We start from the raw sequence: 72,089 nt of genomic DNA, 5'->3' as shown, positions 1-72,089 counted from the left end.
AGGACCTGAAAAATTACAGGCCCATAAGCTTACTGTCCGTTGTCTACAAGCTATTTACAAAAGTAATTGCTAATAGAGTTAATACGACATTAGAGTTCAATCAACCAAGGGACCAGGCAGGATTTCGTACAGGATTCTCAACAATAGACCATATTCATACTATCAATCAGGTGATAGAGAAATGCGCGGAATACAACCAACCCCTATACATAGCCTTCATAGATTACGACAAGGCATTTGATTCGGTGGAGACATCAGCAGTCATGCAGGCACTGCCGAATCAGGGCATCGACGAAGCCTATATAAACATAATGGAAGAAATCTACAGCGGATTCACAGCCACTACAGTCCTCCATAAAGAAAGCGACAGAATCCCAATAAAGAAGGGCGTACGGCAGGGAGACACGATCTCTCCAATGCTATTCGCCGCGTGTTTACAGGAGGTTTTCAGGGCCCTAGATTGGGAAGAGTTAGGGATAAGAGTTAATGGAGAGTATCGCAGTAATCTACGATTCGCTGATGACATTGCATTGATGAGTAACGCGGGAGACGAATTGCAGCTCATGGTTACTGAACTGGATACGACTCCCAGCTACAATATTATTTTGTAGGACCTCGTAAATGTCTCATTTTCGCGCCATTCGCAAAAAGCGGTTGTGCAGAGTGAAGAGTTACAAACTTTGTTTACTTAGACAAACTTTTTCTGGCGAAACTCAGAATAGTTTCGTGCTCCTGGAGACTCGCAACGCCAAATACATTTTTTCAGCAAAATTAGAGGGGGTCCGTGGACATGCACCGACGTTCTTATCATTACAAGCCCATATATATATATATATATATATATATATATATATATATATATATATATATATATATATATATATATGTGGGTCATTCCACGCCAACTGTACCAGTCGGGGCGCTCGACGAAAATCAACTTCTCTAAAAATATCTGAGAAAATTACGCACGTATTGACATTAGTTCTACAGCATTTTCCCAAAATATTTTGAGCGGCAAAAATTTTTTCGGCACGTGAGCGCCATTTGAACTCCTCGATATCGGGGAAAACCAGGTAGGAAAGAAAAATTCGCTATAAATGAACCGCTTCACGTATTCATTCGAAGCTTGCTTTTTTGTGTTTTTAGAGCATCGCGCTTTTATTATAAAACAGTTGCTTAGAGTAGCTTCACATTTTTCACTCCCTAGCACTTAGGAAAATGTGAATAAATTGCCGTGTTTTCGGGAATTTTTTACAAAAGTCAGTTGCAGACCACGTACATCAATTATTTTTATAGAACTCTCCATAAAACGTACTATCTCTTAGAATGTTTGTTTTGCCTGTGTGCGGTGCACAGGCCCTAAACTAAAATCCTGAACTTGGAAAAAAACGCTACATTGGCCTATGATCAGACATCTGTAGCGCCCTAAGGTGGTCCAAGAAAAAATAAGCAGAAAAGTGCATACGATTGAGAATCATAACACCTTCGTCCACAGAAAGTTTAACCGAAGTAGCTTTCGTTTTAGTCAAGAAAACAATTTTTGAAGTTTAGTCCCACCATTGCATTATTTTGCTTGCGGGCAATACAAACCGACTGAATATACTGCATAAAAAAGAGGCGGTGTATTCGTAGCACATTGTTTTCAGTTCCTTTTGTTAGTACTTTATAATGTATATTACATATCAAGGATATAACAAACAGAGGCAAAAATATGACAATACCATTGGCTTAGATGCCAAAATTCCCCAATAATGAATCGCGTTACTTATTGCATGCGGCTCTGAGAATCAATTGGCGCCAAAATAAGCTAAGTCTCAAAGTTCATGTAAGCCGGACAAAGGAGGCGTGAGCATGGCCATTTATAGCGGATCCAAATGGAGTTCATCTGTGTATTCCGCAACGAACGGCGCATGATGTGACGATGCGCCACTTATTCACGCGGCGCGTCCGTCGTCCGACACACTACAGACAGGATATGCCAAGCTATTTTACAGCGAAAGCTGTTATGAGATCATTTCACCGGCCGTTTTTGGCGCCGTAGTTGTCCGCCGCCGCCGCTGCCGCCGCCGCCGCCGGTGTCCGTAACCAGTATCGCTCGAAATAAGAAAAAAAAGGAAATAAGAAAAAATTTCCAGGATGGAACGAGGTTCGAACCTGGGCCCTCTGCGTGGGAGCCCAGTATTCAACCTCTGAGCCATGTCGGTGCTTGAAACTGCTTTGCAAAAAGGTCCTATACAGGCTTCATGTCGGGAAGGAACCACACTAGCATATGCAATATAGCATGGTTGAATAGTAAAATAGGCACCAAGCGTCGCACAACGCGAATTCTGTAACCAGGCGTCACACAATGCGAATTGCGCAACGAGTAGATTGTTGAATGCTTCCAACCCATTACAAAGGGCTCTGCCATAATTCTTCATCGTCATCAGGCACAGCATCAACAAAGTGCGCATAATGCCTTACATGCGTTTAGCAGGTACCAATGCTCTCCGTAGAATGACGAAAAATGCACAGTGCCTGCTGCCCTACTTCTCAAAAATTACAATGATTTATGGCGTAGTGGGTTCCTCGCAATGCACTTGTATTAGTTGCCAAGGAAGCCCATAAGCGCATGATCCACTTCCTCAAGGTCTCAGTAAAATTACAATGATTTATAGCCTAGTGGGTTCCTCGCAAGTGAACTTGTATTGGTTGCCAAGGAAGCCCATAAGCGCATGATCCATTTCCTCGGGGTCTCAGTGAAGTTCTTAGCCCCCCCCCCCCGTCTCTCTCCCACGTCAACGTATGGGGCCGTTTAAAGCTTCCAACCCATTACAAAGGTCTGAGCCATAATTCTTCATCGTCATCAGTCGTCGCTTCAACAAAGTGCACATAATGCCTTACAGACGTGTAGCTGGTGCCCCGCTTCTTCGCAGAATCACGAATAATGACTTAGTAGGTGCTTCCCAACTTCACAAAAATTGTGATTTATGGCGTAGTGGGTACCTTTCTAGTGTACTTGTATTGTCGCCCCAAGAGAGCTTAAAACGGGCTCTAGAAACGCCGCTCTTCCAGCTTTCGCTGTGACTGTGCTGCGGTTTCAGCGCAGGCCTGGCGTTTTTTCACATCCTTATGTAGACGGTTGCAGGCAGCAGATTTTGGTTAAACTAGAACTTGTCTGTCTGGTGACGTGCACTCTTTTACAGCTGTTATAAGATCACAACAGCCTATTTTTGTGGCGCAGTTGTCCGGCGGCGGCGCCGCCGCCTCCGATGTGAATAAACAATGCAATAAGTAACGCGATTCATTACTGGGGAATTTTGGCATGTATATAAGCCAATATTATTGTTATATTTTTACCTCTGTTTAATATGGCCTTGCTATAACATACATTATAAAGAACTAACAAAAGGAACTGAAAACCATGTGCTACGAATACACTGCCTCTTTTTTTATGCAGTAAATTCAGTCGGTTTGTATTGCCCCCATAGCAAGATAATGCAATGGTGGGACTAAACTTCAAAAATGTTTTTCTTGACTAAAAGAAAAACTACTTCAATTAAACTTTCTGTGGACGACGTTGCTATGATTCTCAATCGTATGCGCTTTTCTGCTTTCTTTTTCTTGGACCACCTTAGGGTGCTACAGACGTTTGAACATAGGCCAATGTAGCGTTTTTTCCAAGTTCAGGATTTTATGTTAGGGCCTGTGCGCTGCACACAGGCAAAACAAAAACTTTAGGAGATAGTATGTTTTATGAAGAGTTCTGTAAAAATAATTGATGTATTTGGTCTACAGTCGTCTCTTGTAAAGAAAATTCCCGAAAACGCTGCAACTTACTCACTTTTACCTAAGCGCTAAGGAGTGAAAAATATAAAGCTACTCTAAGCAACTGTCCTATAATAAAAGCGCGATGCTCTAAGAACACAAAAAAAAGAAGTTTTGAATGAATACGCGAAACAGTCCATTTATAGCCAATTTTTCTTTCGTACCTGATTTGCTTCCATATCGAGATCTTCAAATGGCGCTCACGTGCCATTTTGCCGTGAGCGCCACCAAAAATTTTGCCGCTCAATATATTTTGGGAAAATACTGTAGAACTAATGTCTATATGTGGCGTAATTTTCTCAGATTTTTTAGAGAAATTGATTTTTCTCGAGTGCCCCGACTGGTACAGTTGGCACGGAATGACCCATATATATATATATATATATATATATATATATATATATATATATATATATATATATATATATATGTGAAGGAAAGAAGTGGCAAATTCAAGGGCTCGTTTTTCTTTGTTACACACAATATTAATATTAATGACAATATTAATGAGCACTAACAGGAAAATACTGTAGAACTAATGTCTATATGTGGCGTAATTTTCTCAGATTTTTTAGAGAAATTGATTTTTCTCGAGTGCCCCGACTGGTACAGTTGGCACGGAATGACCCATATATATATATATGACGGAGTGACGTAAAGTGACTTAGGTGCAAGTCCGTATACATGACGCTGGAGCATGCTGGGAAGTGCCAGAGCGTGCCGTTTTATCGTTTTAGACAAGTGTGTTGAGGTCTGTACTACATCCATGTAGCTCATTTTCCTCACCGTCTGTTCAACTTTTTCTTTCACGCAGCGTGTCTGATTGCTGACGCAACGCGGACGAAAGAAGAAAGAACCCTAATCTACGAGAGTATAACCGCGCCCTCGTTTCTGCAAGCTATGCAGCAGAACGGGCAAGAATGTAACGAACACCCTTGGTAGCAGAAATGGGAGAGGTGTAATATGAAGCCTCTCTGTATAAACGTTTTAACCGAACTATTGTTGTGTAATAAAGCCTTTTTGTGTTGAGCACCAAATAGCTTTAACTGGATGACCATATGCGTTTAGCCTATTAACACGTTCTAAACCAGTTTATTTCTACTGGCTGACCATTTGCCAGTTAGCTTTGACAATCACCAGTTAGCTGCAATTGGATGACCATACGTGACCAAGTGGTAAGCCATTCGCAAACCAGTTAGCTTCAGTTGGATGAACATATTCCTTGAATTGGTTCACCAATTGAACGCCACCTACATTTAACTAGGTGACCATATATGATTAACGGGCTTACCTATTGGACACCAGTTCACATTAACTTGTTACCCTTATAAGCACTATTAAGCTTCAACCGGATGACCATGCGTGTTCAAGCTTGACCACTTGGTTCTGAAGTGGTTTACCAAGTGAATGTAATTGATACGTTCCAACTGGTGGCGAAATTACAATTGCTTGAAAATCAGTTGGTGCCAATTGATTTTTTTTCCAAATGGACCATTTCAATATTTTTACAGGGGTGGGATGGTTTAACATTAGAAATCAGCAGATCTGCGACGAACTGTTTCCGTCCATTCTTAGGATTAAGTTCGGACTTAATATTCGGAGATAATATCAACTGCGCGCATTCGGTCATCACACACGAAAAGACTGTGACGTCTAAAATTTATCCTTGTACACCGGCAGTAGTGATATTGGGCGTACGAAGCCGTATTGATTTTTGCCGTCGCCGAAAGGCTGTCATTTCTGTTACATTTAAAAATCAGGGAAGATGTATGGAGAGTGCCATTTTTACAACACGGCAATACTGTGCACGCTGTCACTCCGCACAATATCATTGGTAAAATCAAGAAATATGCTTAAACCAGGCAGGTATTCTATCTTTAAAGTATTCAAATGCTGTACTTATTTACATTTTTTGCTTAAAGTCTATTGCAAATAGCCATCTTAGTGAATTTGTCACATAAGCCCGGCTACTTTGACTGCTTTTTCTGGTTTTGGCTCAAGTTGGCCACTTCTTGGGTAGTTTCCTCTTTCTTTTTTTTTTGTTGCGTTTTGCCATTTCCACCTGGCAACTCTGCTGGCAGTTGTAGGGTAACTTATTTGAAGCTATACGTTTCATTCATCCCGTACCTTTGGTAGCGCTGAACAGTAGTGGCGAGAGTCCTACAACCACTATATCATGAGCATCTTCGGCGTTGTGCGGCATACGGTTAAGCACGCCAGGGCTGTAATCGCATAGATAAGCACTTTCCGTCGTATAGGCTTCTGGCCAATTTTGCTGTGCGGTGATGATTGAAGATCTCACCTTAATCTCGTGTAGTAATTCGACAGTCCCGGTCCGCATGTCGGGCAGAGTGTCTGATGAGCCGTCAAAATCAATGTACGCCACTATGTATTGGTCGGGTTCCTCCAACTCGCTGCGTTGCTCGGGATCCATCGCGCCGCACTCGATTGCACACCGCGACACGCCAAGCAGCAAGACCACCACAAATATTGCCGTTGGCACTGCACATCCGCCCACGACACAGTGGAGAGAGACCGGTCCTCTGATGACGCGTACGCAACACGTGACCTAAGACAACGTCTCGGGTTTTATCATCGCTCGGAATTCTCTTCGCTTCGGCTGGCTTGCTGCTCCTGTTTACTTGTCGCGCAAAGGTCGAAAAGAGAAAGCAAAATGATTGAGAACCTAGAGGAACGATGGCGGTGGAGAGTGTCGCTGCTTCATGGAATTCTGCGGCTTTATCGGTTTCAGAGCAATATAATCGCACCGCAGGCATAGACGAAGGGAAACTATACTACGTTTCACACATCCGGTGCAATGCTGTGCAGGTTAGCGAGACTTTTTGGAGTTGATGCGTTCGCATTAAAACATGTTTGAATTTTTTAGTACCCAGAATAAATTTTCCTTCATTGTTTTTCGGCTGAGTAACAAATGGAGATGTTTAGTGCCTTGCAAATAAACGAACCCCGTTATACGATTGTTATTACACGGCTGGATAGCTTAGAATTGTGTTTTTAAATGCGAAGCATTTCTTAGCGAACCTTTGGAACTTTGAGCGTTTCTATCTACGTATCCATCTATTTATATATCCATCTATCTATCTATCTAGCCGCCAACGTCTAGGTGCTCTCGTGATCGCCTCTTTAACTTGGTGTAGACCAAAATTAGCATGGGAGGGTAACAGGACTTGACGAATATGACTGTCGGGTCATGACATGAATAACGCGAAAATCCTGCCGCGTACGTCGTCGAACCCTTTCCTCCAGACACGTGTGGTACAAACCCGTTAACCACGGGCCGTGGTATACGGGGATGCGCCACAGGGGATGGATAGTTTGCATCTACCAAAGAACGACGACAACAGACATTGGTAAAAACCGACACCTGCAGTGGTGATCAGACGAATGCAAAGAATAAAAATCAGAAGGTCAACAGGAATCGAACCCAAGCATTCTGCGTGGCAGTCAGATTTTCTACCACAGAGGCACGCCAGGTCTGGAAAGTGCTTTGGATAAACAGCCTATGCAAGCGTAATGGCGGTGCAAAGTCAATTGTGGTTGTGGTGCTGGCTGTCTAATTTCATAACAAAGCCATAAGCGCTACAAATGAAAGAAAGAAGTGTTAATTTTAAGGGCTCGTGTTTCTTTGTTATACACAATATTAATGAGCACTAACAGACAATAATGCCAAGGAAAGTATAGGGGATGTTATTAGTAGTAAATGTAAGGTAAATGTGAAGAAAGAAAAGTGGACGAAAAGATAACTTGCCGCGGGTAGGGACCGAACCTGCGACCTTCGAATAACGCGTCCGATGCTCTACCAACTGAGCTATCGCGGCGGCTATCCCCCCGTCCACTTTACAGGGTATATATGTACATTTAAACGTGGGAGCATCAGTCAGCGCCTCCAGTAGCCATGACGGCGAGTGTGGAACACTCTTTTTCTGTCTGATGGCGTCACGTAGCACGTAAACTTATTACGAGCTGGCAGCAGACCAATAATCCCTAGCATACTACCTGAAAGCATCAAGTCTGCCAGAACGAGACCCTCGCTATGAATGAAGGAAAGAAGTGTTCATTTTAAGGGCTCGTTTTTCTTTGTTATGCACAATATTAATGAGAACCAACAGATAATAATGCCAAGGAAAGTATAGGGGATGTTATTAGTAGTAAATGTAAGGTAAATGCGAGGAATGAAAAGTGGACGAAAAGATTACTTGCCGCGGGGAGGGACCGAACCTGCGACCTTTCTGGTAAGCCCAGGAAGGCCGTGCCTGGTAAGCCCACGTTGTGAAGACACGTTGTGTCTATACTATCCTTAGCGCTATCGAGAGTACGTACTATCGATACTATAAAATGAGCAGCGTGAACTCATTGCAGCATAAACTTGGTTCCCTGCGCGCGTGGTACGTAGTGGAGCCGTGGGAGCTGGCTGAAGGGCAAGAAAGTTGATATGCTTGTGTTCTTCACCAGAGTACTTTGCTGACACATGACCATGAAATCAAACTGTTCAGCTGTAGCGGAAAGGAAGCCGTTACATGTGGTGGAACTGCGCTGCTTGAAATTTATATTGCATTTTATGATTTCAACATAAGAAAAAGATATCAGAACTAAGTTTGTTAATTGTGAGGTGTTGCTCGTTGCTTTTCGATATGAATTTATTGATGGACATATTCCGCCATTTTCAGTGCGGAAATAATTTTTATATCTCGCAAAATATTGCTCAAAAATTAAGCGAGCTGGTAGTAGGCTGTCGCAAATATTTTGGCAATATGGCCGGCCAGCAACAGCATAAATATTCACACCACTATCGACAGTATTGCCACATGGTTGTGACGGTGAAAAATGCTGCAGCAAGACCAGGCCCCGGAAACTGAGCGCCAGTTTTGGTTTCAAGAAACATGCGTGCTCGTAGCGGTCCGGGCATCCTAAGGTCTGGTTGAACGAAGTGATGTTGATGTGGATGTTCGCATTTATTGTCTTTCACGAGTTTTTACGAATAAAGACATTTGGCTGAACTTTGAACAACTCTTCTTTTGTGTATTTATTTTCTTATTTCCTGAATTTCCAATTTATTTTTATTTATTTTGTAATACCCTCCGGGCCAAAGGCATTATGGAGGGGGGTGAAACATGATTTTCTTTACTCATACAATGTTAGCTAAAATATATAAACGTTGTGTACAAAGACAACAGGTAAGTTGGTTTGTCCGTTATACAATGATAGCTAGTGCAGAACGAAACAAGTGATGATCGGTTATGATGGCCACAGATCCTGGAAGGCGGTTCCAGTCTACAGATGTTCTGGGGATAAATGAATCACTGAATGTTTTGGTTAGGCATGACATAACACCAACATTATTAGGATGATCAATTCTAGTTGATACGTAAGAAGGCGGAAAAATAAGGGAGTCACGAAGAGTTGGAATATAATGATAAATTTTGTGAAACAGACAAAGGCGGAAAAGCACGCGACGAGAGGAAAGGGACGGCAGTTCGATTGAGTTTTTCTTGGCAGCAATGCTAGCGTGACGGCTGTAGTTGTGAAGAATGAAACGAGCAGAATTATCTTAGATTAATTCAAGAGCATTTATTAGATTAGCTGAACTCGGATCCCATACCGCAGAGGCGTATTCTAGTTTACTACGAATTAGCGTCTTGTACATTAGTAGTTTAAGTGAGACAGGTGCGGAGGAGAAGTTGCGGCGAACGTACCCAAGCATGCGATTTCCATTATTAATAAAGGTGCGGATGTGGAGGGACCAGCTTAAAGAAGTGCTGATGGGTACGCCTAGATAACGTTAAGAGGTGACTTGCTCGAGTGGAATGTTGTTAAGAAAGTAGGTAGCAGAAGAAGATGATATTCGGGAAACACGCAATACCTTACATTTGGAAGTATTTAGTTCCATTTCCCAAGTCGTGCACCAGTTAAAGATGGAGTCAATGTCATTTTGAAGGGAAGTGACGTGGTTTAGGCCGTTAATTTCGCGGAAAACAACACAGTCATCCGCAACAGTTTTGTGCTAGAAGAAACACAAAGAGGTAAATCATTAACGTAAATTAGAAACAAAAGGGGACCTAAGACGGAACCCTGCGGTACTCCAGGGTGAACGGCGCGAGATGAAGAATAACAGCCATTGACGGTTACAAACTGCGTGCGGTTAAGCAGGAAAAGTTCAATCCATCTAAAGATGTTATTATCAAGGTTTAGTTGTTTGAGCTTTCTGAGCAGTAATTTGACTTACTTTATCGAAAGCCTTCGAAAAGTCGAGAGAAGTACAATCAGTTAGTGACCGACCATCTACAGTGACGTGAAGCTGATGAATGAATGATGCCAGTTGTGTTTCGCAAGATAGATTTTTGAGGAACCCATGTTGCGCGACTGAAAAGAAAGAATGTGTTTCTAAAAATGAGGCGATGTGAGTGTAAATAATGTGCTCTAACACTTTGCAAGGAATACTGGTTAATGATATGGGGCGGTAGTTTAGGGGTGAACTTTTACTACCTGACTTGTGTACCGGAACCACCTTCCCGACCAGCCAGACATGCGGGAAAGCACCGTCATCGATGGATTGCTGAAAAGCCTTTGCAAAAAACAATAAAGAAATGGCACTGGTGCTTTTTAAAAACTTAGGAGTAACTGTGTCGGAGCCCGGGCTTGATGATGTCTTTATTGAATCAATCAGATTAGAGATACCAGAGGGCGAAATGATGATGGGATCCATGGTTGAGTAGTTGTAACCGGGTTGATAAGTAGGTATGACGCCAGTATATCTGGTGAAGTTGCTGCAGAAGACGTTGTTTAATATTTCGGCGCAATTACATTCGGCAATAGGCGTGCCATTATTATCGATGAGATGAAACATACTGTTATGGTTAGGATTAATGACGCGCCAAAACTTTCTTGGGTTGTCGGTTAACATGGATGGTAAAATATGTTGCGGGAAGTTAGCTTTCCGTTGTTTGAGGGCAGTTACATAGGCGATATTTGCTGCTCCATAGTTAATCCGCCAAGTGCTGGATGACGAATTCTTTGCAAGACGATATAGCCGCTTTTTTTTATTAGACAATCCTTTTAGATGGTTTGTGTACCATTGCGAGTCTGAACGACATGAAATATTACGCAGCGGAATACACTTCTCCGTTATTTCGTGAATTTTGCTCACAAAAAGGTTTCAATTGGACTTTATGGTTCGGTTTTCGAAGCCAATCATGAAAGACTCGAAAAAATGAGTCATCTCGGTGTTAATCGCATCAAAATTAGCTCTGTTTAATTTCTAAAGTTTTATTTTCTCCTTAGCTGGAATAGAAAGACCAATTGAAATAGCCAAGTGATCACTTAATCCAGGGAAGTAAGATAAATCAGAAACAAGATCATATTGAGTAGAAAGAATTAGGTCTAGTATATTAGCACTCTCATTAGTTATGCGAGTATGCTGAAGGACAAGTTGCGAGGAGAAAAGAAGAGAACACAAGTCAAGAAATTCTTGACTTAGCGAAGAATATGATGACAAGGCAGGCGGATCAAGGGCCCATGATATGTTAGGGTAATTAAAGTCGCCCAGTAATAGTATCGGTGACGAAGGATACTGTGTCAGAATGCAACTGTGTACATCGTGTAAGTCTGAAACAAAAGTAGGGGGGTTATTGGGCGGTCGATAGCAAACGCCTAGTCAAGTCAACCAAGAACGCAAGTCAATCATTCCGTGCCAAACGGGCGAACTGGTTGACTTGCGTTCCTTAGCGCTTGCCTCCGCTCACCCCTTGCCACTCGCTCAGCAATATCCCAAGTTTGATCGCGCTCGCTTATCTCGCTCGGTTGGGGTGCGAAGTCTCAACACGGGAAAGATAAGACATTTGACGTGGCGTTCGTGGAACGGAACGGAGGAGGCAGTGAGTCATGTCTCGCAGGTCAACCATGCATTTGACGAAAATGGCTAAATCGGGCATCACATACTTTGCGCGGCTTTGCCGGTGTGTTGACCCAGGAATTTTCACTTCCGCGAAACTTTTTCAGGTTTTCTAGTTACAGCGGGTGAGCACAAGTATTTGGGTTCATCATTTGAGCAGGTATTCATTTTGCATGAGTGCATGAGTAAACCCAGTTAATCTGAAAGCCTTACTTGGCGGACATGAGCGCAGTGCCGCGAGTCTAATTCGTCATGACCACAGCCTACCTGTTCCCGGCAAAGTACAGCCGCCCATATTTTTTTTTATCCTGAACGCGCGAGCATCGACCGCCGAGTTGATAAGCGCCACACAATGAAGCGCAGCGGCGAAATGAACGAGAAATGCGCATGCGCGCTCTAAGCAGTCCTGCGCAGCTGTCGTCAACTAGGCTTTGCCGGGAACCGGACACCAGCCCCGCTTCATTTGAGCACCGCTATCGTCATCCTTTCTTTCTTGTCTGCATGCTGCCATCAAGTTATAAAGCATAGGTAGAGTGGTCGTGCTTCAGATTGATCGGATGTGATTACACCCGATAATAATACTACGTGCGTGTCAGCATAGAGGCCGGCTCGTGCTCTGGCACTCTTTGTCCTCTTCACGGTCTTAGTCTTCATGACAAGTCAAGCCAATTAGGCCAGGTTATGCTAATATCAAGCTAATTAGGACTATGCTAATTATATACATTATAATTACGGCTTTGCTAAGGAGCCGTTAACGAAGACATTGCGAATTAAGATCCTGGTAGTTAGAACCGTGCTAACTGAAATAGCGGGGGATTTCCATAATTATTCATTTGCTAAAATAAGAACGCGTCATGTAAGGCTATAATTAGGCCTTACTTACTAGTAAGGTGCTCATGAACATGACCCTAACTTGTAAGGTCCTAATTAGCTTCTTCTCAGTCTTGTAATAGCCCCGCCACGGTGGTCTAGTGGTTATGGCGCTCGACTGCTGAGCCGAAGGCCGCGGGATCAAATCCCGGCCGCGGCGGCTACATTTTCGATGGAGGCGAAAATGTTTGAGGCCCATGCTCCTAGATTTAGGTGCACGTTAAAGAACCGCCTGGTGGTTGAAATTTCCGGAGCCCTTCAGTACGGCGTCCCTCATAATCATATCGTGGTTTTGGGACGTTAAACCCGAGGTATTATTATTTGTTGACTCTCTTTGTGCAGAGAAATATGTGGGAATTTTTGGCGATGCATGCGAGGAAAAACGCCTGAAATGGGGAATTTTCGTGGCTGGGAAAGGGAATTCTTCGGTGCGACATGGAACATCACTGGCAGCCACCCCCTTCCACAGCGGTACGAGACTCGCACCGTACCGGACTACTACGCCTAGGGGTGCATGGCCAGAAGCTCCGCGCCCATGTTTTTCCTTTCACTGACAAGTTGTCCGCGAGTATACGGCACCAGAGGTTTCCTCTCCTTAACCTCTCCTCCTCCTCTCTCGTTTATAAAAACAGCTCGCTTCGCCGACGCTCGATTGGGTGACGCCGTCTGTAACACCGTCGCGGCGGACGCGCGACAAGACTGTCACCTTGGCGCCACCCAGTCGCGTGTTGTCAAAGCGAGCTCTTTTCAGAAAAAAGAGAGGAGGAGGAGAGAATTTTTTTTCTTGAGCTCTTGGGAAGCAAAATCGTTATCAAATACTGCCTCCGCAGTCAAAAGGTGCGTCGAGCAGTGATCATCGCAGTCCGCGCCCGATGGATTCCGAGGAGGGCAGCGATTTTTTTGAGTTCGAAACATATGCAGTGGGCTGCATTGATTTCGGTGCTTCGCGGCCCGCTGTGGCTGCTGATACTTTAAGGTCGTTCACTGTGTTCGCCGACATTGAGGTTAGTAATCGTCGATCCTCCTCTCTTCGCTTCGGCTGGCTTGCTGCTCCTGTTTACTTGTCGCGCAAAGGTCGAGAACAGAAAGCGAAATGATTGAGAACCTAGAGGAACGATTGCGGCGGAGAGTGTCGCTGCTTCATGGAATTCTGGAGGCTTTATCGGTTTCAGAGCAATATAATCGCATCGCAGGCATAGAGGAAGGCAAACTATACTCCGTTTCACACATCCGGTGTAATGCTGTGCAGGTTAGCGAGACTTTTTGCAGTTGATGCGTTCGCATTAAAACATGTTTCAATTTTTTAATACCCAAAATAAATTTTCCTTCATTGTTTCGGCTGAGTAACAAATGAAGATGTTTAGTGCCTTGCAAATAAACGAACCCCGTTATACGATAGTTATTACACGGCTGGATAGCTTAGAATTGAGTTTCTAAATGCGAAGCATTTCTCAGCGAACCTTTGGCATTTTGAGCATTTCTATCTAGGTATCTATCTATCTATATATCCATCTATCTATCTATCTATTCACCAACGTCTGGGTGCTCCCGTGATCGCCTCCTTAACTTGGTGTAGACCAAAATTGGCATGGGACGGTAACAGGACTTGACGAATATGACTTTCGGGTCATGACGTGAATAACGCGAAAATCCTGCCGCGTACGTCGTCGAGCCCTTTCCTCCAGACACGTGTGGCACAACACGTTAACCACGGGCCGTGGTATACGGGTATGCGCCACAGGGGATGGATAGTTTGCATCTACCAAAGAACGACGACAACAGACATTGGTAAAAACCGACACCTGCAGTGGTGATCAGACGAATGCAAAGAATAAAAATAAGGAGGTCAACAGGAATCGAACCCAAGCATTCTGCGTGGCAGTCAGGTTTTCTACCATAGAGGCACGCCAGGTCTGGAACGTGCTTTGGATAAACAGCCTATGCAAGCGTAATGGCGGTGCAAAGTCAATTGTGGTTGTGGTGCTCGCTATCTAATTTCATAACAAAGCCATAAGCCCTACATATGAAGGAAAGAAGTGTTAATTTTAAGGGCTCGTGTTTCTTTGTTATACGCAATATTAATGAGCACTAACAGACAATAATGTCAAGGAAAGTATAGGGGATGTTATTACTAGTAAATGTAAGGTAAATGTGAAGCAAGAAAAGATAACTTGCCGCGGGCAGGGACCGAACCTGCGACCTTCAAATAACGCGTCCGATGCTCTACCAACTGAGCTATCGCGGTGGCTATCCCCCCGTCCACTTTATATTGTATATATGCACATTTAAACGTGGGAGCGTCAGTCAGCGCCGCCAGTAGCCATGACGGCGAGTGTGGAACACTCTTTTTCTGACTGATGGCGTCACGTAGCACGTACACTTATCACGAGCTGGCAGCTGACCAATAATCCCTCGCATACTACCTGAAAGCATCAAGTCTGCCATAACGAGACCCTCGCTATGAATGAAGAAAAGCAGTGGAAATTTTAGGGGTTCGTTTTTCTTTGTTGTACACAATATTAATGAGAACCAACAGATAATAATGCCAAGGAAAGTATAGGGGATGTTATTAGTAGTAAATGTAAGGTAAATGTGAGGAATGAAAAGTGGACGAAAAGATTACTTGCCGCGGTGAGGGACCGAACCTGCGACCTTTCTGGTAAGCCCAGGAAGGCCGTGCCTGGTAAGCCCACGTTGTGAAGACACGTTGTGTCTATACTATCTTTAGCGCTATCGAGAGTACGTACTGTCGATACTATAAAATGAGCAGCGTGAACTCATTGCAGCATAAACTTGGTACGTAGTGCAGCCGCGGGAGCTAGCTGAAGGGCAAAAAAGTTTATATGCCTGTGTTCTTCACCAGAGTACTTTGCTGACACATGACCATAAAATCAAACTGTTCAGCTGTAGCGGAAAGGAAGCCGTTACATGTGGTGGAACTGCGCTGCTTGAAATTTATGTTGCATTTTATGATTTCAAAATAAGAAAAAGATATCAGAACTAAGTTTGTTAATTGTGAGGTATTGCTGGTTGCTTTTCGATATGAATTTATTGATGGACATATTCCACCATTTTCAGTGCGGAAATACTTTATATATCTCGCAAAATATTGTTCAAAAATTAAGCGAGCTGGTAGTAGGCTGTCGCAAATATTTTGGCAATATGGCCGGCCAGCAACAGCATAAATATTCACACCACTATCGACAGTATTGCCACATGGTTGTGACGGTGAAAAATGCTGCAGCAAGACCAGGCCCCGGAAACTGAGCGCCAGTTTTGGTTTGAAGAAACATGCGTGCTCGTAGCGGTTGCCGGGCATCCTAAGGACTGGTTGAACGAAGTGAGGTTGATGTGGATGTTCGCATTTATTGACTTTCACGAGTTTTTTTACGAATAAGGACATTTGGTTGAACTTTAAACAACTCTTCTTTTGTGTATTTTTTATTCTTATTTTCTGAATTTCCAATTTATTTTTATTTATTTCGTAATACCCTCCGGGCCAAAGGCATTATGGAGGGGGGTGAAACATGATTTTCTTTACTCATACAATGTTAGCTAAAATATATAAACGTTGTGTACAAATAGAACAGGTAAGTTGGTTTGTCCGTTATACAATGATAGCTAGTGCAGAACGAAACAAGTGATGATCGGTCATGATGGCCACAGATCCGGGAAGGCGGTTCCAGTCTACAGGTGTTCTGGGGATAAATGAATCACTGCATGTTTTGATTAGGCATGACATAACACCAACTTTATTAGGATGATCAATTCTAGTTCATACGTAAGAAGGCGGAAAAATAAGGGAGTCGCGAAGAGTTGGAATATAATGATAAATTTTGCGAAATAGACAAAGGCGGAAAAGCATGCGACGAGAGGAAAGGGACGGCAGTTCGAGTGAGTTTTTCATGGCAGTAATGCTAGCGTGACGGCTATAGTTGTGATGAAACGAGCAGAATTATCTTGGATTAATTCAAGAGTATTTATTAGATTAGCTGAATTCGGATCCCATACCGCAGCGGCGTATTCTAGTTTGCTACGAATTAGCATCTTGTACATTAGTATTTTAAGTGAGACAGGTGCGGAGGAGAAGTTGCGGCGAACGTACCCAAGCATGCGATTTGCATTATTAATAAAGGTGCGGATGTGGAGTGACCAGCTTAAAGAAGTGCTGATGTGTACGCCTAGATAACGGTAAGAGGTGACTGGTTCGAGTGGAATGTTGTTAAGTAAGTAGGTAGCAGAAGAAGTTGATATTCGGGAAACACGCAATACCTTACATTTGGAAGTATTTAGTTCCATTTCCCATGTCGTGCACCAGTTAAAGATGGAGTCAATGTCATTTTGAAAGGTAGTGACGTCGTTTAAACCGTTAATTTCGCGGAAAACAACACAGTCATCCGCAAACGGTTTTATGTTAGAAGAAACACAAAGAGGTAAATCAGTAACGTAAATTAAAAACAAAAGGGGACCTAAGACGGAACCCTGCGGTACTCCAGAGTGAACGGCGCGAGATGAAGAAAAACAGCCATGGACGGTTACAAACTGCGTGCGGTTAAGCAGGAAAAGTTCAATCCATGTAATGATGTTATTATCAAGGTTTAGTTGTTTGAGCTTTATGAGCAGTAATTTATGACTTACTTTATCGAAAGCCTTCGAAAAGTCGAGAAATATACAATCAGTTAGTGACCGACCATCTAAGGTGACGTGAAGCTGATGAATGAATGATGCCAGTTGTGTTTCGCAAGACAGATTTTTGAGGAAACCATGTTGCGCGACTGAAAAGAAAGAATGTGTTTCTAAAAATGAGGCGATGTTAGTGTAAATAATGTGCTCTAACACTTTGCAAGGAATACTGGTTAATGATATGGGGCGGTAGTTTAGGGGTGAACTTTTACTACCTGACTTGTGTACAAGAACCACCTTCCCGACCTGCCAGTCATGCGCGAAAGCGCCGTCATCGATGGATTGCTTAAAAACCTTTGCAAGAAACAATGAAGAAATGGCAATGGTGCTTTTTAAAAATTAGGAGTAACTGTGTCGGAGCCCGGGCTTGATGATGTCTTTAGTGAATCAATCAGCTTAGAGATACCAGAGGGCGAAATGATGATGGGATCCATGGTTGAGTAGATGTAACCGGGTTGATAAATAGGTATGACGTCAGTATTCCTGGTGAAGTTGCTGCAGAAGACGTTGTTTAATATTTCGGCGCAATCAGATTCGGCAATAGGCGTGCCATTATTATCGATTAGATGAAACATACTGTTATGGTTATGATTAATGACGCGCCAAAACTTTCTTGGGTTGTCGGTTAACATGGATGGTAAAATATGTTGCTGGAAGTTAGCTTTCGATTGTTTGAGGGCAGTTACATAGGCGATATTTGCTGCTCCATAGTTATTCCACCGAGTGCTGGATGACGAATTCCTTGCAAGGCGATATAGCCGCTTTTTTTATTAGACAATCTTTTTAGATGCTTAGTGTACCATTGCGAGCCAGAACGACATGAAATATTACGCAGCGGAATATACTTCTCCGTTAGTTCATGAATTTTCCTCACAAAAAGGTTTCAATTGGACTTTATGGTTCGGTTTTCGAAGCCAATCATGAAAGAGTCGAAAAAATGAGTATTCTCGGTGTTAGTCGCATCACAATTAGCTTTGTTTAATTCCTAATGCGCTTTGTCAGTTTTGTTTTCTCCTTAGTTGGAATAGAAAGACGAAATGAAATAGCCAAATGATCACATAATCCAGGTAAGATAAATCAGAAACAAGATCATATTAAGTAGAAAGAATTAGGTCTAGTATATTAGCACTCTCATTAGTTATGTGAGTATGCTGAAGGACAAGTTGCGAGGAGAAAAAAAAAGAACACAAGTCAAGAAATTCTCGACTTAGCGAAGAATATATTGACAAGGCAGGCGGATCAAGAGATAGGGTAATTAAAGTCGCCCAGTAATACTATCGGTGACGAAGGATACTGTGTCAGAATGCAACTGAGTACATCGTGTAAGTCTTAAACAAAAGTAGGGGGGTTATTGGGCGGTCGATAGGAAGCGCCTAGTCAAGTCAACCAAGAACGCAAGACAACCAGTCCGCGCGAAACGCGCGAACTGGTTGACTTGCGTTCTTGCACTGATTGCACTGGTTGACTTGCGTTCTTGCAACTGAGTACATCGTGTAAGTCTGAAACAAGAGTAGGGGGGTTATTGGGCGGTCGATAGCAAACGCCTAGTCAAGTCAACCAAGAACGCAAGTCAATCAATCCGTGCGAAACGGGCGAACTAGTTGACTTGCGTTCCTTAGCGCTTGCCTCCGCTCACCCCTTGCCACTCGCTCAGCAATATCCCAAGTTTGATCGCGCTCGCTTATCTCGCTCGGTTGGGGTGCGAAGTCTGAACACGGGAAAGATAAGACATTTGACGTAGCGTTCGTAGAACGGAACGGAGGAGGCAGTGAGTCATGTCTCGCAGGTCAACCATGCATTTGACGAAAATGGCTAAATCGGGCATCACATACTTTGCGCGGCTTTGCGGTGTGTTGACCCAGGAATTTTCACTTCCGCGAAAGTTTTTCAGGTTTTCTAGTTACAACGGGTGAGCACAAGTATTCGGGTTCATCATTTGAGCAGGTATTCATTTTGCATGAGTGCATGAGTAAATTCAGTTATCTGAAAGCCTTACTGGGCGGACATGAGCGCAGTGCCGCGAGTCTAATTCGTCATGACCACAGCCTACCTGTTCCCGTCAAAGTACTACCGCCCATTTTCTTTTTTTAACCTGAACGCGCGAGCATCGACCGCCGAGTTGATAAGCGCCACACAACGAAGCGCAGCGGCGAAATGAACGAGAAATGCGCATGCGCGCTCTAAGCAGTCCTGCGGAGCTGTCGTCAACTAGGCTTTGCCGGGAACCGGACACCAGCCCCGCTTCATTTGAGCACCGCTATCGTCATCCTTTCTTGTCTGCATGCTGCCATCAAGTTATAAAGCATAGGTAGAGTGGTCGTGCTTCAGATTGATCGGATGTGATTACACCCGATAATTATACTACGTGCGTGTCAGCATAGAGGCCGGCTCGCGCTCTGGCACTCTTCGTCCTCTTCACGGTCTTAGTCTTCATGATGAGTGAAGCCAATTAGGTCACGTTTTCTAATATCAAGCTAGTTAGGACTATGCTAATTATATACATTATAATTACGGCTTTGCTAAGGAGACGTTAACGAAGACATTGCGAATTAAGATCCTGGTAGTTAGACCCGTGCTAATTGAAATAGCGGAGGATTTCCATAACTAATCATTTGCTGATTAAGAACGCGTCATGTAAGACTATAATTAGGCCTTACTTACTAGTAAGGTCCTCATGAACATGACCCTAACTTGTAAGGTCCTAATTAGCTTCTTCTCAGTCTTGTAATAGCCCCGCCACGGTGGTCTAGTGGTTATGGCGCTCGACTGCTGACGCGAAGGCCGCGGGATCAAATCCCGGCCGCGGCGGCTACATTTTCGATGGAGGCGAAAATGTTTGAGGCCCATGCTCCTAGATTTAGGTGCACGTTAAAGAACCGCTGGTGGTTGAAATTTCCGGAGCCCTCCAGTACGGCGTCCCTCATAATCATATCGTGGTTTTGGGACGTTAAACCCGAGGTATTATTATTATATTACCGTCTTTGTGCAGGGAAATGTGCGGGAATGTTTGGCGATGCATGCGGGGAAAAATGCCTGAAATGGGGAATTTTCGTGCCTGGGAAAGAGAATTCTTCGGTGCGACATGGAACATCACTGGCAGCCATCCCCTTCCACAACGGTACGAGACTCGCACCAAACCGGACTAATATATGCCTACGGGTGCATGGCCAGAAGCTCCGCGCCCGTATATTTCCTTTCACTGACAAGTTGCCCGCGAGTATACGGCACCAGAGGTTTCCTCTCCTTAACCTCTCCTCCTCCTCTCTCGTTTATAAAAAGAGCTTGCTTCGCCGACGCACGATTGGGTGACGCCGTCTGTAACACCGTCGCGGCGGACGCGCGACAAGACTGTGACCTTGGCGCCACCCAATCGCGTGTTGTCAAAGCGAGCTCTTTTCAGAAAAAAGAGAGGAGAAGGAGAGAAGCTTTTTTTCATGAGCTCTTCGGAAGGAAAATCGTTATCAAATACGGCCTCAGCAGTCAAAAGGTGCGTCGCGCAGTGATCATCGCAGTGGGCGCAATCATCGACTGCGCGCCTGATGGATTCCGAGGAGGGCAGCGATTTTTTTGAGTTCGAAACATATGCAGTGGGCTGCATTGATTTCGGTGCTTCGCGGCCCGCTGTGGCTGCTGATACTTTAAGGTCGTTCACTGTGTTCGCCGACATTGAGGTGAGTAATTGTCTATCACTGTACATGAGGCCCGTAGCCACAGGGGGCGGAGGGGGGGGTTGTTAGCAGCCCGGGCCCCCCATTGAATTTTGATGAAAAGGGGGTGTTTTACCGAAAATATATAATGAAAATTAGTGTTTTTCTCGAATATTCAAGGCATTCTGTAACGGGCCAGGGATGAAAAATATTCCTGCTACAGGCCTGCGGTACATATAAAAGTTTGCGAATCACCGAGCCAACAGAAAGTGTTTCATTAACTTAGCGATCATAGCCCTGGTGTGTTTGTTTCTTTTTTTTTTCAACGTATTTATTTGTGCATGAAATAGGTTAGAGCTTGCGGTTGAAAAGAGGTGCTTGCTTTAAGGGGGTTGGGCAGGGGGACCGGGTAATGTTCTTCCTCGAGGTGGAGTGGTACCGAAGTCGGCTCTGCAAATAGACGGCCGGGTCCTCCTTTCTCTTTGAAATGGTAAAAAAGCCAGACGATAACTGGAGTGCTACTTCGGGCCTATGAGCGGTGGCGGATCACCCACTCTTGCAGGGAACCAGGTCGAAGCCCGCCTAGGGAATAAAGTGACCTGTCACAGATCGGGTCAAAGGCGGAGCAGTTCCACAGGAAGTGTTCGGCGGTCCCTCAGGCCGGGTATTCCGGCCACTTGGGGCTGGGGCATGCGCGCGGGTTTATGAGACTCTAGCCTTGCCGGTGACAGAAGCTGATCGGTCTGTGCTCGACGAAGGACTGCTTCTATCCTTCTGAATGGGCCGTGTGGTTCGCGATACAGTTTCTCAGAATGGGACAAGGGCTTGGGGACGTTGGGCCGATCGCGGAAATAGATTGGCAGTTCCTGGCCAAACGAGGGCCGTCAATATTGGGCCGTCAATATAGACAGCGTGCCCTCAATATTGGCAGCACCTGTCTAATAAAACCAGCACGTTGGGCCCGAGTTATACAAGCAGCAGCCAATATGGGCTGAGCCTTGCATTAATTAGGCCCGAGTTATTGCCCGGCGTTTGCACGATTTCGCATACATGGGCTTGGGCTAAACAGTCTACTTCGTTGGTATGACATCGGTCCGTTCTGTTATGAGCCAATTTCTGCGTCCACTGCTTTTTGGTACTGTTCTGGTCCCACTTCCCACACCGATTTTTCAAGTTTCAGAGGGTGATTGTGCGGGACACAACATAAGAAACATGTTTTCTTTATTTTTTATCATTAAATCATACACAGGTCGTTCGTTGATGTACGTGATCGTTGGTAAAACTGGCGCAAGACTATTTATGTGAGAAAAAAATCCAGCAGATGTCCCCGTAAGGAAACTATGAGTAGCATGCGAAGCATTCAAGGGGGCGACATGGAGTTCCGTGAGAGTTTCCGTTGAATTTCCGTTTGCGGATTCAAATCGTTCGTCAGGGCGTTTCCGTCATTAGCCTCTTGCCGGCGTTTACGGCGAGCTTCCGCTTGTCTGCTTCGGAGTTCGCGATCCGCTTGCCGCCGCTGCCGTTTCGCGGCAGCGGCTCGAGCCCTCTTCTCATCCTTAGCAGCCTTTGCATTCGCATGCGCATTTGCATTGACATTGTTGTTCATCATGTCACTGGAGAGAATGAGCGGAGTGGAGCGGGCGCAGGCCATTTGATACCGTTGAGCTGCCGTAGCGCCTAAAGCAGCGATAGTGGAGCATCAGATAAACCTCGAGCGAAACCGGCGCGCGGGAACAGAGCCAGGCACCCTCCCTCCCTCCCTCTCTCCGTAAAGCCCCTTGATCTTTAAAGTAGCGACGCTCTCCTCCGCGCGCGCCTTTTCCTCCTCAATTCTCCTCGGATTTGTCCCCTCCCCTGGCCGTCGCGGCGTGCACGGCACGCTGAACCCTTCACTGGCTCGCTGCAGCCGCATTAGAATCACTGCGCCCGCTTGTTAAATCGGCCCCTTGAAGCAATAAATGATAATCTCTCTCTTAAGCAATAGTTGTGACGAACGTGGACTTCCGATAGAACTAAGTGACAAATATATATTTTTTAGGACGCTTCGATAAATACAAACGCAAGCGCTTCGAACAAATGAGTATACCAACTGGCAGCTGAGTGGTTTACCTCTCCGTCGCCTCTTCGGCTGTCCTTAAGGAGGAGGTGTATGAAGCGCATATAAGTAGCATAACGTATAGATGACAATTTCTTCCATAATTGTGGTCTTGATGAGCTCAAAGAAGGCAGCCAAGAAGGAAGGGGGTGGTTTACTTAAATTGAATTGGGCGAAATGAGTGGGCCCGAAGCATTTTTGTGTCAATGCCACTGTCAGACACGTACGCACACACATACGTACATACAGGCATGCACGCACATACACATCCGATACACATACACACGTACGCACATGCATACACATACATACATACACACATACATACACACACATACATACATACATACACATACATACATACATACATACATACACACATACATACATACATACAGACACGCTCAAGGTTATCAGTTGAGTATGATCGTTATGGTGATTGAATCGTACAATGCATGTGGTTGCCGTAATAGGACACATACATGCTTGGTATTTTCATGCCACGAGCACACAAAGAACTACGTCATCTACACAGACGTGTGGCAAGGCGTGGCAGAACGTACGGGCGTCGGACTCTTTGTATATGCGCCGGGTCGTGGCGAGTTCGAATCTTGCTCTGTATATTCTATTTTTTTGTTTCTTTTTCCATGAAAATGCATTGTTTATATCCTACAGTGCCTAAAACAGCAGTCTTCGCGGTAGGCATGGTCCGCGCAGTACGACGCGGCAAAAACAAATATGTTCGTCATGCACGCTTGTCCCGCCATACCCATTTCGTTATATATCAAACTAACGAAACGGCCGCAAGCGCACCAATACAGTGGCATGTAAATCATGTCGTTCATGACATGGATATCATGATTGTCATGTTATGACCTGTCATTTATGTTCGCCATAAGGTCATGTTACGCCATACCAATTTTGGTGTACATCCTATTAACGAAACGGCCACGAGAGCAGAAAGTCGTAGGCGGCTAGATAGATAGATAGATAGATAGATAGATAGATAGATAGATAGATAGATAGATAGATAGATAGATAGATAGATAGATAGATAGATAGATAGATAGATAGATAGATAGATAGATAGATAGATAGATAGATAGATAGATAGATAGATAGATAGATAGATAGATAGATAGATAGATAGATAGATATGCTCAAAGTCGCAGAAGTTCGCTAAGAAATGCTTCGCATTTAAAACAAATGCTTGTATGATTGTGTTACCGTGAGTTCGTGTGCTGACATAGAACATAGCATGCCGAACCGCAAATAACAAAACAAAAGACAAGCGTGCACGCGGCGGCATTGCCACTTTGATTACAGACAGAGCCAGAAGCGTCACCCTCTCTCCTTTTAAATCGATGGAAAGGGGGAGTGAATTTCCTTTCCCTGCAATCCTCTACTAGCTTCAACTAGCTAAGGAGGCAAGGGGCTTGAGGTTCGAATCGGCGCCCCTCGATGACTCGAGTGCACGATGGCAGCGCCAAGGAAGAGCCGTTGTCCGGTAAAATGGCGCTTTATTGCCACGCACAGGCGTCTGCCCGGGTGCAAGCCCGAACCTCCGCTCCCTTCTCACATCCAAACCAGCATCTCTTCAACCCTCGGTTAGACAAAGAGTCCCCCAACATGCCCATCACACTTGGGGCATGGCATCACCAAAGCCAATCGCACAAACACTATCATTGCAGACACGGCATTGGTAAAACGTACGTCACAATCTACAGCAGGCGAGGGGATAGGTTCACTGCGCAACAGGTGTCATCCCACTCTCTCCTACGTTATTGCCTGAGTATCGGCCCTGAAGTCCGCCGGCGCCGGTGGCCCGGCTCGAGCTAACCTGCCCGCTCACCAACGTCTATTTCAAGAAGCCGCCACAACAGTGGCGAGAATATTTCCAGGCTCTGGCCACTGACGATACGTGCACGCGACAGTGGGTTGCTCTGCCATCCTTACGACACTCGGTCATTATGTGCAGCTGGGGGCCGGATCGCCTGAACGCTTCGAGTGCCGTAATGGTGACCAGAAGGCGATTGCACACAAAAACATCCATCGATCGTATCCGGCCAAGTGGTCGCAAAACCAATTCCGTTTTCTTAGGGCATTAGGCAGTTATAGTTTGGCGGGTTTACGCAAAAGCGGGCTTAGCGGAATAGCGGGACGGAAATGCGCATGCGCAGTACGCTTAACGATCTGTAGCGTTTACCGTAAGCACGCTATTTTTCAGATATAGCGTTACCGTGTTTGCGTGGTTAACGTAGTATACATAAAACATGGCCGCGGTTTTGGACGCCCGCTTCGAAATGAATTAAGTGTTGATGTGGAAGTCTTTCGTAGCAAACGACTGTGTAAAATGGCTTGAGTAAGGCGGATATTTGGGCAAGTTGGTAAATCTTCATCTTAACCCAGCGCACACACGAACACAGAAGAATAAGGAAACGACGACACGAGCGCTCGTGTCGTCGTTTCCTTATTCTTCTGTGTTCGTGTGTGCGCTGTGTTAAGATAAAATGGCTTTGCTTGACTTCAGGTAGCTTCGACGACCGAGTAGTACGGATGACTTAGCGTAGTTTTTCCGATCGCCTCTCATTTCGAACGTCCCTAGGCCTAACCAGAAGATCGGTGTAAACAAGTGTGCAACATAAAAATGTTCGCTTTTGTTGCGTGGTTCATGTTTATTTACTTTTATTGTTACTAAAAAAAGTAGTAATACCGCTGCTTGCGGGAATACAGGCGAGCATTCTCCGTTTTTTTTTTCTTTTCCCTTTATTTAACGCATTCACCCTCTACTAGGTGACACCACTGTCACAGCTTGTTCGCGTAAACGCTATCCCGCTAAACTAAAGCGCTCTATCCGCAACGAACGTTTGCCGCACGGTAACGCTACTCCCTTAACCTCCGCTATCACGCTAACGCGAAACTATAACTGTAAATTGCCAAAGGGCGCGTGCGGATGCCAAACAGTAACTGAAACAAGGCGGACGTACACCATCGGCGCAACACGCTTCCCTTTCAGCTCTTATCTCCTTCCTTTTGTTGCAAGCAAGGAGGCGGCTTTGGCGGCTCTGCCTTTCAACGGCGGAACCCCAGAGTCGCCTTTCTTTTCTTGAGTGGGGCCTTCCGCGTCCCCTTTTCGCGGAGCCGACACGTGTTCTTCGTCTCTGCGGTAAGTGCTCCGAACGGCAGCGCGGGAAATCGCTCTGCTTTGCAGTACTCGTACAGTTGGGCCACAAAACAACACGCCGACTCTACATACCTCAGACTAACTGGGTGCAGCGTCCCACACATATCTGTAAAGCTCTTGGGGGCTCCTCAAGAGCATACAATTTTATTTTCACCCGCTGTCCTCCATTATTATTTTTGTTTCGTGGTGGGGCTAAGGCTCTTTTTTGGAAGATTTCTGAACGCACCCATAAATCGTGAAGATTCGTCAAAATTTGCAGGAGTCCTTAAAAAAAATCGTAAAATTCGTAGAAGTGGCATCCGAATGGTTATTGTGCGAAGCGGATGCGGTAGTTCCGAGCGGGACCATAGGTAGCGGGCAGCGAGAAAAAGCGGCAGCCTCTTGATGATCTTGCGAGACTTGTGAATGATGGAATTCACACCCTTGACGGTGTAGAATCCAGCTACCCAGGCGCCCCGACATATTCTAGACTGTGGAGAGCCTTTGTGGTTGTTCTTAATGATTCTAAAATGGCGGCTGTGCAGATTGGGACGCAATTTCTGAACTCAACAAACGATAGTCTATCACTCCCACTCGATAATCGTACAGTTGTTTTCGGCAGTGGAGAGTATGTGCCTGCTGTATGCACCGACTCATTCTTGCGAAGAGTTGTGGCAGTTGAGATGAACGGCATCTACACCACGGAAGCCGGCATCTTTGTGCCATCATTCGGTGCGTCTTTCGCTAAAGGGAAGTAGAGGGTACCCTTCAAACGGTCAAAGGCCGGTTCTTATTTTTGAGACCACTCAAGGAATGTGCCGGAAGAAAGTTAGCGCAGTGCAGCAGCTATCGAGGCAAAGTTTTGTATAAATCGAGAAAAGTAAAAGGCGAGGCCAGAAAACTCCGCAAATCTTTAGGTTTTTTAGGGTGACGAAAACAAAGGACTGCTGAAGTTTTGTCAGGCTAAGCATGAATTTCCTCCTTGCTCATGACTTGACCAAATACTTTAAAGGGACCGACAACTGCCCAGAACATGAAATGAGATGGCTCCACTGATGGAAAGATTGCCCGTCGCATTGACTCAAACCAACCCTGTTTTAAATGCAAATGCATTTCTTAGTCGGGCTATGTCAGGCGTCCGGCGTTGTCCGCGCGCCTCTCCGCTCTCACTCCCTCTCCGATAGCAACAGCTGCGGGCGCGCGCCCTTATCCTCACCCCTAGCAACCGGAGCAAGTGGTGCGGGCGGAGTAGCGGAGAGTGAGTGGATAGGAGGAGCGCGCTCTGGCGTGTGAGGGCGCTCGCATCGCAGGAGCTCGGCGGAGCACCTGCGTGTGTGGAGAGAGTGTAGGAGAGGGTAGGTGCAGTATCTCTCTCCTCCCTGCGCCACCGCCTCAATGCAGTGCGTTTGAAACGCGTTTGTACCGTTTGTGCTGGCTTGGCACAGCCTGAAAACAGCGCGTTCTAAACGCGTTTGTGATGCATTGAAGGCGGTGGCAACATCCCTGAGGTGATTACGAACGCACGTAGGAAGCGTTCGTTGAAAGAGGCGCCCAAAAGGGAGACAGACACTTGAGCGTGTCGATGTGTCCAGCTTTACGCCATTAAAATTACTACGCCGTGTACTCTCGGCGCAAGAAATGCATTCGCATTTCCTCACGATTCCCTTCGGGGAGGTCGGGGCATTTTTTTTCGTGAGCGATGAATATATATTTTAATTTCTTAATTGAAAGTCGCGAAAAATGACCTGTGGCGCCTCTGGCGGCAAGAACATGAACGATCCGATGAACCCGGCAACGCGACTGCTGATTGCTGTACGCGGTCGATGATTTGTTTGTTAGTATGAAAATATTGTTTTATTTATAATAAAAAGTATTACTCCACAAAAATGTACATATAGGCCTGCGTTAGTATTATGCAATAAAGTGGCGCTGCCTTCGCGTGACTTAATGATCCCATCCTCGTAAGCGCGTCTTGAGCAACTTTTCAGCGTGCTAATGCAACCCTGCACGCAGTTTCTAGGTCGCTAAGATTTTCGAGCGACATAGTTTTGCTACCTACACTTCGTCTCAGAAATGTCACGCGCTGCTACTCGGCGCGGCCGCGCATATGCGTAGTGACGTTTTCGATGGCTTGGCTTGGCTCGTGCATCAAGAGAGTAACGACGCCGGGACAAGCCACCCATGACACAGGCGCTGGCAACCTTGGAACGCATGCGCACACAACACGGTACAGATACAGGGAAGGTGTATAATGCCATATCACCTCGTTGTAACAGCTTGTTATTTTCAAAAATAGTTAAAAAGCTATAAATAAAGGTGGTTGCGTCGTCTGTTATCACTCGTGACATGTCCTGGTTTCGAAACTAGTCGTCCCGACGTAATACATTGCGTAGCACTAAAACAGAACATAGGTGAAACATTACCTAAACTAACCTAAACAGTCCTATTTATAACTAGTTACAGAAGTCAAGCAAAGTCTTTCCAATTTCACGCACGCAAAAGTACATAAAAACACCTGCAATTATTAACACTGCATCGAAAACGTGCACATTTTAGTCCGAAGCATGAGGTTGATCCTTCTGAGCAATGGGGCTCAGATAGGGTCCTTGAGGAGCAGCAGTTGCCCTCTCCCAAACACAACGTCCTTGTGGTGCTTGTTGAAATAGTCTCTGTTTTTCTACAGTCAGTCTGACGAACGTGGACGCGGGTTTTCTGGCTTTTCGCAGCCATCCACACAGTACCGTGAATTAGCTTGATTCATCTTTGAGCTCTTCAAGCTTCCGGCGGCTGTCAACAACATCTAGTGGCAGCACTGGATAGTGGATACCTACCCTTCACCAAGAAGAGTGGAGTTGGACCAAGGAGGTTAACCTCCTTGAGTTGGACTAACCGTTTTTTGGTAGCCGGTGTTGTGGCCGAATGTAACATACGGGAGAATAGCGGCCCAATTTATCCCCAGGCGGCAGTCATACCGGTCATCTGCTTGATTGTCGTATTGGCCTTTTCGCACAAACAGTTTGCGGCGGGGTGATATGCGGTCGCACAAGAGCTTCATCCCTGTGATGACCATTACGCAATTATGGTCATCAGATATGCGATGCCAGTCCACGGGAACTAACTCCCGCGATAAAGCTGGCGGTGCTTGATCCCTAACCACGTAGACCTTGTGTAGCCGCTGAGGAACACATACAGCAAGGCTCTCCGAGCCCTAGTCGATGACGGCTCAGGAGGCCCGCAAGAAGTTGTCGCCTAGAAGGATTCCTTCGTGAGGTAACCGGGGAGCAACGACAGAGTCATGCTGCAGTGTTTGGTCATCCACTGCTACCACAGCTCTGACTTCATCCCAGTTTTGCAGGTGATGGCCGCTTGCTCCTACCAAACGTAGGGACGACGGCCCAATGCTTAGTTTGAGTTTAACTAGTAGTGCCGCAATCAAACTTTTTGCAGCTCCGGAGTCCAAGATGCCTTTAACTGTTTGTCTGTTGATGGCGACAGGAACGCAAAGAGTACCCGCTTCTGTGGCACGCGGCACCTGCTCAATTACTGGTGGCTGCTCGTGGGCATTGGCGTCGGCAGCTGTTCGTTTCCCCGCTGTTTTGGACTGGAAGACTCGAACTCTTCATGCCACTTCAGAAATTCTGCAGTTAGCGGCAGACGACGCTGCGTGACAAAGTGACCACTAATGGAGCAGTTCAAACGAAGCTTACGGATTCTGGAGGCGTTTGCTTGCGTTCTTTCAAAAACACGCATCGCTGAACGAGTCGGATGCCACGACGGACACGGGTCGCCCTTTGTATCTTCTTTTTTAGGCGCGTTTATCTGTGCTACTTGATCCTCTGAGGAACCACTTGACTCTATGATATAGTGCGCGGACGATGGCGCATATGCTTCCGAGGCGAACGCTTTGCGTTAACGCGAAAGTCGGCGGACGGCTTTGTGGATGGACTCTCGCGTTCTTCAGCAACCACAATATGAACGCTTTCCTTAGAATTCCTGATCTAGTCAAAGCGCAGAAAGGAACTTATCATATGATCTAGCTGCCCAAATGTCTTGTCCAAAAAGCGCTTCTTTGCCTTAGGTGACAGCGTAGCCATGATGACTTGACACTTTTCCTGTTGTAGTATAAGATAATTCCATTATTCCATGAGGTCCAACTTTCGGTATGCGAAGTCTGTAACAGACTCTGCAGCGCCTTGCGTTGTTCCGAACATTCGCTGCTTAGACGTGACACCGTAATTCATACTATAACGACGGCGGAACGTTGTTTTCATATCAGACCAAGTAGTGATATCAATAACCTTTGTTTGATGACGCATCCATGTAAAGGCTTTAGCTGGGAGCCTTGAAATAATGAACGGTATGGCGACCTTGTCAGGAACGCTGAAAGTTCTGAACCAATAGTCGACTTGGTGAAACCAGGCGTTTTGTTCTTTCCCGAGACGGGGTAAGGTGCTCGCGCGAAACTTGAAAGTCGGTCGCGAGCGTCTTCCCCGTTAGACATGCATAGGGTATTTTCCCTTCAGGCCTTGCTTGTTGATTTCTCGAGCCGCGCTTAAAATTCATCGACGCATTGCTGTCCTCGTGCACTCGTGCATGATGCGACGTCAGAATCCTCATGCGTTCTCGACTCCAAGTGCTTGATGCGTTATACAAGTGGAACGAGTAAGTTGCAAAAGAAGTTTTGACTTGCCTGCAGCTGCGAGTACAGAGGTGGCTTTGGTGCGCTTTCGTCTTTAGCGGCGTCGTGGTTCTTCCAAAGAATGACTTTGAGTCTCTCCAATTTGAGCCAGAGCTCATCCACCTGGGTCTTCAGGGCACTAGCTTCGGACACAGCTGACCTGTAGGCTTCCACCCGGGCGGCGTCATCCAGCTGTTCGAAAACGTCGATGAAACACGGGGCGGTTGCCGTCTTGGGTTCACGGAGCCGATGCTGTTCTGAAGTCATTGGTTCAACCAAAGGAGAGCGTAGACAGCGACGTCTTCACATAGAAATACTAGAGGTCTTCTTAGCTTGCCCCGAGCCGTTGGGCGCCAAACGTGACGTGTCGTTGTGGCCGTCGGTTTCGATGTGTTCCGAGGTGGTGCAAGAAAGACGACCGAATACACTGGAGACCAGGAAGAGACTGCCACACCCTTTTCCTTATCATTCGAAGCAGCCCGAGCACGCGCGACCTCGGCGCCGATCTTCGCATTTTTCGCGCGAAAGCGCGAGACACACACCGAGCGTCATCCGCTATCGCTCGTGACACACACCAAGCCTTCCCTTTCAGGCCACGTGGCACGGCGTCAATCGTGCGCTCAAAAGTCGCAGGTACATTCCAAAGCCCGATAGGCATTACGTTTGTCTAGTGTACACCATCCGGGGTCACAAACTTTGTTTCTAAGTCGTCTTCGTGCATGTAGATTTGCGAAAAGCCGGAGAAGCAAACAAAGGCTTGAAAAGTATTCTCCACATTATATATGATCGCGGGTGTCGTCAATGCGTGGCATGGGTTCCTTTCGAGTGATCTTATTGAGCGCCCTGCAATCGACGCAAAAGCGTATGAAACCATTTTTCCCGGTTCAAAACAACGCGATACGTCCAAGGACTGGCTGACACCTGGAGTACCTCCTGATGTCATGTCGGCAATTGTTTTCTTGAGAACATCCGCGAAAAATTTAGGAGAACACGGAAGAACGAAGAGGCCGGCCGAAGTAGGAACGAGGAGCGGCAGAAGAGCCACGGTGAATGGCGTCTCGTTGAACGGTAACTATTGCGCGCTTCACTCGATGCGGGCGGAGATGGGGTGCGAGAGAGAGGAGGATGATGGCGGTTTTGGAAAAAGGCTCCGGCAGCAAGATCGCGTTCACACATGTCTAGCCCCAGAGACTCGTCTTGCTGGTGAGATATAACCACGATGGGCGCCATAATTGCACATGAGCATAGACGAACGCTAAGGCGGGTAGAAGATGGTTTTCTGCGCCGGGAGATAGCGCAGTCGGATGGGCAGATGAGGGCCGAATTGGTGTTGACTAGAAGCTCGCAGGGGGCGCTGCAGCAACTGACGCATAAGCTGACAGTGATAACGTCGAGTTTACGTTGCCTAAAGGCACGGAAGAAACTTGCGCGAATGTTCGTTGGAGGCGAAGGGCACCGGGATGCATGTGCGCATACCGGGCCAACGATATTAGCTCCTCCCTGATGACATCACTCAAGGCAGCGCCACAGACTGATTGGAACGCATTGAAGACAGTACGCTCCCATTGATCGTAATTCATCGCGTATGAGTGCCTTTATAATACCTCATATATCTAGGTCCGCCGTAAAACAGGTTTCATTTCTGCCCAGCTGTAGGTGAACAGACTCCAGTTCCTCGACAATCAGGACCCCTGTGCTGCTTCTATCGGGAGATTTAGGCGGCGGGATTCACGTTCATAAAGATGTAGTCTAGCAGTATGCATTACTGACTCTGACCAGATATAGAGATGCGGTTCACTTGCGCAGGCTCGTTGTGTTCGTATGACGTTTATATCCCCGCACTTTTAAGGGAGATTATCAGAATTTTATCATTTATCCTTGCAACGTAGGTGAGCGATGACGGCACTTTTTAAGGATAAGTACATTTACGTGTGCGTTTTGTGGTGCAAAGCGTACACTTTGTTGTATTATTTTATATAAATGCACGGCGCGGAACGAAGCCACACGAGTACAGTGTATCTAAAAAAAGATGTTAGCGCAAAGAAGAAATATATGTGAACTTCAGTTGAGCAGAGTTCTTATTTTGGTCAAAGTACAAAGGTAAGCACCGATAAAGGCCCGACAACTTAATTTCATGAGGTTTCATGGTAGTTACATGATTTTGCCAAGTCTGTGCGATTTTTACAGCTTAAGGGATAAATAATATTTTTTTTTCAAAAATGATTGATTTGTGGTGAACTTCGTCTGCATGAGTGCCTTCACCGCATCTCGTGCAACATGCACGAAATATGTATCTTGCGAGTGGTTCCCACTCTTACAGCTGTAGAGAGTGGGAACTGCCCTCTACAGGAGTTCACGTCGTTGGTTTGTAGACCATTGCTGCCTTGTGCTTGTTTTCCTGTCCATCTTCATAATTGATCGAACAGTTATTACTGCTGTTCTACTACTGGTGAATAAGGGACAATTAGTATAATTGTTGGGGTTTTACGTCCCGAAACCCCAAAGTTATTAGGAGGGACGCCGCATTGGAGGACTCCAAAAATAACAGCCACCTAGACTTCTTTAATGTGCACCTAAACCTACGCACACTGGCCTCTAGCCCTTCGCCTTCACAGTAATGGGGTGGTAGGGGCCGGGGTTCTACCCGACGACCTTCGGTCTGCAATCAAGCCCCATAGCTAGTCGACCACTGCGGCGGGTCACTTTTCACTAGCCTTTCATCCCAAGTACAATGAGATGCTAATAACAGGAACGCTACTCAGATTGCGTTATGTTTATAAAGACCGCAACACCTGTCTTTTCCTAATTGTGTGCTGCAGAAGGACAAAGACTGTGATAAGCGCATCTACCTGCTGCATCGGTTTCCCAAGGAGGACCCTCCAGGGTCACATTCTGATGCCACTGACCACCCGGAGAACGTTAGGCTTGTTGAGAAGCGCGTGCGAGATGCAACCTGGCTACTGAGCGAGCGACCTCTGCCAGAACAACTCGTCTTCCTTGATGAGGATAACTCCAGTGGTCCTTCCCATGTGGTCGTTGTTCAGACTGCTCAAGATGGTGGGTGCTGCTCTTGCGTAGTAGGTTTTTGTGCCGCCTGTGTTGCAGAGTAGACATGATATTTGCAAAGTGCTGCTTGATTCGTTGATCCAGGTCAACGTCGCAAAAGAGAGCGCCACCTTGAAAAAAGTCACAGTTTCGCCACACGTGCGAAGCAATGAATGATATAGCAAGAAAGTGGAATGACGCACGAAAAACGAGAAGCATCTTGATACTTGCAGCGTACCGCTGAAGCACAAAGAAGGACGGCCGAAAAGAAAGCACAGGCATGCACAGGGCAAGCGGGAACTAACAACGGTCGCAGTTGTTACGTCTTTGTGCTTGAGCAACGCGCGGCAAGTGTCGAAGTTGTGAATCAGATAATCATTGCTTTTATGATTGGCTCACACCCACTCTGGTGGAATGGCCAAGAAGCGAACAGTTACTAGAAAAATGTGGTCAAATATGAATTCTATGACTAATGAATTACAGAATAGTTAGAATAAATTATAATACTCTTAGATATTTCTTTTTCTTTTAAGCTGTCGCACTTTTTTTCTTTTTAAACTGCCACACGGGGCGTCTGATGCAAGGTGTGCCCAGTGTTCTTTGTTTTCTTTTTTTTTTCCACATCATGAGCGGGTACACAATAGGGCCACTTTGTCGTGCGGGTCTCAAGGGCAGTTTTGAAATTGAAAGAAAACTAGGAGCGTTGCATCTGCAAGTGTCGACAATGGAGAATCAGGTGCTCTTTTATATTGCTTTTTCTTTTAAACTGCGTAGACTGACCCCCTGCGTCTCTAGCCACCAGGGGGCGTCTGATGTAAGGTGTGCTGGTGTTCTTTGTTTTTTTTAGATGCGAAGCAGCTTACGGTGGAGATCAATCCGGTGGTGGTGTGCGGCGTCACCACCCTTACTGCGCATGCGCAAACCCTCTGTCCCACTCTGTGTTTTCTCTGTGGCTTGCGAGCTATTTGTAATTCAGTGGGTTAAAGGCATCTGTCGAAACTGCTGTTTTAGTGGCGAGGAGTACTTGCGATGACGCGAGTCGCCACCGGGAACTTGGGAAAAGAGCACATCATAAAGTAGCGAATCCTGCTAGAGCACTAAATATATTGAATGTGCGGATGAACAAAAATTCTGTCTACGGGTGGTACGGTGCCGCACATATTATACATACGATACTAAAGAAAATGCCTTACAAAACTATCATACAGGCAATAATTTCATATATGGGTAATGCATATTGTTGTCCATCTGTAGATGTGAGATGAGTTTTCATTTTAACATTGTTTTAGCTGCCTTTAGCGAAGTCCTGAAGCTCCATTTTGAGAGTGCCCCACACTTCAGGCATTGTGGTCTTAATGCAGGCATGGTGGGAACGAGTGGGTGCTTTAACCCTCCTCAGCAGGAAGGTGATGGAACACGATCTTTCCGTAGTGTAATAAACCTAAACGAAACAGTTTGCGCCGCAATAATTTACCTGTTGTTGTCATGCTCTGCCTCAGTGGCAATGTTTCCTTGATGCAGCAATATCCTTACATTCCAGTGTGTTGAGCTGATGGCACTGTAGACCACTCGCACAAAGTTGTAGCTGCAACAAAACAGCCTCCATCAGCCCGTCTACTAGCTCTATTCACTTTTAAAGACGATAGTCTTTCTTGGGGAACTAAAACGCAGAAATTTTGGTCTGTCTGTCTGTCTGTCTGTCTGTCTGTCTGTCTGTCTGTCTGTCTGTCTGTCTGTCTGTCTGTCTGTCTGTCTGTCTGTCTGTCTGTCACCCGATTCAGCCACCCGGCCAAAGTTTAACAACTTGTTGAACGCCCAGCCATATTGAACTGGTAGCGCCGTTCATGAAGCGCACCATCAATACTTAAGTATTAGGTGGTGTGTTCCTTTACTAGAAAATACATAGATACGTAATTCTAAAGACCCTAGTTTTTCTTAGGCTGCGCTGAAAATGCTAGTGTTTTTTCGGCTGTGCTGCAAATGCGACGGTATGAGCCAGATACGTAATTCTAAAGACCCTAGTTTTTCTTAGGCTGCGCTGAAAATGCTAGTGTTTTTTCGGCTGTGCTGCAAATGCGACGGTATGAGCCAGATACGGCCATTAAACATAGAGGAGGAGAACTCATGTAGTACGGCCGGCAGAAGACTACCGTCTTTCGATGATATTTGCAGTGAAGCATACGCAGTCATTCTTTTTTTGCTGTGACCGTTTATTTTCGTTGCTGGTATTATATCATGGTGGTCATTATAACATAAGAGTTACTACAGCACACTGTGGGCATCTCCATTTATGACTTCTATCACAATACCGTTCATCAACGCTGCACAAAATTTGTTGAGGCTCGCCTAAACGTCATGAATGGGTGACGTACGAGCACGCGTCGAACAATCACGAGTGTCGAGGACAAATATTAAATTATAGAACGCGCGCCATATCACATTGGATGATAGTCACCACACTGTTCTGTTACTGTATTCAGCAAGATTTCTTTCATTCTTCCGTACCCCCTTTCCCCTTCCCCAGTACAGGGTAGCCAACCGGAGTATATTCCTGGTTAACCCCCCTGTCTTTCCTCTACCTTTATATCTCTCTCTACTATTTTGAGAGAAGATCCTTTTTTTCTGCAGGCCCTGAAACCAGCGACTACGAACTGCAAGTGGTTCCAGCTGAAAGGTTGATCTATGGACCTGGTGTAAGGAGCTTTCCTGATATCATGCTACACGCTTTATCTGTGTCACCGTTCCTTTCTCGTGCTTTATCATATGCTTGATCTGTGTAACCAGTTGATCTGCGTCGCCTGCTTTGTAGGACATTTTCTTATCGAATATCATCCACCAGAAGCTACTCAGTAAACAACATATGATCATTTTAAATGACAAAAAGTACAAGCGAGAATTGTTCAGGAAATGGCTAATGGAAGCGAAAGCTCTGCTTTTCATTGGTAGAGATGAGCAGATGATTGGAAAAAGCGCACTCTTCGAGACACAAGACACATTCCGGCTCCGCGGAGGCGCTCATGAGTGTAAGATGGATCTTGTCATCATTACCATTGTCAAAGCACAACTTCGAAGTGTTTATTTCGCATGTGCAAATGTCAGAATGTCCTGGGAACAGTCATTCTTGCTGAACGGCGTTCTTGCTTCACTACCTGCAAAAGTAGGTGCACACACAGTTCGTTTAAAATAAGTCAAGTTGTCAAAATATATTCTATCCGAACAAGTGTTGAAGGGTCTCTAAAACTAATTTACAAGTGCGCCGCGTGTTTTGCACACGTGTCACAGCCGTACTGATGTCAGAGTGGTGCAGAGCAGATGTTAAATCCTTCAGTTAGCGTATTAACTAGTTGAATAACGTAATAGTGCAACAAATGGTCCGAAATAGTTGTACTTTAGGGAACTTCACTGAAGTAAGCTTTGTAACCCTTTTGTATTATGTATGTCGCTAGTAACCGAATTTTCATGATTTTGAAATGAGAGTCAAGATTTTTTTAATGTCAGTGCTGCTTGTCCAGCTGTTCTACCCAGTAAAGCTAAAAAAGCAGCAGAAGCTTATGTTTTATACTGAGATTGAACACATGGAATGCGTCATCCTCTCAAATGGACTTTCTATAATGCAAACTGCATGTCTCGCAGTAAGAATATGTAAACTTCATTTGTACATTTGCGAACAGTCCGTTGTAATCTATGACTACAGGAAACGCATACTAATATATTTTAATGAGTATCCACGAAACGAGTCCACTGACTGCTAAACTTTATGTGTAATTTGTGATTTGTAATCATTACCTAACAATATAGCCGTAATCAGCAGTTACCTTCGGTATTCCTTTAACGCAGGACAGAATCATAATATATCTTAAATTCAAATATGGGGCACCCTACATATAGGGACAAAAAGAAGAGGAAGACGACATAGAATATAGTTATGAGAGGTGCTGTAGTGGAGGACGACGGAAATTTTGAGCACATGAGATTTTTAACGAGCAGCTAAATCTAAGTACACGGGCGTCAAGCCCTTTCGCGTCCATCGAAAATGCGGCCGCCGTGGCTGGAATTGCCTGCCTTGAAGTGCATATGAATGTGCACAGCAATAAGTGTAAATCCAAGGGTCGTGATTGACCATGAAAGGCTTTACGGTACTACTATTTCGCTTCTGTGTCCAGCGGCGATGTAGAACACAGATGCTCAACAAATGAACTACCACTAAACGCTCATAAACAGGTGGACCGCCTTCTGTCCAACCGCTATATTTCTATTTTTTTTTGGCTCTATACCAGAGCGTAGCAGTTGAGAGCACGCAGACGGCACGTTTCGCCACTTGCGACAACCTCAAGAACAGACGCTCGAAAAGATAGCGCTGGAAGGAACTCTCATCCTACATTATGAAAATGCCGTTAAAGCGGCGTTCATTGCAGCCGTGGCGGTCTGTAGTGTGATGCATGCTCATCTTCATACAAGGTGGAATTATGCATTTCATAAGGTACATGAAGTGATCTAACTCGGCAACTTTTTCTGCTTAGAAGGTGTAGGTTAGAGATGAGAATAACGTCTGTGGACTGCCATATTTATGTCATGCCACCTGAATAGTGCTGACGAACTTCTGTTTGGCACCCTCACTGAATGGCGCCCCACACAGGTAATCCGTCGTCTCAGCATCAGACACTCAGAGCACGCGGTGTAGCCGTTTTCTTCGCCAACGTATAGTGAAAGTGAAGGAAAGCACTGACCTTCCCCTTCAAGCACACTTTCTTTTCGGGGATCTCATGAACATGCAGCAGATCCGCACTATGAGCTCATAATATCTAATTGTTATTATTGCAATAGCAATTATATGAACTATCTCGGCAGGTTTTTGCCGTCGCCGTCATGCCCCGGATACGCATATGTTTGTATGTATAAATAAAAGCCAAAATTAAAAGTAAATCAGAAAAAAAATTCCGAAGCGCACCAGCGGGATGCGAACCTGCGACCCCTTGCTCCGCAGCGCAGCTCGTGAGACAACAGGTCACTTGCCATTGTTTTTCTTTCTGTTCATAGACATACTAACGGCGAGCTATTTATATACACCACTAACCACTGGCGGTACGCAGCAACATTGCCCGAAGGGTGCGCTTTAAATCAAAGCTCCTAGATTTTGCTTGGGTGCGAAAACTGGCCCTGAGACCCGCACTAAAAAGTGGCCTATTTGGTGTATATGTGAGGTATAGACGTACGAAATGCTCTGACGTATATTTATTCCTTGAGTACGCACATTGTGGTCCTCAGCATCGCGGTAGTCTACGCTGTGAACGATCATTAGTTCCACAAATTCCGGCTGCATATTCATTCTCGTCATTTCCACATGTGCAGGAATACCCCATGGTTTCCTCGCCGAGAGGAATGTGCATCATCATCAACAACTGTAACTTTGAATGTTACGATGAGCCGCGCTATGGATCGGAGCTTGACGTGAGTCGCATGGAGGCCCTCTTCAAGGCATTCCTGTTCAAGTGCATTGTACACATCGACAAAAAAGCGGACGTGAGTAGCAATTGCCTTGCTTCATTCATCGAAACTATGTTTGTGTGTGGAAAGGCAGAGTTCCACATATGACCAGTCATGGAAAATATCTTGTGTTGGTTTTTATCCTTTCTGATGCACCAAGTTACACGAATTTATTTCATTAACTAAACACAATGACGAATATTAATTTTATGCTACCACTAATCACATTGTCGTGGCACAATCCACCTTTCTCCGTGGTGGCTAATGAAATTGTCGCCAGAAAATGCTAGCTTAAACATTATCTTTTTTTTCTTTTGGCGTAGAGATGGAGATGAACATAAATTTTTGAACAGAAAATTTCAGAAATTTTTGGTCAGCGATGTTAAAGGAAAAATGAGGAAGCACATGTGCAGAAGGGGGCTGGTATGCCTCTTGGGGGTTGGAGGGAATGATGAAAGTACCTCTTTCGCACCCCCGTGCCGACGCTCACGAATGCTGCATTTGAGCTTGCAATGAGCACTGCACTTCGCCATGTGCTGGCTAACGCAAAAACGTTGGCCGATTCGGCCTCTCCCCTAAGAAACTTGGCACAGTAATGATGACTAATGAGCGCAGTAATGCATCTTCGAGAACCCTAAACCTCAGTTTTCTTTTTATTCTTATGAAAACTTCGTATTTTTCAAACGGCCAGTTCCGTGGACATACCGGGCAATTCGGACACCTTCAAGCACCGCCATGTACCCGATAGATCACTGTAAAAAGACATCTGAACTTTGAAAGACTAAACATTTTTACAGTTCATATTGGACTGCTAATATGATTGCATTTAGAGAATGCCATTATTTGAAGCCACCACCACTGCCATGTCCATTACCTCGAAGGCTCAAACGAGCATTCTCGTTTGTCAATCCGCTTGCAGTCGCAGAACGTCCAAAAAGTGTGCTTCGCCGCCATGCAAAGGCGTTACTCGGTCAGTCGTAGAAAGTTGCCACCCCCACGCTTAATAATTGTCGTTAAGTACCACAGGCTAACTGATGACTGTGACACAGAAGGTAAATGGACGCCAATGAAGTATATTTAGTACAATTTGTTTAGGTTCGTTTAGACTTTTTCCTGTGGTCCGAGGAATACTATCTGACTGCATATCACGCGTGCGCGACCCATTACCTCTTACCTTCTTCGTTAGCTAGCATCATTTTCGCTCCAATAAACAAGTGGCCCCTATATGTAACTAATATGGTAAAGTTTTGATTTTAATACCATTGCTTTCAATTAACATTCCAGATAGATTTCTTGTACATGACTAAGATATTGCTATTCTTTCCATTACGTGCGAACCTGTAAACAGCGTCAGATCTGTAGCTTAAAAAGATGGTTGATCCCTCTGTCATAGGAATCGGTATAACACGAAAGTGAAACGTGTCGTCACAGAAGTAGTTGATTGCTTCAGTGCATTGGTGTATCGGAGCTTGTACAATGTCTATAGTTGTTTGGCAGATGTAGCACCGCCTGATGTGGACTTACTCACGTTGACGCCTAGTGGTAGATCTCCGCACCGACGACTAACGCCAATGACCATTATTTAACCCTTGCGGCAAGGGCATAGCCAGAAATTTTTTTGGCGGGGGGGGGATGGGGGGAGTCAGCCAAAGTCTAAGAACATATAGGTTGTGGTTTTATTCTCTTCTTGACAGGAAGCACTCGCCAAATATTGAATTAATCAGTTCTAATATGACACAAGACAACTAGAGATTGCTTGTAGCAGTTCTGATTTGACCTCTTGCGATCATTAAACGGGGGTGTATCGAAATCAGGCTACCAAAATCTCTGAAAATTTTGAAGTCTTTATAGGTACTCCAAAGAGTCCCACAGTGACTGCTTAACACTATATCTCTAACCAGTGTTCTTAGCAAAAGTATTTTCAGTATCAGTAAGTGGGGCGAAATGCTTGCCCGTCCTTCTTTTTCAGGAAATGAAGAAACTCCTGTCGGAGGCAGCTCAGAGCAAAGAACAGGAGGGGGCCGATTGCCTGGTGGTAATCCTGATGTCACACGGAAACCAGGACACGATCCAGGGTGTAGACGGTGAGGAGCTGCACCTGATCAACAGTGTTTACGCGCAGTTCAACGATGAGAAATGTCCAGCCCTGAAAGGAAAGCCCAAGCTGTTTTTCATCCAGGCCTGCCGGGGAGGTACGTGGTGTCTTCATCTGCTTCTCAATAGCACTACAATCGCATAATCCTAACAATACATTTAAGTTACTTTTGCCATTTGTAATTGACTGAGGCATGAATTGGGCGCCATTAATGTTTACTTAACACTGGAACTAGCCACTGGTAAGAAAATAAGAGCAAATGGCATGCTCATTGGTACCTGTGTAACTAATAAATGCTCACACCCAAGGTTACCACCTATCGTGACGCTATGAAGTGAGAAATGTAGTGAACCCTTGTTGTTGTATTCATCTGACTTCACCCCGCCATGGTGGTCTAGTGGTTATGGCGCTCGACTGCTGACCCGCAGGTCGCGGCATCGAATCCCGGCCGCGGCTGCTGCATTTTCGATGGAGGCGAAAATGTTTGAGCCCCGTGTACTTAAATTTAGGTGCACGTTAAAGAACCCCAGGTGGTCGAATTTCCGGAGCCCTCCACTACGGCGTCTCTCATAATCATATCGTGGTTTTGGGACGTTAAACCCCAGATATTATTATTATTATTATTATTATTATTATTATTATTATTATTATTATTATTATTATTATTATTATTATTATTATATCCGCTTTCCACGACGGTTGCTGTGGGAAGGAAAGAAGGACGCGAGAAAAACGAAAGGCAGGGATGTTAACCACTCTAGAAGGACCGGTATGCTAACCTACGATGGCGAAAGAAAGAGATTCTTTATTTGGGAAAATTAGGTGAATAGTGGGGGTAAGTGACGCAGTAACTGTCTCTCAGGCGAGGACCCCACAACCGCGACACCTGGGGGAAAGGGGAGAAAAGTATAGGAGAAGTTAGAGTTATAGTGGAGGAGGAGGCCTGGGGGAGTTAAACACATCACTGGGGGGAGAGGGGGAAAAAGAAAAAAAAGGGGGGGGGACACGCGATAAACACATGACTGGGAAAAAAAAACACGGAAGTTCCGTTTGTTGGGGGCTTGGTCGGCGTGGTTCAGAGAAGACGGTCGGCCAGTTGCGCGGCTTCGATGTAGTTGAGGACCGCGCGCAGGGCAGGGCGCACGCGATGGGCTGGTCCTACCGGGTGGAGAATGTCATCTACCGTGGCAGACGGAAGTCCCAGCTGCTTGAAGGCACGAGCGAGCGCTTCGCGGTGGGTGGAGAGGGCGGAGCAGGAAAGGAAGAGATGCGCCACGGTTTCCCTCTCTCCGCAGTCACTGCAGAGGGCCGAGGGCGCACCGCGGAGGCGGTGCCGGCGCTCAGCAGGCCAGACGGAACCTGTCCGCAGTGCGAGGAGGAGGGACCGCTCTTTCCTGGTCAGCACGTTTTCCGATAGAATGCGTGGTGGAGAGCCGGCGGCCGTGCGCTTGTCGGGGTGGTTTCGCACGAGCTCTCGCCAAAGGTTTCGGCGCGCTGAGTCCACGGAGTCCGCGCACGTTGTCAGTGGAACAGCTGGGTCGTGTGCTGTCTTTGCCAGGTCATCGGCAGCCTCGTTCCCTGCGATGCCAACGTGCGACGGTATCCACTGGAGAGCCACGTCGCATCCGTGTTCGCGCAGACTGTGGAGTGACCACGCCACACGTTGTGCGAGTGGGGGGGCGCGTTCCTCTTTGGCGAGCTGGCGGAGGGCAGACCTCGAGTCAGTGTAGATTGTCGCGCGTGTGACTTGCGGCGTTTCGCGGATGAGGTCGGCAGCAAGGTGTATTCCTACCAGCTCAGCCGTGGTGGAGGAGGCGCGGTAGGCGAGCCGGCATTGGCGCTTCAATGCCAGCTGTGGTGCCGCGCAGGCAGCGGCCGCAGAGTGGTCCCGAAGCACGGAGGGATCAGTGAAAAACTGTGTCCTTCCATCAAGGCCCTGGTCCATTCTGGCTGCGGCTTCCTGCGCAGGCGAAAGGGATAGGAGAGCTTTAAAGATAGAGAAAGAGAGAGAAGGAAGGAGAGCACGCGCGTACGCAGAGAGTCGAACAATTCACAATCATAATAACACCGTTATTCTGTCATTTCCGGTGCAAGTCTGATATCTTCAAGAAGTTGAGCACTGCCTTCGTCGCCTTCTCCCGCGATGACCTCTCAAGACGACATTCCAGAATGATTTCTGCCGTCATGGGTCTGGGATATATCCGAGTTACTGTTACAGTTACCAGGTCGAAAATACGAAAAGTACCGAAGAAATTTAAAAAACTAGCCAAAAAGTAGCCGGAAGTGGTCACGTGTCTGGTACACAACTGTGATCTTGTCATTTCTATGACAAAATGAAAAGGCTCTTGTTAGAAATGCAAATTAGTGCAGCATGGGCCCTACTAACTTACCACTGCTGAGATGAAAGCACGAATTCTCAGCTTTAGCAAAGATTTCGTGCAGGATGACGAAGTTTTTTGCTCAGTTTCAGAAATTACGCTCACTCCACGAGTCTTGCGTGAATCTTTTTAAGTACCAGCACATTGACGACAATTGATTAATGTACGAGCTTCCTCATAATGACAATTGCTGGGATTGAAGCATAAATTGTACTCATCTCCCAAATCACTTGTCGCGCAATGGCGAAGTCCGAAAAGTTAATATTCCGGAGTCACAGTCCATTCCTAATCCTCAGATATGACAGAGTTATCCGAGATAGGATTTCTAATAACGATGCGTAGAGAGGGTACTGGATGCGGAACGCTACCGATTGCTTTCTTCACTACCAAAATCATCTTGCAGCCTCGTTCAGCAATAAGTGGTCCGCAAAATGGGGCACCATGCAACAGTTCTCCCCCGAGTACTAACCACGTATCGAAAACGCTTCCATTTTGCGTAATGGAAGTGCCTAATTTAATTTCGGCATGCGGAAACACGCCTTGGCCGCGACATTTTGATACCATATACTCGAATTGCAGTGGCTGCGACGTCACAAAATATTTATAATTTGAATGAAATCGAGGGAACAAGAAATTAGCCAGTAAGCACCAAAGTAGCCAAGACATTTTTTTCTAAACAACCTGCCTAAAAAGGTAGCTAAAGGGGTCCAACTACCCACACCTGACTACGGGCGTTCCTGCCTCCTTGCGCAGACACTCCCCTTAACACGTGTAGCTAAAACCGCAAGGACGCCTCAATAAGGGGGATTTACACGCAGCTTGAAGGGTAAACTTGTGCCTGTGTACTTCTCCCGAGGGTCACTCTTCCGGATTCTGACTTTTTATCAGGGGGTAAAATATCTGTAATTCCTGCATTATTGAACGATGTGTGGTATCGGCATTTTGTCGCTCAACATGACAGCACCAAATGAAAAAGGTGATAATATTTGTCAACGCATGCTATTTTTCTATGTTGCAGAATTTTCTGAGACCCTAAGCAACAGTAATTTTTAGTGGCATCTCATCAAAACATTGCTTTTGCGCAATCCGCAACAAGCGGTTCAGGCTCAATAGAGAGTCCTGAACTTTTTTGGTGAAGGCAATATCCTTTTTCGCAGCACTTAGATCGGCTTCGTTGCCCTGGTGCTCGTGGAGCATAATATTTTTTTTAGCCAAAAAAAAAAACCAGGAGCTATGCACTCATCTTATCTGAAGAGGCTGTTGAGATGAGGCCGGTAATCGAAGAAATGGAGATGACCAAAAGACCTTCGCAAGTGTCCGTTCTCAGAAGCTGTGCACGCGAGTGTACAACCGCAAAGGACTTCTCCCGTGATTTCCTTTTACCCCCCATTAAGACAACAGCCGTTGCGTGGCTTTCCCTTAATCTTTCATCTTTATGGGAGTCCCGTCCTTGGATTACCTTAGGCAACCAGTACGCTCAGGAGGAGGAAAAGGGAGCAATGCCAAAGAGACCGGAGTGAACTTACCTGTATGCCGATCTGATACTGCAGCGTCGGTCGCATTGTGCCATTTCCTGACTTCTCATATCCTTGCCGTCTAATATCCTGCGGTCAACACCAATGGAAGACGAGGCCTGAGTTCTTAAAGGGCACGGACCGAACGAAGGGAGCAATGAGCGGAAACTGTAATCATTGAAGAATTGGTGACAAATGGTGCCCTGAATGTTGAGCCATAAGGATGAAGGCCTTGGGATTCGTCGTAGAATTTTCGAAGTTCTCAACAGCATATATAAATTAACAATTATTTAGCGTCGTTCATAATAAATTGATTTAATGTGATGAAACGAGAAGCACAAATAGGAACCGCATAGCAACCATTTGAATACATTCAACAGAACTCAGAATGACGCTGGGCACGTAATATGAGGACTCAAATGCTTTACAGGGATGCAGTTTTCATCTCTCCAGCTGTGGCCTCGTTTGCCTATGCAGCATGACAGCGCATTAGATTGACTCAACCGCGACATTGAGATGAAGTGCGAAGATTGAAAGGCATGGGTCGATCAGCAGGGCCGACTTTTGAAGTAGAATGGGAGCAGCCATAATAGCAGTGTCGTAGGAGAGGCAGCAAGATGCAGCTGGCATAACACTTGCACTTACTGAGCAGCATTTCACCATGTCGTAGAAGAGATGACAAGCTTCTCGGCGATACAGGTTTATATGCTCGCCTCTAGAGCATGTGTGGCATAAAGGCTTTCGCGCGTGTCCTCTCCCCGTGCAATGCAGTGTCATCATAATCACAATCATCAGCCTGTCTACGCCTACTGCAGGGCAAAGGCCTCTCCCATGTTCCGGCAGTGTGTACAGTGACTCATTGTGCCATACCATAGCCACCTATCACTATAAGTCTCTCTTTCCCTTTCTTTCCCATTTCACCTTACCCCCGTGAGGAGAAGCAGGCTTGAAACCCGCTTTCCAGGCCGCCCTCTCCTTCTTGTCATTAAACATCTTCTACTGGTAGGACATCGGCAAAGCCTTGATGTTCTCGTGAGTTGCCTGCCCTACTGTAAGAGGTAAAAGCGGAAACAATTCCACATTTGCGCACTTGTAAGTCTAGTCTGGGTATTTCCCTTGCCCAATTTCAGCATGGAATTGGAGAAAGGAGACTGTTCATATTACTATATATGCCAACTTCTAAGGAGCACCTCCCCCCCCCCTGCTAAAAAAAATACATATATATACGTGCGAAATGAGCGTGTACGCAAAGTCAAGTGGGAAGCCAAACAGTATACGGGATAATATTTTCCCTTCACCATTAAGGGATGGGGGGAGTTGATATGTTGATGGTATGGTAGCGCATTTTCTCTTGATGTTACAGAGTAGCAACAGCCACATTCGGTCACTTGGAGTGCTGCCTTTGTTACTGTGTGATCTCTTCCATTCACTCCGTAGACCATCTTGCTCGGTAATTTTCCTGAAATGTATGCATCGGCCACAAAAAACGCGTAGTTTTAAAACAAAAAGATTGACATTCAGTGGAAAGAGATCGTACGCGAGGCGGAGAGCTGGAACAATGCTGCAGACAGCGATGTCGGTGTACCAGAGACTCGCGTTCGCGACAGGCGAAAATTGAAGTGTGTTTTCAACAGTAACACATCACGTACCGGCCACCGCGGTCCGTGAACAGGGACGTTGATGACAGTGCCACACGTTCACAGCCGACCACAGGCCGAAGTACGCTTTTCAATGAAGGGGCAAGGTGTATGGATAAAGCTTGGATCGGCCTTCCATTGGTGCGGTGGTAAAGCTCTCGAAGTGCTACTTGACGAAATCGGGGATTGAAGTTCAATTTTTTGAGCTGTGGAAATCTGGAGCGGATTAGAATTGGCAGTGGGGTTGGTATTACACCTGGGTCGATACAGTATGTAAGGTCGTAGGCACATTTATTGAAGGTAAAGTGGCAAAGCATATAGTAGATTAATGTGTTTTGGAACAATACAAAAGAGTGCTTGGAAATTTAGGTGCATTCATTGAGGGAACCTTCATATGTCACGGGGTCGTGCCGTCGACGAAGGTAGCAGTCGGCGTGTCGAAGATGCAACTCTTTATTTGGCCGAACTTGTGGCCGTGAAACGTAAAGTCAAACTACAGCAATACACACAGTACACTAAAAGCGGCGAAGAGAGCCGAAACTCTATACAGAGTCAAATAAAGAAATGAAAAGTATTCAGTTAAAGTCGGAATTGAACCCAGGACTTCTGAGTGAGAAGCAGGAATTGTGCATATGTATCATGTGTTTCAATAACTTGCAGGACCTCTAAGTCAAAGCTATAGGGGCGATAATAAGAAAGCAATTGTCTGTCTCTATGTTTGAATCAAGGCTTAATTTTGGAGAGTTGGCAGGACACCACTGGATAATGATTGATTAAAAATAATTCTCAGACATTTCGAAGACCATTCAGTATATCTCTTTAAATGCAATTGGTAAATCATGTGATAATAATAATATAATAATAACTCAAACACGCCCCCCTCTTTGATTTCCAGATTTACAGTGGGAGGCAGACCTTTAGACTTGCTAAACTTGATTTTATTGAAGAGAGAAGATTCGGTACCTGGTGTTCCAGTTGTCGTCGAGCGAAGAGCGCGTCCACTTCTTGAGCGTGGCACTCATGAGCGTGGTACTCATGTATTCGAGCCGTCAACAGCCATTGTTCGGCCTTGTAGATGATTTCCCGACCTTCCGGGGTATGTCTGGGCGGCGTAGCCAGAGGCTTTGTGCCACGATGTTGTTTTCCTTGCAATTCCTGGTGAATTCCAGATGGGTCTTGAAGGTGGATATTCCTTTCATAGACTTTATGTAGTTTTTGGCGAGTTGCGCTACCTCAAGTCCGAAGTCAGTACGTATAGACTTAAAACGGAACATTTTCATAGATTTGCTTGTCTGGTTGGGTCAATTAACACTTTCAAAGTGCTCCAACCAAAAAATGGGTTTATTTCCCGACGTTTCGGAATCAATTCGATTCCTTCTTCATGGGGAGTGACAGAGGAGGTGTCGAGGTGCAACCTTCAACTTCTCGCACGAACCTGCTGGGGAGAAGGAGGGAAGGCGCTTCTTATTTGGTGATGAGAATGTTGAGGGTGTTGTGGTTGTTGCGGTTGCGTGGGATTGATGGGCTGGGGCGGCCGGGGCGGTTCAGTTCACTCGCGACTTTGTTTCCCTTGCATCGGTTCAAGTTGCCTTCGGTGTTTTGGATGAACAGCGACTCCAGTAAGAGCCGTTTTGTTGGTTAGTTTCTGTTGTTAAGATTTGGGTTTTTTCATAGGCAATCTTATGGTCGGGTCTTCCGAGTGTTCTGCAAGAGGGTTCCGTTGTCTTGAGAAGTGATGTGACCGAGGAGGGGTTGAGGCTGCCACCCAGGTTCCGGCGACGAAGGACTCTTGCGGCGCTTCACACGTACAATAAAACCTGTTTATTTACATATTTACAGGAGGTTTAAGAACCAAGGCGCAGAGACGCGCCTTTACATCACAAAGGCCCAGAGCCAGACGAGAGGGCGAGCGAAGGCCATGCGAGTCCCCCCTCCCCCCCCCCCCCCCCCCCGCGCACACCCGACGCGCTCCTTTTATCTCGGTCCGAGCACGCGCTAGACGCCGACTGCGTATTGTAGCAACGCCGCCGCGCGTTTCCTGCAACGCACATTGAGACATCTTGCGTTCTTGGGGAACGCGGACCGCGTATGGCAGATGCGCCGATGAGAGTCTCTTGTAGGCCGTGTCTTTGCGTCGCCGGTTACAACAAGAAGGTCCTGGCGTAGTTTTTTGCTGTTTAATTCTTTCGGTCAAGTTTATTGTTTCGCCAAAATGTGTGGCCTGGCAGTCGGAATATTTGATTTTGTAGGCGACGCCTTCCGCTCTTGGATGGTCCTTCGTTTTCGGTAGAAGAAAATTTGTTGTGCTGGTGAGCTTGTGTGCGACCATTATGCCTTGCTTCTTTAGTACTGCTGTGAACTACTGCTCAATATAAGGTCATCACTTCGCTTAGAATCCAGCATCGGAATGTGATGTTGGCACTGATGTGAGTGCTCGAGTCGAGACTACGCCGATATGAAGCAATGTGAAGAAAATGGGAACAAGATTGTTTGCCTTAGTTAGCCTTAAATTGCCACGTTCGAATCTGGGAGTCCTGTACGTACATAAGTTTCTTGCCAAACCAAAAATGACAGAGCAGTCGCAAGGCTAAAAAAATGGCTAGCACAGCCATCTGTATTCGTCATACAAAGTCTTCCAATCCTGATACATTATTCAATACAATGTAATTTTTTGTGTGCTCCCATGAGTTTCATTGCATAGCGATATTTCTGTGGAGGTTGAGAATCAGTAAAATTGTACACACCATGTTTTGTCGCTTAGCATTTATTCAACCACTTCAGTGAAAATTGACTGTGAGACTCCATGACAAATTTTTCTCAATGCCAGTAAGTCTCCAACACTTCTTATTGTTGCTCCTTTCTTCCCTTTCTTTAAACGGAAGCAGCATGTGTATTTACTGTTGAAATATTTCGGTTTTGTGCAGACGACTGGGACAATGGAACCTACGTCAAAGTGGGTGCTTCATCAGATGCCGCGCCACTAGCGGCTGATGCACCTCTGTCATCATCCCTGCTTAGACAGAAATCTATAATGACCTGGTCGGACATGTACATCGCCTACGCGGCGGTCCTCCGTTATAGGTCGTACAGGAACTTAGAGGAAGGTTCGTGGTTCCTCTCGGCTGTGTACAAAGTGTTCAGTAAACATGCTGGCACCATGCACTTGGGCAAGCTGATGGAACGAGTGCATGATGAAGTCCTGGAAAAGAGCACCGACGATGGCGAGAGGCAGACACCCGTCGTGGAGACTCTGGGCTGGAAGAAGGAGTTGTACTTCAACCCGAAAAAATTCCTTGACAGCGCGCCAGAGGAAACCGTGTCAAACTCTGCCTTGTAGATTTCAGCGAGTGTGTCTACTTTATTATTAACGTGCCAGACCTTTGACAATCACCCTCTTTATGTGAACGCGAAGTGTGCCTACGAGTATGTCCTTATAGTATCTCCTCAATGCCGCCTTAAAGTGGTATTGGCATCATTTATCGAAAATGAGTTTACACTGCCATACAAATATCTTGTAGCTTGCTTCCGTATGCAGAGAAAGGTAAACATGGCGAGACTGCGTTGACCTAGCAGCGCACTCGCACTGGTGGAAAGGTGGGAAGTGGAAGAGCGTCGCGGCGGTGGTGGTAGCCTTGGTGTCTTGCAGTGGCGCTACTGCAGTATGACGCAAAGTACTGAAATTAAACCAGAATATACCAAATGGCAAAGCGTGTTCATGTAGAAAAAAAAGCTAAAAATGGAGAGGCATCAACTGCAGAAGTGCAAATGAAGAGCAGTGAAAGTGGGGAACCTGCCGACGCGGAAAATGCATCAAAAGACAGAGTCCGAGGGACAGCATTACAGTATGCGGTCAATCACACTGGAGAGGCCAATACAAATTTTCTGGTATTCCGTCGCCATATGAATTTGTCCGCTCACTTCATGACACAGTTCTTTCCCACTTGCTATGAAAGGGAGGAATTCATTACCACTCTATTTTTTTAGCTGGACGCCCTTGCAGGTGCGCTGAAACACCAATTTTATTGATATGTACTATTATTGCTGTTGAACTGGCACGTAGTTTGCTACTCTCTGTTTACTGGTATCATTTTTACGTGATGTAACCACTCTTGCTTGGAATACGCCACGACCTGAAGTATTTTGCAATAAATAAATGGAATAAATTTATATATAATATCGAAGATCGTGCATTCGTGTGTTTCCAACTACTCCCTTCCTTCTTTATGTTACCAGCCACATCTGCGCTTTTCAAATGCAAACGTCTATTAATAATTTTGGTTTGCACATGACGCCCCAGACATTCAAGTAATAGGAGATGCGCCCAGTGTTCCTGGAGCACCACTGGACGGGTCAACTGTTTTGTGTTGGACACATGCACTGCAGTGACGCAATCTTTCTCCGCCTCCATAAAAATAGGCCACAACTGAGCGCAGTCGTCGCTGGAGCTTTTGGGACCAGAAAGAGTGGTCCTTCTATTTATGCATCCACCTGCGATTGGTCAGTGGCCTTACTGCGCCGCGACAAATCGACGAAAAGACAGTATCGGAGTTTTGCGTGCTTAAAAAAATCATCCAACTAGCATGTTCAAAATGTGTTCCACTTTAGAAATTGTACTGAATGGAATTCCCTGCCTGCATCGTTAACAAGCATAACTGACTCCGACAAATTTAAGAATTTCCTGAAAGCTATGATTACCTAATTATACGCTGTATGTTTTGTTCAACAATTGATTTATTTTGCTTATTGCCTTCACCATCTAATAAAAATAAATTTATTGTTCATCACTTGATTTTCATGATGTAAGTTGCAGTATCTGTACCACAATCAGTGGCTATATTTGTATGACATTTGCTTCGTGCTCCTTGTTTTTTATTGTTGTGAATTGCCCTTCTCCTCTGAAATTTACTGTATACCCTGACGGTAAAATCAATTAAAAAACTCAAATCCCACGCCATACTGTTTGTGTTATCTAATGATGTGCGCTTCGGATCTGAACTAAGTTCAAGAGAATCGTTGTTTGTGGAGATGTACCTGTCGAACTTCTAAAGTTGGCTTGCACTGCAATAAAGTGTTCCATTTTATTAAATACGAAGCATGTCATAGTGAATCAAAGGCACTTGGGACCCATGATATCTATCCAGATAGATGCAAAAACATATTCTCGTGATCGACAAACAAGTTTTCTTGATCAGTATTTCTGAATTTCTGGACAAGACCATAGAGTATTCGAAGAAATGTTAAGTCTCGGGTACTCAGAACATTTCCTTAAAAATGATTTCGTAAAGTTATTTGTAGTGGTCAATATTCTCAATCGTATAGTGGTGCCAAGCTCTCACTTCGGTACTATCGTATTACCAGATTATGACGGAATTAAACTTCGAGTGCAACCGTATCTCCACTCAGGAATAAAAGCTTATAGGTTGGCAGCTGCATGAATAGAATAAGACGTAAATGTTCTGAGATGAGAGGAGAGAATTAAGCCGACGATGATGATTTACTTCAGATATGGCTTATACCATTGTGGAGAATTCCGGCCTGGCTTGGTGCTACTTTTTCTAGTATCTCTTTGTCCTATCTAGTTGCTGTAAACGTGGTGCTCACACAACTGGCGCTTGCGCGTTTACAGTATTCTATGCAAATGTTTTTTTTAGTTGTAACCTTGTAACGGACTCCCGTAACACTTTTGAAGTACTAGTTTTATCTGCGGGTAATCCAGTCTACCGAGTTGGATATACTTTTATGATCGCTAAAATACATCTATATCAAAATATTTACTATTTTGATCTCGTAAATTTTACCACAGTGCGGCCGATGGCATGAGCGCACAGTGGCCCTCTGCAGAAGCATTAATAACGGTAATAAAGTCTTCGGAAGCGTTCTTCCGTAATTAAAACGCTTAAAATAACATGTTTAAGCAAGATTGAACCAGCTTTGTCGACCAACAGCAGTAAATACCGCATCTCCAATTTCACCACAAAACAACACGCTACTCGGCGCCATCGGCGGGAACGCGCAGGGAACCAACGTTTGTAACGTTGCAGTGAACTTGGATGCAGGCAACGCGTCAGCAGTAACGCATCAGGCGGTGACGGCACGAAAGACTGACCTTGAGCCGCTCGCTCGACCAATGTTCTCAACATTATTCATGTACCCCCAAATGTTTTCTATTTCCATGAGCTCCTAAAGCAAGTCTAACACCGCGGTACTTAATTTGGAATCAAGCCTGAACCTCTGGTCTCATGCATAAGATCGCATTGCCGAATGTCAGACCAGGAACCATCACAGCCTTCCAAATCCATCTGACCACCTCACCTGCGAGAACATTGCGCCGTATCGTGGGCAATATGTAAACAACCAGAGACGGACGAGCCACCTTGGCTGAGCATGTTTCCTATAGAGTGCAAATCGATGAGACCGCGTTGCGCATCCTATATTTTAAGTGCGAGTGAAAGCATGTGAAGCTCAAGCAGAGATGAAATGCGCCGGCCCCCTCCGTCGCGCGGAGACGCGAGGAGGGATGCTCGAGGGGGTTGCTGTGGCAGGCGAACCTTCATCCAACATGGGTGATCGCACGCCGTCAAGCGTGATATCTCGACGGGGATTAGCAGAAGGCTCGTATGGGCTATGCTCTGACCGCTAACTTTGTGTTCAAGTGATAGGTAGGAGGCTTCGCTTGCCTGAGCAGCCATGATCCGTTACGCCAGAGATTTCTAAAGTTATTCCAGGTCGAATCCTTAATGAATTGACTGATATCTAACTTCTTTATAACATTCCAATTTGTTGTAATCGCACTGATTGCTTTGTCCTTGCGAAACTGTGAGACTGACATTTAAAGGAGTGGTGTCAGAAAAATTCGAACACAATTTGACTGTTACATCAAACTGATGGGAACGTAGAGCTGCTATCTGTTCAATATCAACCAGAAATACAGCATAGAAGGTATTTTAATTGAGTTTTGAAGTTTGAAAACGCGTCGAATGAGAAACTGAAGCAAAAAGAATTAGGTCATTGTATGGAGACACGTTGCAAAAAGCGTACGTAGCTAGTTCTCACTGGGTTGCCGGAGACCTAGACGAGATGGAGAACGCTGGTCGCGACATCCGACGCAGAGTCTAACCAGAGACCCAGAAACATAACAATTCACTGACTTGCCCGCTTACTGATATGTGTAAAGCATTGGCAGTAAAACAATTATCAACTGACACTGTTATCACCGCTTTGTTTTTCCACAAGAACAGTGACGTCAGTAGGAAAACAGGAAAAAAGTCACAGTTTCACCGCAAGGCCGAAGCAATGAATGCGATAGCAACAAATTATAGTGTTATACAATGTGAGGCTGGCAGCTAACTGTTTTGTTTTGTATCCGATCTCGCGTAACTACAAAACGCTGGTGTAAGGGAATACGGCCGCTCCAGGGAGATATGCTCTCCGCATAATTACTTCGCATTGAGAGCCCAGCAAGTAGAAGGGCATACCCGCCCGTTGTGATGGCTGTCGAGATAGCGCGTGCGCAAGCGATCGCGACCGCGCTCTTAGATTCAAAGTTCAATGTTTCTGCTCGCGCGACACTCCCTCCCCCCCCCCCCCCCATCGCGTCTTTTAAGGCTCGTTAAAGACGGGTGGGGCGTTTCCTATCTGCTTCGACAGCAGACCTTCTGAGCGGGGTGATGTTATCACATGCACCCTCCGAGCGACGGAAATGGGCCCGCTCGTTTGATCTCTGCTTCGGCCGCGTTTGTCGTCCCCGCTCGCGCGCTTTTACCCGCGGTAGAACATAGGATGCGCGGGGGGGGGGGGGATCTTATCGATTTGGACTTGATACGGGAGGGACCTGACGGTGACGGCAAAAGCCCGTGGAAACTGTCGATATAATTGCTATCGCAATACAAAGATGTCTAAGCTCGTGCTAAGTCGCGCAAGGCTTGAAACAGCGAAGCTGGACGATTGCAGTCTCATCTGGTTGCTTCTAGGGAGGGGGATAAGTTAAAGGCAGGGGTGGCTTGGGGGGGCCCGGCCCCCCTTCCATTTCTTTAGCAGGGGCTGTATGTATGTGTGTATGTATGTATTTAGGTCGCCGCTCCCTGAGAGCCCCCCCTCCAATGAAGGGAAACTTTAAGCCCTGAATATTTTTGCAGTCTTAGGTAGATGATGTAGATTCTTTCTAGGCTTTGTCTAGGTAATTCCAAGTTGCTTCTAAGTTGCTTCTCAGTGCACAGAGGTTTTGGGTAAACCACAACAGACAGTCACAGATAGGACACAAACGTCCAAACTCCAGAGACAAACTCCCGCTGAAATGGAGCGTTCGCACCTCCCATATATCTACGGGCACGACGTCGTTTGCGTAGGGCTTCCATCGCTTCGGGGTCTTCTCACAGCTGCTTTTACCTTTCCCGTTCTCTATTTCTCTCGTCGGACGTACCGCTGAAGCACTCCGTACAGATGCTTCAGCGAGGCGGAAAGTGCTGGGCAGTATCGAAGAAACATGTATCATAGATGCTATCTTCGATACTCCTTGGGTATCTTGTATCTGTATCGCGATACGTCTCGCAAAACGTGTATGAGTATCTGTATTTTCGATAGATTCGAGAATGTATTGTCTATCTTAAGGTACATGATACTGCGATAGCAGCACCACTGTCCGAAACAAGCTTTAGTTGAACTCCGCTTCTCAAGCTGATACTGCTGCCACTATGTCACCAGATCAAAACTAAAAGCAGCGACATTATTTTATCTTTACGCCAGAGTTTTCTGGCGAGAATAACCTTTCAGCGTGCCTACATGTTGGTGAAGCAGAGTCACATAGTGGCGCTCGCGGCGTCTCGAAAGACAAGCGCGCGAACGTCGCCGTCCCCAACAAGCCCTCATCGCTACCCTCGTCTACACCCAGCCGATACTTTTTCTCCTTCTTTTCTTCTTTTGTAGCGTTAGCTACACTGTCAGTGCCATCACACTTGGCACTTAGCCGCTGTCCTGTGACGCATACTCCAATGCTTGCGGCGTTCATCGCACACATTCTGATGCCGCTGTAGTGTCATTATCGAAGTTGCTCTTTCGTGGTGCTTCGTTACGAAGTCTGAAGAATCGGTTAGGGTTGCTTTGCGTCTCGTGGCTTTCACACATCGGTGATTCGAAGGATCTCGTGGATGTGTTTGTCTTACAGTGCGATTCGCCTACATGCAAGTAAGATTTTAACAGCTGCAGCACCACCGGTACCGATGCTGGATCTAACAGAACACGCCTTCACCTAACAGACGCTATCTTGGCGCATATCTCTTTTTCTTTTATTCAAACAGTTTTTAAGATCATAACTTGATTGTTAGCACAAGTTCTTTCTTAGCTGTCATTCTTTTCCATCCCATACATTACCTGTGACTCTATATTGTTCTTTTTCTGGTCTGCTTACTGCAATATGCCTTTAACGTGCTGCCACGGTAAGCTCTCTGCTTTATTCCTACTTAAACTGTCTTCGTCAGTTCTGATACTGTGTACATACTTACATTCCACTTGAATTTACTGTTATGTAAAGGCGATGTTAAGAACAAATATATAATAAACCGGGAGCGCCTGGAGTATACAGTAACAACAATTCTGCTTACTACTAAGTAAAATAGCGAAATTGAGTTCGCATTACAATAACGTAAGTTATTAGGAGCCATATTAAATTTGTTAGCAAGGATATTCAAGAAAATTTTTATACCAAATGCTCCGTTTTTCTAATTAGTGTCCCAATGAGCCGTTTTAAGCTGTTTTCCATAGGCACTTAATTTAATTGTCATAGCTATTAGGGGCTACCCGCCGCGGTGTTCTAGAGGTTATGGTGATTGACTGCTAGTTGACCTGAAGGCTGCGGCGGCCGTATTTCGATGGAGGGAAAATGCTAGGGCCCCTTGTGTTTATATTTAGATTTTAGAACTCCAGGTAGTTGAAATTTCCGAAGCCCTCAATTACAGCGTCTCTCATATTTATATTGTGGTTCTGGGACGTAAAACGGAACAGTTATTATGAGCTCTTAGTGGTACCACCTGTATGTGGTTTCTATACTTATTCGCGGGGTTTGTTACGGAGCCGCTTTTAACACGAAAGTGTTTTATGCCGGGGTCCACCAAGTACATCCGTCACGGATATAACGTTGATAAAATGGACGCCAACGGGTGAGAAAGAAAAAAACCAAGAAAAATATACCCCGCTGGGAATTGAACCCACGACGTTGAGGCCGCGACGGCAAGCGCCCGACGCCCTGCCAACTAAGCTAACTCGGCAGTTGGTAGACACGGCGCTAACGCACCTTATATCTTTCACACATTCTCTTTCGCGTCGGACGGAGCGGGGCGATGCCGCCGTCTGTGAGATGTGAAAAGACGTAATGCTTCACGATCGACATTTACTAGTGCTTACTCCGAGATTGCACGCGATATCGGAGGTCATGGCTAAAGCGTCTCGGCACCAGAGAGGTAGACTGGCCGCGCTGGCGTCGCCGAGGCACCCTTGACGCAGTTACGTTCTTTGCCTTTGGCTTCGTGTTAGCGTGCGTCGGCTCATCGGAGTAGTGCAGCTTCCACGTGCACCAACGGGATTTCTCCGCCGCCGACTGCTTCAATGGCGCGAGCACCGACTAACAAAACTGCTGCAATATGCGTTGCAGAAAGGACGCGATTTCGACGGGCGAATGTCGTGCCTTGATGGAGCGAGAGCAGCGCCTGCGAGACAGAGGCCAGCGGGACGCACGCGTTTGCGGCTCAGGCTACGAACCTCTACCTTCCGTGTTGCTGAAGCGCAGTGTGTGTTACGCATGCATGAGCACAGGCGTCGGCTACCCATTGTTAGAAAGCGCACACCGTGCCATTTCTCTCCGTAATTGACGACGCTTTGAAGAAACGCATACCGGGTACCAGTGTTGATTATGAGCTTGTTCATATCATCCTTACGCGGGATTGACGATTCGCTGTGTCCAAATATATGTTCACACCGTCAGCTACCACAACGGTTTAATCATGATCATGGGCGTTAGTCGTCGCGATAGAGACATGCTGTCAAGATGGGTGCATCCACGTCAAACGGTGCTACACCTGCCAAACACAAATAGACATTGTACAAGCTCTCATATATCACTACACAATAAGCACTACTTCTGTGAAGACACGTTTCACTTTCGTGTTATACCGATTCCTATGACGAAGGGATGAGCCATGTTTTTTTTATTTTACTTAGATATACTTGGTTTCCTTTTTAGCCCTAGCTAAATCATTTTGCTATTATACTTATCACGAGACAGCCAAAGCTATAAGTGGGGAGATTGGGAATAGCTGCTGTGTCCTGCGGTGATTTGTGCAACTGTACAATACGTCTGAAAGGTTTGTGGGCTGCACATGTTCTTGGTAGCGTACACCTGTCCGGTGACCCGCTATTGCGAAAACCGTAATACACGTAGATTTGCGAGCAAGGTACACCTCTGCAGCGGTACTTGCGCCATCGTGAGGATGCTTCTTATGGAAGTTCTTTTTTAATAGATGGCAACACGCTAGCTGGTCGGCCAGCCGAGCAGCGACTCCCATCAATTACATAAGCGACTAGCAAAAATCGCAGTCCCCGAAGTCCATAAAGATCTGTCATGTTAAGCAGCTAAAGCAACGCCAATAAGTTGTTTCGGAATGAAACTAATGTACCTTGAGCAAGACGTACAATACATTTCAGATACTAACAGACATTTCATTCAAATGAAACCAAATTGGTCGCATTTAATGAATTTTCAGACGAACATTTTTGCGCATGAGAGTTTAGAGCTACATAATATAGATATATAATAAAAAATTTGCGAATGTATCGAAGTACCTTATGATGCAATCGGAATGTATCGTATTAGATACAATAAGTATTGCAGTATCTTGTATATGTATCTCAAATACTTTTTGCCTAAGTATCTTGTATCGTACTGCGATACAATTTCAAAGTATCTTTGCCCAGCCCAGGCGGAAACATGCTGTCATAATGTTTATCACTGGTTTAATGCCGACGGTTTAATGAATCTTTTCTCCTTTGCTGATTATAGCTCAGTCTAGAAATGTTAATTGGTGTTTGCCGCTCGTCTGTTGCTTTCATTTTTTGTGAGCCAGCGGTGAGTAGTGGGATTTGCCCAAATTTTGTGGCACAAACTTTGGTGCAGGAAAAGCTCTCATCATCACGAACGGGCACCTACCACAGGAAATGGGCAAATCCCACTATTCAGCGCTGCATCCACTAAAAATGAAGAAAGCAACAGACGGGCGTCAAACACCAATCAATATTTCTAGACACATAGTGTCCGTGCCACATACCCGCTCATGATCATGATAGTTTTTTGTACACGCCAAAGTTTTTACGACCTCTTTAACCGGCTTCACTGTTAAGAAATATATGGTTATTCATCAAAACGCCACAAGACGTCGCTACTGCCTCCTCTCTTGCTGCTGCTGCGGTCAACGGCTCCGGTTACCGGATATCCGCAAACATTCAGAAGTCTACCGATAAACTAAAGCTCTCTGCTGCAGCAATCGTAACTGCGTAGTGGGCAAACTGCATAAGTGCTCTGAAGTGCGTTACACTGTTACAAACTGTAACACACTGTTACAGACGCCAATGCTGTGATTTCACTGCATCCTTGTCGCTTCTAAATGTGTTACTTTACACATGATCGGAGCGAAACTGTTTCAGCCCGGCTAATACTGCGGCTGCTCCATGCCTCACGGAAATCGTCCCCTCAGTTGGAAGGCGACCATAAGAACAATGTCGCAGCCACCGGCGATATTCGCGAAGTGCATCGAGATTCTCTAACCGGTTTTTAGATGCGAAGTATCTTAAGGACGAGCTCAATCCGGTGGTGGTGTGCGGCGTGACCACCCTTACTGCGCATGCACATACCCTCTCCACACACCTCCTCTCCACTCCCCTCACCATTCCCCCTGTCATCTAACCCTCTCCCCTTTCCCCTCTCCACTCACCCTTTCCCATTCCCCTCTCCACTTTCCCTCTCCACTTACCTCTCCCCTCCCCCTTTCCACTCTTCCTCTGAAACGCGGGCTAGACATGCCGAAATTCTCTCCTGCACAACGCCGCGATGAGCTCGAGCGCATGCGCGTCCCCTCCCCTTCTCTCTCCTCTCCTACGCTGCCCCCCTCTCGCCCGCCTGTCGACCGCGTTCCCCGCTCGCCCTGTGAGAATTAACGGCCAGGCTAGATGAAAGATACGACGCGCGTAGCGTGTTTCTTCGCGTTGAACGACGCGAGGTCGGTAGCATGCCCAACAAACGCCAACGGAACGCGATCGTGCAAGTGCTCCGGCTTCGCATCGCCTCATGGACCCCTTTAGCGGGAGATGGTGTAATTTTTTTACACTCCGCCCGGCTCCTTCGTCAAGCACCCCACAAGAAGGGAAGGAACCTCCTACTGATATGAACGAGGTGCAACCGGAAGCGGGTGCCGCTACCAGTTTATCATGGCTGCGGTTCTCCCAGACCCACTCAGTCAATATGCCCTCACGTTAAGGATACTTGCTATAGCTGTGGAAAGGAAAGACATATTCAGAAGGCCTGTTGCCGCAGTAGGCAATCGTTTGGCGTGTATCATAAAAACGGGACGTGATAAGCTAAAAGTTGCGATGCAGGCGCCGCCCATGGATGCTCTTGCGGCCGCAGCACCCTTCCAACACACTGAAGGTGCTGCTTTATTTGCTAGGAAAGGAGAAGGATTTATAAGGGCGGAGTTCGCGCTATTTGGTTTATTTTTTAGTGGCTTTAATTGCTGAATAATACTTCCAGACGTCATTTTCGGGATAAATCCTTGTACCGCTTACACTAAAGGCACTGATGCAATCAGTTGCGATGTAGTTACTCTTTTCCGTGATTCAAACACCCAATTGCTTGATATCGATGTACTTACCTATTCTAAAGGCGTCTTTAACTGCTAGTCTTCAACTGCTCGCCTGTATCACGAGGACATCAGAATGGGTCTTAAATTATTTTGAGCGTACCCTTTATGAAATATTCGGACTAAGAAAGCTAATTTGCATAAACAACCGTGATAACGAAAACGCCAGTCGTGTGCGCACGCGATTTTCAGCAAATTGGAGGAAGAAGAAGAGCGACCACAAGAGGAAGCAATGTAGAAATAATTATTGCACTAGTTCTTTTTATGTGTGCTTGTCTTTTGTGTTAACTTAGTAGTTTTAAATCTTCATATCTACAATTCTTGGCCAATCCCCCAGAGTGGGTGTGAGCCATGTGTAGAGGATCATCATCATCATCATCAGAGGAACCAAGCGAGGTAAGCTTCGTTGTTTCTTCTCGTCTCCAACACTTACGTTTCACTCCATTCGTGCAACTGTCTAACCACGAGCGTTTATTCCAAAACGAATATGCTGACGCAGTCGCAGTATCATCCCATGATCATTCGGTAACGGTTCTTGGATGTGGGCGCGAAAAGACAGCAGGTAGAAAAGACAAGCCCGCATCGATACCCTCATCCTGTAACGCCGTGTCGCCGTAGTTTACGCTTGCCACAGAGGCCACATTGAGAAATTTGGCCAGTAGAGATAGGTTTACCGAATAACGTTAACCAAATCCGATTTCCTGCAGCTGAGTCTTTCTTCGAAAAGTTGATGCTCTTCCACCAAAAATTTACATATATCGATAAAAAAATATAGGTTTACACATTCCTCATTCGAAACCTTCAAGGAGTGGATACCTAAATCATGATGAAGGTATTGAGAACTTCCCCACGGTGTACAAAACGTCCACCTGATGGCATTAATGTGGGAGCGGCGTAGGCATTAGGCAACAGGAGCGCCGCCTGCTCCATTTCAAACGTTCGCGTCCTGTGTGCGGCACCCATTATATCGAAAGGCGCGGCTGCGTCTCCAGCAAGTTTCGGTGCACAAAACCACGGCTATGGCTAAAATATATTTTTGTAGCAATTCAACCTGCTAACAAGCAGTAATAGCACTACTGTAACCAAGCAGGCCGCCTTCATAACTTATGCACGAATTCGCGGATATTGCGGCGCCAGCTTATAGTGTATTTTGAAATGAATGGAAATAACTTGTCATAGATTCATAAATGCAGGAGTGTTTAGTATAGCGATGGGAAGTAGCCGGGGCAGGGGCAGGCTGAATGAAGCAGAGTATTTAAACCTGTCCTGATTAGCACATTATAAAGATACGGGCTGGCGTCAGGAAACAATAACGTTTAAATTCATAATTGTCGGCAGTTCCACATTAAGTGAATGCTGGGGAAGTCCAATGCGCGCACCGTCCCCGTGTTTCTCTTTTCGCACCATTTTGTTTTTCGCGCCCGCGCGTCGCGATCGGCTCTATACCAGCGTTTCACTTGTGTTTCTGTGGCTGTCACCTTGGGATTGTCCTTACGTCATTGCCGTTTTGCTGCTGTTTCCTGTTTTCCTAAAGCAGAATTGAGCAATCGACGTACTCGTTCTTCGTCTGCTCACTTAGCCCTGACGGCGGGATACGCTCTTCGTCGGCACTTTAGTTCTCGCGCGAGTGCGCGCAGAATGCGTGTGACAACCGATATGAATACAAGGCACGAATTCAGAGAGCTAACGAGAGCAGCTACATGTGTATTCTTCCTGTTATTATAGTTTTACATTTAAACATTTTTAAACCGCATTTTATTGCCATCGCAATTACACGGTCACTCCAGGTGCATTTTCGCCGTATGACATTCCATATAATGTTCCATATGCGAGTGAAAGCGTGCGACGGCTGCCAACCATCAGGGGCTGTAATGGAGGGGACACGCGCCGGCCTTCCCTGTCGCGCGAAAGGCACGCGGAAGGGCTGTGTGCCTCCGACAGTAACATTGTACATTGACCTGTCTGGATAGATCTCCCGCGGTCGCACACGCCATATCTAGGGATCAGCAGACTGCTCATACCTTTGTACTTGTGTTCTCACCGCTTGGTTTACGGTGGAGTGATGGGCAGCACGAAATTTGCTTGTTGCAGCGGCCGCTTTTCCTTGCGCCAGAGAATTGCATTCTAGATGTACGCAAGGTGCAGCGTTAAAGGAGTGAGCATCTAGCATTTGTTCGTGCAACATTTCAGTCTTTTTCGCTATCGCATTCATTGCTTCGCCCTGGCGGTGAATGTGATCTTTTATCCGCAGAGCAAGTTTCAGCACAGTCATGTGTGAGCGTTTTTCAGTGGTAATTTATGCTCACTTTAGGTAAAACAGCACATCTCGAGTTGCATAAAATGCCGTCCAAAGACTTTAACAACACTCTTCAAGTGCGCACAATCAAGTGCGCACAATATTCAGTGATGGCGATGAAAGCGCATAAAAGTGCGATGGCGCTGCGGCATAGGTGTCCTCTGTAACTCAATAATAATAATAATAATAATAATAATAATAATAATAATAATAATAATAATAATAATAATAATAATAACAAGAAGAAGAACAAGAAGAATTTCCGCGGTAATACCAGTATATCATTGCGAAGCACACAGTAGTGGGGGAATCAGACTGATTCTGGCAACCTTGGATTCTTAAAGGTCCACCTGTATCTAGATATATGGGTGTTGTTGAATATCGTGCAACTACGACGGACGCAGCAGCAGTGATGATGCTTCGTGACGACATCACGTTCCGGTACGCGCAGTCGGACGCCTGCAGCTGCAGTGCGCGGGGAACCGACAAAGCAGCGAGGAAGCAGAGGACTTGGCAAGCCTCTCCACCTTCCCCCGTGACGACACAGTCTTCTCGAAAGGTCAGGGAATGCTCGAGCAGTTTGCAACATCCAAGTAAAGTTTCAAGTGTTTATGAATGTTCGGACCAGTGAAGTGTTCCCAGATGTAGAAAAAAAAACAAGTGGTGCGAAAGTTTGAAAAACTTTATCTCCGCGAGCACCGCGTATGCATAAGACACTAGAACGCACTTACTTTCTTCCACTCTGAACCAAAAGTAAATTGCAGAGAGGTACGATCAGAAGACAAGAATGAATTCAAGCGATGCCTTTTCTTAGCTTTAGCAGGAGATGAAAGGCAAAAAAAGAGAAAGAAACCACGAATCAAATAACAGTACGGAAGTCTAATGCACTACACAAAACGAAATTTTTAGTAGAAGGGATCGCAATGTTATACTAAGTAATGTACTCTACCGATGTTGTATTGTATCATCGATGTTAATTCGCTCTTCAACATTACGCAATAATCAATTCTAGTTTTCGCTGCGGGAACACAATTCTACTATTCCGATGTGCACGCTACCAAGGGATTCAACAATGCGCCAGCTCTACACGACAGAAGTCCGACTTTATAGATCTTGCTTCGTTTATTAGTAAAATATTAAGCGATAGAGATTAATTCGTCGTGCAGCGCGTGAATGACAGGACAGCTTGTCACAAATCACTAAAGCATGTACTTAATGCCATCTGGGCGACAAACAGAAGAATAAAGTTAGACTTTAAAGGTGTTGTACTTGCGCCGCAAATGAATTCGGTCAGCACAAACATACCGAAATGTTATGAACCATTTCATTCCCATATGTGGCGTATTTCACTGAAAAGGCCCACATTCATTCCACATAAAAAAGTTTCAAGCAAAATAACAGCTTAAGAAGAAGGTCATTTTGAAAATTACGGACAAACGTAAGCAAACATGCGCTAAGTTGCGCTACTTATAACATGCGCCATGCAATCAATCCAGGTTAGTTTAAATGTTATAAATTCGCCATGGAACTGCCATAAATTCACAGGTACAAATGGTGTCTTGCTTTGTCTGTAGACAGCCTAGTTATGGATTTGGCTGCGTCCGTAAACGGAAAATATCTAACGTTTGATTTTAATAGCGTGTCTCGCACCCGTTCGATTTATGACGTTAGTTTGACGAACGGTTACGCTATAACCTCCGACATGCGATCAGTCGAGCTTAGACTAATCGTTATAAGTTCGCCATGTTGGTTGTATGAAGGCCCATGTTCCAACGCTCTCTCATTTAGTCAACGGGTCTTGTTGCTGAGATAGTTGGTTCATTACTTGAGGAAAAACTGTAATGACTCAAAGAAGACGGGGACGAAGCGAAGACACGAACTGACAGACACGGGGCGCCCGTGTCTGTCAGTTCGTGTCTTCGCTTCGTCCCCGTCTTCTTTGCGTCATTACAGTATTTCCTCTCATTTAGTCTCTGTCGTAACACGTATAAATTTACAATCTCTAATATTTATCTTCAATACCATGTCTCACACCACAATAGAATTATTAAGTTTGTTTGAAGAATGCTTACGTCATTGTCACAACTTATTATTATTCGCAAGGGTAAATGCCCCATTGGCAAAATCACTCTCGTGGAACGTGTCCGCATAAGCAGAGCCACCTAGAGGCAAAGCTGGGAAGGATAAAGACGAAGCGTCGTGAAGGAGGGGCTTGTGAATCAAGAATCATAACGCGAGTGGGCGTCGGAGACATCCACGTACTAATTGCATTAACTACCACCGTGTCTGGTTGTGCAAACGAGCGCAAACACATCTCCCTCAAAGACACGCCTAGGATTAGATCCGCTGCACCTATATAATCAGTTACACGATAGCACCAGTGAGGATGGCATTTTGCTGTGCTGCTAAGCTACGGTACATGGCTGTTAGGTGGCCAAACATGTCACCGCTATGACCGTTTACTTAGCTCTGCAGTATGACTACATGGCCGCGCGAGTAGTAATGACGTTATTGAGAATAACAATATTCATGTGTCCGCTTTTGCGGCACTGTTCACAAGTGTTCCCATGTAAACAACTCACTCATTAGGTAAAAAAAATATTCATTAGTCGTCGTTTTTATAACTGATATGTGCAATTTTGGTTGAATCTTCAGGTTAGGCCAGCGGACCCAGTTCCTAGCAACATGTGCATGCTGAACACTGCATTCGGGATCGTCCTGCTTGGCACGTGGAGCATGGTAAAAGGAGAACTACTTCTGTATACGCTGTTTGTTACGATTGTCAAGTAATGTAATATCATTGCAACAGCGATCAGTCACTCATAAATTGTTTTTTAAGGTGCAGCGCTACCCTTTTGCGTTAGTATGTTCAAAGAAATTAGCACTCTGTTGTAAACTATGCAATTCACGTTCGCGATTTTTGTTCGCTTGTAACTTGACTCTCGTCACAAGTACGCGCGTAACTGGCCTGCAATCATACACGAAGTGCATAGTACTCGGAATCCCAGTTTCATAGCTAGAGCGATAGTATAGTCGCGATAAGCTCACCGAAAAACTAATGTTGTGTGATGACGGCTGTGCTTTGCTTACAATTTACTTTACAGACATTGAAATAGTATGTTTTAGCTGTGTAAGCAAGCACGTTGATGTGACTGCTGAAAACTACTCCTTTGGGGCATTTTTTACCATGGGCTCATTATCTAGTGTCGCTATAAAATGGAGCTTATCAATATTGCTGATGGTCGAGAGAGCAGTCGTGAAAATTTTTGCTGTAATACCACCTAAGTGCGTTTCTGTTGTTGCCAGAGACCCACGAAATTTTTCGGTTCAGCCAAGCGCGTTGCACCATCTGGTACTTTTCCTTTTCGATGGAGGCGAAAATGTTTGAGGCCCGTATACTTAGATTTAGGCGCACGTCATGGAACACCAGTTGGCCGAAATTTCTGGAGCCCTCTACTACGGCGTCTCTCATAATCATATCATGGTTTTGGGACGTTAAACCCCAGATATTATTATCTGGTACTCTTTCGGGGCAACAAACAACGCTGGATAGCACGTATGTGCGAAATGCTTGGGAAATAACATCAATTACTCTGGTGATGGCACCCGTATAATTTCTTTTCTTCCGTTTAGGCGCGTAGTCCAAGGTATATCAATCAAGGGAAAATGTTTAATATTTTTGCTTCACCTAATAAATTCTCATTGAACTTCTTCGGCCCAGAGCATCTGCCAATAGGATTAGCCGGGCGACATACTTGGGAATTGAGAACGTCGCACAGCTGGGCCACAAATCCGTCGACGCGATTACGTCTGCCGAATGATCTCATTAGGCTATTGCTTTAAGCTTTAGGCAGTGTGTGGTGCAAACGAGTCAGGCTTGTCAGCCTCATAATTATAGCAGATTAGTGTCTATAATTCGACTCATTTGTAGCTCAATATAGAGGTAGTCATGATTTCATTTCGGAAATGCACTTACATATTATGACCCCGCTTGTAAACGCAATGTTTCTTCGTGCCTATTGATGTTCTGAAGTAGCTGAGCCGTGGAAATCGCAATATATTTCTGTTGACTCATTCATACCTGCGAAAATAAGGAAGATACTCACGCTTCCTGCCGACGCTACGCGCAAACCCAAGGAAGCCTCAAGTAGCGGTGATTCAATACATTGATCTCGTGCCGTACAAATGGAAATGTCAACATCTTTGACAAAAATATCCATCCGGCTGGGAGAAAGAATCCTAGGCGCTGTACTGGCACCAGCCACAGTTTTACAAATACCTGAAGCTACAAAGAGTCGACTTAGTGAGGGGATAACCGAGTAAGCGACTGGAGGGGGCACGAAACGTCGGGTCTAACTGAAAATGCGGCTCATGTTTGTTCAGAATATAGAAAACAGAATAGAGCATCGGAATACTCAAGTGAAGGTACCTTAAGCAGTTCAGTGCGTACCTGTTAAAAACGCTCAGTCTTGCACTATTTTGATTACCCTGTAAAGTGGTCGATAACTGGTGGTTGGAGTGTAGCTCACATCTGCGCGGCACAGCGATCCGACAAGACAGATGACGACGACACGCGAGACCGTTGATTGACCGTTCGACTAAATGTTCTCTTAAAAATATATTTTTGGAAACAGACCGATGTCGATGCCCCGAGTCCACAAATTCTATTTGTCAGAGAACACATGGCCAGACTATCAGTCAAATTAAATCACAACTATTAATAGTGGGCCCCATGCACAAACGCATGTCTGCTCCCACTGGAGTAACTTGAACCAATGTACCAAACATGCACCGTTCCGTTGTAGACATTTCGACTGCGCTTCCATGTTTATTTGTAGTGTTTAATTTAACAGACGCAATTACGTGGAAATGTTTATTTCCTTGGCGAAGATTATGGGTGAAAATAAAAGGAATATATATTACATCTCCCCCAGCGTCACACCGCATAATACGTTCTTTTGGAAGTGATAAGAACGCGCTGCGCATCATCAATGGTCACCAGTCAGCGCATCTTTATTGAACAACGGCATTTACACATGAATCATCCGAAGTATATGGCGCCTGTGTCTTTTTTCCTGCTCCGTACAATAAGCACAAATAGCGCTCGCCATTTCTTGTCCTTTTTCTGTAGATCAAGAACGTTGTCCTCCTCAAGGCTTCATTGAATCCTGAACTCGTGAAAGGTAAGCATCTGTGTAGAGACAGCATGTTCCCATTATTTAGAACATTGTACATAACCATGACGTAAGTCACGTTTGTTTGCGAAGCAATTCTGCCTGCGTCATTCAAAATAAAGTAACTGATTTATAACGGCACTGAGCGCGAAATACAAGACAAAGGGCAAGAGAACGAGGACTCAGCAAGCCCCAATTACAAGTCTTTCACGTAATTGCATATTAAATAAACAAGTTGAAAGTTTCGCGAGTTTTTTGGGAACAATCAAAAGTCTTTCACGTAATTGCATATTAAATAAACAAGTTGAAAGTTTCGCGAGTTTTTGGGAACAATCACTCGATTCTTCGACTTGCTCTATATTAATTTTACGGGGAAAATCATACTAATCGGCTATTTCTCTATGACAGTGAGTAACTAAATGAAGTTGTGCATGCAGATATTTAGCTGCAAGCACGTACTGATGACCACATCAAACAACTAGCATTTGGCCAAGTAGTTAACGCCATGCTCCGGCTGGGCTGCTAGAAGGTTTCAGGATAACTTGTTTTTAGCCAAGTTCGTGTGTCTTTTAAGGCATATTATGAAGAGTGCAAATCTAGCCACGGATATTCCAGCTTATGAATATAAAAAGCTTCCAATGATTCACGAGCTGTTTGTTGATAACGCCTACCAATAATAATACTTTTATCAAATTGTGGTTCACACTTGAAGACTTTCAGTGCGCACGCAGATGAGCAAGTTCATTATCTTTGTTTATATTTTCTTCGTGTTTCCTGGATCATATATCAATAAAGCGCCTAGCCTGACCGACATAAGACTTGCCAAACACCGAGGTAATCTCGCAGTCCAGTCTTATTTATTATTCGGTGCGATGCACAGTACTGTGTTTCTTGCCTCTGCGTTGAGGTCTTGTCCCGTCACCAGAGGTACAGGTGCATAGCTAGTGGTTACAGGGAATGGCGAGTCGGAATGGCGATTGGTTATTGACGGCAGTGGCGAATACCCTCATGTCAAAGATAAAAAGCAAGAAAGCAGCGGCATTTATTACGCAAGCCAACACAGTCAGACCTGCAGTGGTGCACATATTCACAAGGTTACCCGCAACCACAACATGGTAAGCAGCTATAGTCGACCACTTGTATTCTCGGCCCCGGCTAGGCTGGGTCACCTGTGCTCCCGTACCTGTTGTGACCGGACAAGTCCGCAAGGCTGTGACAAGAAACAGTCCTGTGCTTACCGAATGTGACATAGGAGTGGTGTACAAGATCCCATTGAGATGTCGTAAGTCTCATACTGGATAGACTGGATATTGTGTTGAATACGAAATAAGGAACATCAGCAAAATATAAACAAATATACTGAACTTGTCGTTCTCCTGCGCTTTGCAAATTTTGCTACTGTAGGCTGGGAAAGGCAGACACGGGGAGCCTGTCTGCTACAGTAACGTTATGCATTAGGTATCTGTATATGACTGTGCGAAACATTGACGTGATCGATCGACTCGTCAACGGAGCGGTTGGAAAGCGGCGGTACCTTGCAGAAATGCGTTCACGGAGGAAATATGAGAGTGTGGCTTTTGTTCCCACCAGGATGCAGGATGTAGACTTCCCGAACCCAACATTACATAATAAAATTTGGCCCCTCGAATCGTGTCAATTTTTAAAATACAACTCGGGAATATCACATCGCAGCAACCCGTGCTAGCAACACGAAAACACTTTCGTGTTCGCAGTTCATGTTAATATGCTTAGGTGTGAAGGCACACTGCGACATAGCAAGAGAAGGCACAGTGCGACTTAGACAAGCGAGGAACATGCTACGAAGAACACCCTAGCTAACTTCTCTGGCTGTGTACCAACTAGCCCAAATCAAAGCCTTTCAGCAACAGCGCTTGTGTGTGGGGTGAGTCATTCGTCTCTCGTCTAAGTAGCACTGTGCCTTCGATATCGTTAAACTAGGTAAGCGGTATCACCTGCACAAGCATCGACCATTACACTGTATCTTACCGAGACCTCTCCGTAAGTTTGCTGTATGGGCAGAAAAGACGCATTTATTTTTCATTATAGCAGCTAAATTGTCTCTTCTTAAGATATAATGAGTGCACAGGAATATATATTAGCACTTACTTTCCAGTCAGCTTCTGGGTCAGAGTCGGTGTTGCTCGTATATTGACAACAAGTATTAAATTAAATATGTGTTTCATCATTGTCCGGTTTTCAGTTCAATGGATCACGCAGTTCCTCAACAGCCTCTACCAGACAGCTTCGACAGTCATGGCATTTACCCTTGTAACTGCGGTGCTCCTGGTAAGCGTTCTATTTGGTAGTCATCATAGAGTTCGCGCACCATGCCGATTGAGCCCACAAAATAATTCGCTGCGTTTGTGTAAAAAATTTCATTTTCAAATCATTTGAAACTAGGAAAAAAACACGTCGCATTATGTGAGAAAAAATGCCATGCAAATACGCACGTCTGTGTCATACCTTACTACTCGGAAACCTTCAAGTTAGGCTACCCTTCTTGATTGATTGACTGAGTGATTAATCGATAACCTTCACAGCAATGACTAATGTCACGTGCAATTCCATTAGTGGAAATGTTCAGGTTGCGCGTACGGAAATACATTCACCGCTAATAAGACATTTCATCGTTCGAAAAAATTCTATCTATGCGACAGTTGGTAATATACATACCATAGTGCTTCGTTTGCAAAGTCACAATGAAGAGTCTTTTCTCACTATACCAGTCTAATGTTGAATGGGCTACTGATGCTGCACCGTAGACTACTATGTGTGGAACAGTAAATATGCACTTTCTCAATTTTCGTTAATTCTATTGCGACCATCTGCGCTTGAAACGTCGGAAGCTGTCCGTCTTTTATCCCCAACACTGCCATACATGTCTCATAGAAAATAGCTCGCTTTAAAAATACAGACAACTAACTAAAAATTTCTATCTGTTTTCATGCATTTACTTCATCAGGGAACGCTTCCACATGCGTCACTGCGTTTCTAATGCATGCCTAGAATTTTTGCATATCTTTAGTATCAAAGAAGCTAAGTAATCTACAGGCGGCTGGTGCAAGGACAAGAAATAAATATGCTGCGCATGGAGCGAGACATACATACATACATACATACATACATACATACATACATACATACATACATACATACATACATACATACATACATAAATGCATACATACATACACACACACACATACATACATACATACATACATACATACATACATACATACATACATACATACATACATACATACATACATACATACGTACATACATACATACATACATACTGACACGCCCACTTTTTGTCTTGTTTTGATGTATTCGGGTTTGACCGGCAGGGACGGTTATCAACGCTCGACGCTGTCGGCGAAGTAGTGTTCTAGAAGCGTCGCGATTGTAGTAGATCGGTTTGTTAAGATTGCGCCCCGCACGCGAATGTTCCAGCTTTGTCTAGAGATTACGCCGCCACCAGCGATATCGCTGGAAAGTTCGATAGCGCCTGTATAAAAGCCGACGCGCTTGACTGCTTGTCAGTTGATCGACGAACGACGCCCTGTTCGCCGCTATCATTGTACAGCGTATATTGCTGTAGTTCCAGTTCTCATTTTCCGGCCACAAGTTCGGCCAAATAAACAGTTTCATCCTGCAAACGCCTACTGCTGTCTTCGTCGACGTCACGA

The 72,089-nt window shown here is 45.5% G+C and overlaps 1 protein-coding gene across 1 annotated transcript; it reads left to right on the top strand.

Annotated features, from left to right (window-relative positions):
• The first annotated feature begins 13,418 nt into the window (after positions 1-13,418).
• LOC119398843 (caspase-2) lies at positions 13,419-51,952 on the top strand. Its single transcript, XM_049417443.1, has 6 exons — positions 13,419-13,590; positions 33,672-33,909; positions 36,526-36,590; positions 39,247-39,486; positions 41,351-41,573; positions 49,930-51,952. Exons 1-6 carry the CDS (start codon positions 13,459-13,461, stop codon positions 50,340-50,342), a joined length of 1,311 nt encoding a protein of 436 aa, XP_049273400.1. The 5' UTR covers positions 13,419-13,458; the 3' UTR covers positions 50,343-51,952.
• The last annotated feature ends 20,137 nt before the right edge of the window (positions 51,953-72,089 follow it).

This window comes from Rhipicephalus sanguineus, chromosome 7 (assembly GCF_013339695.2).
Source record: "Rhipicephalus sanguineus isolate Rsan-2018 chromosome 7, BIME_Rsan_1.4, whole genome shotgun sequence".
Classification (NCBI taxonomy): domain Eukaryota; kingdom Metazoa; phylum Arthropoda; class Arachnida; order Ixodida; family Ixodidae; genus Rhipicephalus; species Rhipicephalus sanguineus.
The sequence above is the reverse complement of the archived record's forward strand: the minus strand, read 5'-3'. Positions and strand labels throughout refer to the sequence as shown.

Bases quoted from the DNA above. Each gene is read 5' to 3' on its own strand.
- LOC119398843 (XM_049417443.1), top strand. From the start codon at position 13,459: ATGGATTCCGAGGAGGGCAGCGATTTTTTTGAGTTCGAAACATATGCA. The intron at 33,910-36,525 runs GTGGGTGCTGCT...TTTTTTCTGCAG, and splicing joins TGTTCAGACTGCTCAAGATG to GCCCTGAAACCAGCGACTAC. The intron at 41,574-49,929 runs GTACGTGGTGTC...GGTTTTGTGCAG, and splicing joins CATCCAGGCCTGCCGGGGAG to ACGACTGGGACAATGGAACC.